The sequence below is a fragment of the Rattus norvegicus genome, chromosome 5, assembly GCF_021556685.1.
Source record: "Rattus norvegicus strain SHRSP/BbbUtx chromosome 5, alternate assembly SHRSP_T2T, whole genome shotgun sequence".
Classification (NCBI taxonomy): Eukaryota; Metazoa; Chordata; class Mammalia; order Rodentia; family Muridae; genus Rattus; species Rattus norvegicus.
The window spans coordinates 3,710,725-3,782,813 of record NC_141538.1 but is presented as its reverse complement, the minus strand read 5'-3'; the positions used below and the strand labels follow the sequence as shown (position 1 = coordinate 3,782,813).

The following is a 72,089-nucleotide window of genomic DNA, read 5'->3' as shown; positions in this document are numbered from 1 at the left end:
TTCAACAAAATCATAGAAGAAAACTTCCCTAACCTAAAAAAAGAGATACCCATAGATATACAAGAAGCCTACAGAACTCCAAATAGATTGGACCAGAAAAGAAACAACTCCCGTCACATAATTGTCAAAACACCAAACGCACAAAATAAAGAAAGAATATTAAAAGCAGTAAGGGAAAAAGGTCAAGTAACATATAAAGGGAGACCTATCAGAATCACACCAGACTTCGCGCCAGAAACTATGAAGGCCAGAAGATCCTGGACTGATGTCATACAGACACTAAGAGAACACAAATGCCAGCCCAGGTTACTGTATCCAGCAAAACTCTCAATTAACATTGATGGAGAAACCAAGATATTCCATGACAAAACCAAATTTACACAATATCTTTCTACAAATCCAGCACTACAAAGGATAATAAATGGTAAAGCCCAACATAAGGAGGCAAGGTATACCCTAGAAGAAGCAAGAAACTAATCGTCTTGGCAACAAAACAAAGAGGATGAAAGCACACAAACATAACCTCACATCCAAATATGAATATAAAGGAAAACAATAATCACTATTCCTTAATATCTCTCAATATCAATGGCCTCAACTCCCCAATAAAAAAAATAGATTAACAAACTGGATACGCAACGAGGACCCTGCATTCTGCTGCCTACAGGAAACACACCTCAGAGACAAAGACAGACACTACCTCAGAGTGAAAGGCTGGAAAACAACTTTCCAGGCAAATGGTCAGAAGAAGCAAGCTGGAGTAGCCATTCTAATATCAAATAACATCAATTTTCAAGTAAAAGTCATCAAAAAAGATAAGTCATATTCATCAATGGAAAAATCCACCAAGATGAACTCAGAATCCTAAATATCTATGCCCCAAATACAAGGGCACCTACATATGTAAAAGAAAATTTACTAAAGCTCAAAACAAACATTGAACCTCACACAATCACAGGAGGAGATTTCAACACCCCACTCTCATCAATGGACAGGTCATGGAATCAGAAATTAAACAGAGATGTAGACAGACTAAGAGAAGTCATGAACCAAATGGACTTAACAGATATTAATAGAACATTCTATCCTAAAGCAAAAGGATAAACATTCTTCTCAGCTCCTCATGGTACTTTCTCCAAAATTGACCATATAATTGGTCAAAAAACGGGCCTCAACAGGTACAGAAGGATAGAAATAATCCCATGCGTGCTATCAGACCATCACGACCTAAAGCTGTTCTACACTAACAATAAGGGAAGAACGCCCACATATATGTGGAAGTTGAACAATGCTCTACCCAACGATAAACCTGGTCAAGGAAGAAGAAAAGAAAGAAATTAAAGACCTTTTAGAATTTAATGAAAATGAAGGCACAACATACCCAAACTTATGGTACACAATGAAAGCTGTGCTAAGAGAAAAAGTCATAGCTCTGAGTGGCTGCAGAAAGAAAGAGGAGAGAGTATATGTCACCAGCTTGACAGCACACATAAATGCTCTAGAACAAAAAGAAGCAAAGACTCTCAGGAGGAGTAGAAGGCAGGAAACGATGAAACTCAGAGCTGAAATCAACCAAGTAGAAACAAAAAGGACCATAGAAAGAATCAACAGAACCAAAAGTTGGTTCTTTGAGAAAATCAACAAGATAGATAAACCTTTAGCCAGACTAACGAGAAGGCACGGAGAGTGTGTCCAAATTAACAAAATCAGAAATGAAAAGGGAGACATGAACTTCAAGCAGTTAGACATGTCTAACTACAGAACCAGAGGAAATTCAAAATATCATCAGATCTTACTACAAAAGCCTGGATTCAACAGAACTTGAAAATCTGCAGGTAATAGACAATTTCCTAGACAGATACCAGTTACCGAACTTAAATCAGGAACAGATAAACCATTTAAACATCCCCATAACTACTAAGTAATTAGAAGCAGTCCTTAAAGGTCTCCCAACCAACACGAGCCCAGGTCCACACGGGTTTAGTGCACAGTTCTATCAGACATTCATTGAAGACCTCATACCAATATTATCCAAACTATTCCACAAAATTGAAACAGATGGAGCACTACCGAATTCCTTTTATGAAGCCACAATTACTCTTATACCTAAACAACACAAAGACCCAACAAAGAAAGAGAACTTCAGACCAATTTCCCTTATGAATATCGATGCAAAAATACTCAATACTCAAAAATACTCAGTAAAACTCTGGATTCGGTTGAATCCAAGAGCACATCAAAACAATCATCCAGCATGAAGTAGGCTTCATCCCAGGCATGCAGGGATGGTTTAATATACGGAAAACCATCAATGTGATCCATTATATAAACAAACTGAAAAAATAAAACCACATGATCATTTCACTAGATGCTGAGAAAGCATTTGACAAAATTCAACACTCCTTCATGATAAAAGTCCTGGAAAGAATATGAATTGAAAGCCCATACCTAAACATACTAAAAGCCATATAGAGCAAACCAGTTGTTAAAATTAAAGTAAATGGAGATAAACTTGAAAATTAGGGACTAAACAAGGCTGCCCACTCTCTCCCTACTTATTCAATATTGTTCTTGAAATTCTAGCCAGAGCAATCAGACAACAAAAGAAGATCAAGGGGATACAGATTGGTAAAGAAGAAGTCAAAATATCACTATTTGCAGATGATATGATAGTATATTTAAATGATACCTAAAGTTCCACCAGAGAACTACTAAAGCTGATAAACAAATTCAGCAAAGTGGCTGGGCATAAAATTAACTCAAAGAAACTAATAGACTTCCTCTACACAAAAAAGAAACAAGCCAAGAAAGAAATTAGGGAAACGACATCTTTCATAATATCCCCAAATAATATAAACTACCTCGGAGTGACTTTAAACAAGCAAGTAAAAGATCCATACAATAAGAACTTCAAGACTCTGAAGAAAGAAATTGAAGAAGACCTCAGAAGATGGAAAGATCTCCCATGCTCATGGATGGCCAGGATTAATATAGTAAAAATGGCCATTTTACCAAAATTTATCTACAAATTCAATGCAATCCCCAACAAAATACCAATCCAATTCTTCAAAGAGTTAGACAGAAAAATTTGCAAAATTCATCTGGAACAAAAAAAACCCAGGATAGCTAAAACTATCCTCAACAATAAAAGGGGAGACCTCACCGCCTGGTCAGGTGGGCACTCCTGAGGCTGCAGAGCAGAAGAGACCACCAACACTGCCCACCCCTGCCCACATCCCTGGCCCAAGAGGAAACTGTATAAGGCCTCTGGGTTCCCATGAGCGAGGGCCCAGGAGCAGCAGGACCCCTGCACCTGAGATACCGCCAGAACCTGAAGGAACAGACCGGGTAAACAGTTCTCTGCACCCAAATCCCGTGGGAGGGAGAGCTAAACCTTCAGAGAGGCAGACACGCCTGGGAAACCAGAAGAGACTTCACTCTGCACACATTACTGATTCCAGAGGAAAACACCAAACGCCATCTGGAAACCTGGTGCACTGAAGCTCCCGGAAACGGCGGCACAGATCTTCCTGGTTGCTGCTACCGCAGAGAGCTCGAGGGAAGCACCCAGAGAGCGAACTTGAGCCTCGGGACCACAGGTAAGACCAAATTTTCTGCTGCAAGTGACCAGCCTGGTGAACTCAAGACACAGGCCCACAGGAACAGCTGAAGACCTGAAGAGAGGAAAAACTACACGCCCGAAAGCAAAATACTCTGTCCCCATAACTGGCTGAAAGAAAAAAGGAAAACAAGTCTACAGCACTCCTGACACACAGGCTTATAGGACAGTCTAGCCACTGTCAGAAATAGCAGAACAAAGTAACACTAGAGATAATCTGATGGCGAGAGGAAAGCACAGGAACCCAAGCAACAGAAACCAAGACTACATGCCATCATCGGAGCCCAATTCTCCCATTAAAACAAACATGGAATATCCAAACAGACCAGAAAAGCAAGATCTAGTTTCATTTGATCATGATGCTGGAGGACTTCAAGAAAGACGTGAAGAACTCCCTTAGAAAACAAGTAGAGGCCTACAGAGAGGAATCGCAAAAACACCTGAAAGAATTCCAGGAAAACATAAATAAACAAGTAGAAACCCATAGAGAAGAGACACAAAAATCCCTGAAAGAATTCCAGGAAAACACAATCAAACAGTTGAAGGAATTAAAAATGGAAATAGAAGCAATCAAGAAAGAACACATGGAAAAAACCCTGGATATAAAAACCAAAAGAAGAGACAAGGAGCTGTAGATACAAGCTTCACCAATAGAATACAAGAGATGGAAGAGAGAATCTCAGGAGCAGAAGATTCCATAGAAATTATTGATTCAACTGTCAAAGAAAATGTAAAGCAGAAAAAGCTACTGGTCCAAAACATACAGGAAATCCAGGAATCAATGAGAAGATCAAACCTAAGGATAATAGGTATAGAAGAGAGTGAAGAATCCCAGCTCAAAGGACCAGTAAATATCTTCAACAAAATCATAGAAGAAAACATCCCTAACCTAAGAAAAGAGATACCCATAGACATACAAGAAGCCTACAGAACTCCAAATAGATTGGACCAGAAAAGAAACAACTCCCGTCACATAATTGTCAAAACACCAAACGCACAAAATAAAGAAAGAATATTAAAAGCAGTAAGGGAAAATGTCAAGTAACATATAAAGGGAGACCTATCAGAATCACACCAGACTTCTCGCCAGAAACTATGAAGGCCAGAAGATCCTGGACTGATGTCATACAGACACTATGAGAACACAAATGCCAGCCAAGGTTACTGTATCCTGCAAAACTCTCAATTAACATAGATGGAGAAACCAAGATATTCCATGACAAAAACAAAATTTACACATTATCTTTCTACAAATCCAGCACTACAAAGGATAATAAATGGTAAAGCCCAACATAAGGAGGCAAGATATACCCTAGAAGAAGCAAGAAACTAATCGTCTTGGCAACAAAACAAAGAGAAGAAAAGCACACAAACATAACCTCACATCCAAATATGAATATAAGAGGAAGCAATAATCACTATTCCTTAATATCTCTCAACATCAATGGCCTCAACTCCCCAATAAAAAGACATAGATTAACAAACTGGATACACAACGAGGACCCTGCATTCTGCTGCCTACAGGAAACACACCTCAGAGACAAAGACAGATGCTACCTCAGAGTGAAAGGCTGGAAAACAACTTTCCAAGCAAATGGTTGGAAGAAGCAAGCTGGAGTAGCCATTCTAATATCAAATAAAATCAATTTTTAACTAAAAGTCATTAAAAAAGGAAGGAAGGACACTTCATATTCATCAAAGGAAAAATCCACCAAGATGAACTGTCAATCCTAAATATCTATGCCCCAAATACAAGGGCATCTACATACCTAAAAGAAACCTTACTAAAGCTCAAAACACACATTGCACCTCAAACAATAATAGTAGGAGATTTCAACACCCCACTCTCATCAATGGACAGATCATGGAAACAGAAATTAAACAGAGACATAAACAGACTAAGAGAAGTCATGAGCTAAATTCACTTAACTGATATTTATAGAACATTCCATCCTAAAGCAAAAGGATATACCTTATTCTCAGCTCCTCATGGTACTTTCTCCAAAATTGACCATATAATTGGTCAAAAAACGGGCCTCAACAGATACAGAAAGATAGAAATAATCCCATGCGTGCTATCAGACCACCACGGCCTAAAACTGGTCTTCATAACAATAAGGGAAGAATGCCCGACCCCCGGATCCCGGCCCGCAACAGCTCTCTGCTCCCAGACCCGGTGAGAGAGAGACCCAACCGCCTGGTCAGGTGGGCACTCCTGAGGCTGCAGAGTGGAAGAGACCACCAACACTGCTCACCCCTGCCCACATCCCTGGCCCAAGAGGAAACTGTATAAGGCCTCTGGGCTCCCATGGGGGAGGGCCCAGGAGCGGCAGGACACCTGCCTGAGACACCGCCTGAACCTGAAAGAAACAGACCGGATAAACAGTTCTCTGCACCCAAATCCCGTGGGAGGGAGAGCTAAACCTTCAGAGAGGCAGACAAGCCTGGGAAACCAGAAGAGACTGCTCCCTGCACACACATCTCAGAAGCCAGAGGAAAAAGCCAAAGACCATCTGGAACCCTGGTGCACTGAAGCTCCCGGAAGGGGCGGCACAGGTCTTCCTGGTTGCTGCCGCTGCAGAGAGCCCCTGGGCAGCACCCCACGAGCGAACTTGAGCCTCAGGACCACAGGTAAGACCAAATTTTCTGCTGCAAGTGACCAGCCTGGTGAACTCAAGACACAGGCCCACAGGAACAGCTGAAGACCTGTAGAGAGGAAAAACTACATGCCCGAAAGCAGAACACTCTGTCCCCATAACTGACTGAAAGAGAGGAAAACAGGTCTACAGCACTCCTGACACACAGGCTTATAGGACAGTCTAGCCACTGTCAGAAATAGCAGAACAAAGTAACACTAGAGATAATCTGATGGCGAGAGGCAAGCGCAGGAACCCAAGCAACAGAAACCAAGACTACATGCCATCATCGGAGCCCAATTCTCCCACCAAAACAAACATGGAATATCCAAACACACCAGAAAAGCAAGATCTAGTTTCAAAATCATATTTGATCATGATGCTGGAGGACTTCAAGAAAGACATGAACACACTTAGGGAAGCACAGGAAAACATTAATAAACAAGTAAAAGCCTACAGAGAGGAATCGCAAAAATCCCTGAAAGAATTCCAGGAAAACACAATCAAAGAGTTGAAGGAATTAAAAATGGATATAGAAGCAATCAAGAAAGAACACATGGAAACAACCCTGGATATAGAAAACCAAAAGAAGAGACAAGGAGCTGTAGATACAAGCTTCACCAACAGAATACAAGAGATGGAAGAGAGAATCTCAGGAGCAGAAGATTCCATAGAAATCATTGACTCAACTGTCAAAGATAATGTAAAGAAGAAAAAGCTACTGGTCCAAAACATACAGGAAATCCAGGACTCAATGAGAAGATCATACCTAAGGATAATAGGTATAGAAGAGAGTGAAGACTCCCAGCTCAAAGGACCAGTAAATATCTTCAACAAAATCATAGAAGAAAACTTCCCTAACCTAAAAAAAGAGATACCCATAGATATACAAGAAGCCTACAGAACTCCAAATAGATTGGACCAGAAAAGAAACAACTCCCGTCACATAATTGTCAAAACACCAAACGCACAAAATAAAGAAAGAATATTAAAAGCAGTAAGGGAAAAAGGTCAAGTAACATATAAAGGGAGACCTATCAGAATCACACCAGACTTCGCGCCAGAAACTATGAAGGCCAGAAGATCCTGGACTGATGTCATACAGACACTAAGAGAACACAAATGCCAGCCCAGGTTACTGTATCCAGCAAAACTCTCAATTAACATTGATGGAGAAACCAAGATATTCCATGACAAAACCAAATTTACACAATATCTTTCTACAAATCCAGCACTACAAAGGATAATAAATGGTAAAGCCCAACATAAGGAGGCAAGGTATACCCTAGAAGAAGCAAGAAACTAATCGTCTTGGCAACAAAACAAAGAGGATGAAAGCACACAAACATAACCTCACATCCAAATATGAATATAAAGGAAAACAATAATCACTATTCCTTAATATCTCTCAATATCAATGGCCTCAACTCCCCAATAAAAAAAATAGATTAACAAACTGGATACGCAACGAGGACCCTGCATTCTGCTGCCTACAGGAAACACACCTCAGAGACAAAGACAGACACTACCTCAGAGTGAAAGGCTGGAAAACAACTTTCCAGGCAAATGGTCAGAAGAAGCAAGCTGGAGTAGCCATTCTAATATCAAATAAAATCAATTTCCAACTAAAAGTCATCAAAAAAGATAAGGAAGGACACTTCACATTCATCGAAGGAAAAATACACCAAGATGAACTCTCAATCCTAAATATCTATGCCTGAAATACAAGGGCACCTATATACGTAAAAGAAACCTTACTAAAGCTCAAAACACACATTGCACCTCACACAATAATAGTGGGAGATTTCAACACCCCACTCTCATCAATGGACAGATCATGGAAACAGAAATTAAACAGTGATGTCGACAGACTAAGAGAAGTCATGAGCCAAATGAACTTAACGGATATTTATAGAACATTCTATCCTAAAGCAAAAGGATATACCTTCTACTCAGCTCCTCATGGTACTTTCTCCAAAATTGACCATATAATTGGTCAAAAAACGGGCCTCAACAGGTACAGAAAGATAGAAATAATCCCATGCGTGCTATCGGACCACCACGGCCTAAAACTGGTCTTCAATAACAATAAGGGAAGAATGCCCACATATACGTGGAAATTGAACAATGCTCTACTCAATGATAACCTGGTAAAGGAAGAAATGAAGAAAGAAATTAAAAACTTTTTAGAATTTAATGAAAATGAAGATACAACATACTCAAACTTATGGGACACAATGAAAGCTGTGCTAAGAGGAAAACTCATAGCGCTGAGTGCCTGCAGAAAGAAACAGGAAAGAGCATATGACAGCAGCTTGACAGCACACCTAAAAGCTCTAGAACAAAAAGAAGCAAATACACCCAGGAGGAGTAGAAGGCAGGAAATAATCAAACTCAGAGCTGAAATCAACCAAGTAGAAACAAAAAGGACCATAGAAAGAATCAACAGAACCAAAAGTTGGTTCTTTGAGAAAATCAACAAAATAGATAAAGCCTTAGCCAGACTTACAAGAGGACACAGAGAGTGCGTCCAAATTAACAAAATCAGAAATGAAAAGGGAGACATAACTACAGATTCAGAGGAAATTCAAAAAATCATCAGATCTTACTATAAAAACCTATATTCAACAAAATTTGAAAACCTTCAGGAAATGGACAATTTCCTAGACAGATACCAGGTATCGAAGTTAAATCAGGAACAGATAAACCAGTTAAACAACCCCATAACTCCTAAGGAAATAGAAGCAGTCATTAAAGGTCTCCCAACCAAAAAGAGCCCAGGTCCAGACGGGTTTAGTGCAGAATTCTATCAAACCTTCATAGAAGACCTCATACCAATATTATCCAAACTATTCCACAAAATTGAAACAGATGGAGCCCTACCGAATTCCTTCTACGTATCCACAATTACTCTTATACCTAAACCACACAAAGACACAACAAAGAAAGAGAACTTCAGACCAATTTCCCTTATGAATATCGACGCAAAAATACTCAATAAAATTCTGGCAAACCGAATTCAAGAGCACATCAAAACAATCATCCACCATGATCAAGTAGGCTTCATCCCAGGCATGCAGGGATGGTTTAATATACGGAAAACCATCAACGTGATCCATTATATAAACAAACTGAAAGAACAGAACCACATGATCATTTCATTAGATGCTGAGAAAGCATTTGACAAAATTCAACACCCCTTCATGATAAAAGTCCTGGAAAGAATAGGAATTCAAGGCCCATACCTAAACATAGTAAAAGCCATATACAGCAAACCAGTTGCTAACATTAAACTAAATGGAGAGAAACTTGAAGCAATCCCATTAAAATCAGGGACTAGACAAGGCTGCCCACTCTCTCCCTACTTATTCAATATAGTTCTTGAAGTTCTAGCCAGAGCAATCAGACAACAAAACGAGGTCAAGGGGATACAGATCGGAAAAGAAGAAGTCAAAACATCACCATTTGCAGATGATATGATAGTATATTTAAGTGATCCCAAAAGTTCCACCAGAGAACTACTAAAGCTGATAAACAACTTCAGCAAAGTGGCTGGGTATAAAATTAACTCAAAAAAATCAGTTGCCTTCCTCTATACAAAAGAGAAACATGCCGAGAAAGAAATTAGGGAAACGACACCCTTCATAATAGACCCAAATAATATAAAGTACCTCGGTGTGACTTTAACCAAGCAAGTAAAAGGTCTGTACAATAAGAACTTCAAGACACTGAGGAAAGAAATTGAAGAAGACCTCAGAAGATGGAATGATCTCCCATGCTCATGGATTGGCAGGATTAATATAGTAAAAATGGCCATTTTACCAAAAGCAATCTACAGATTCAATGCAATCCCCATCAAAATACCAATCCAATTCTTCAAAGAGTTAGACAGAACAATTTGCAAATTCATCTGGAATAACAAAAAACCCAGGAGAGCTAAAGCTATCCTCAACAATAAAAGGACTTCAGGGGTAATCACTATCCCTGAACTCAAGCAGTATTACAGAGTAATAGTGATAAAAACTGCATGGTATTGGTACAGAGACAGACGGCTAGACCAATGGAATAGAATTGAAGACCCAGAAATGTACCCACACACCTATGGTCACTTGATTTTTGACAAAGGAGCCAAAACCATCCAATGGTAAAAAGATAGCATTTTCAGCAAATGGTGCTGGTTCAACTGGAGGTCAACATGTAGAAGAATGCAGATCGATCCATCCTTATCACCCTGTACAAACCTTAAGTCCAAGTGGATCAAGGACCTCCACATCAAACCAGACACACTCAAACTAATAGAAGAAAAACTAGGGAAACATCTGGAACACATGGGCACTGGAAAAAATTTCCTGAACAAAACACCAATGGCTTATGCTCTAAGATCAAGAATCGACAAATGGGATCTCATAAAACTGCAAAGCTTCTGTAAGGCAAAGGACACTGTGGTTAGGACAAAACGGCAACCAACAGATTGGGAAAAGATCTTTACCAATCCTACAACAGATAGAGGCCTTATATCCAAAATATACAAAGAACTCAAGAAGTTAGACCGCAGGGAAACAAATAACCCTATTAAAAAATGGGGTTCAGAGCTAAACAAACAATTCACAGCTGAGGAATGCCGAATGGCTGAGAAACACCTAAAGAAATGTTCAACATCTTTAGTCATAAGGGAAATGCAAATCAAAACAACCCTGAGATTTCACCTCACACCAGTGAGAATGGCTAAGATCAAAAACTCAGGTGACAGCAGATGCTGGCGAAGATGTGGAGAAAGAGGAACACTCCTCCATTGTTGGTGGGATTGCAGATTGGTAAAACCATTCTGGAAATCAATCTGGGGGTTCCTCAGAAAATTGGACATTGAACTGCCTGGGGATCCAGCTATACCTCTCTTGGGCATATACCCAAAAGATGCCTCAACATATAAAAGAGACACGTGCTCCACTATGTTCATCGCAGCCGTATTTATAATAGCCAGAAGCTGGAAAGAACCCAGATGCCCTTCAACAGAGGAATGGATACAGAAAATGTGGTACATCTACACAATGGAATATTACTCAGCTCTCAAAAACAACGAGTTTATGAAATTCGTAGGCAAATGGTTGGAACTGGAAAATATCATCCTGGGTGAGCTAACCCAATCACAGAAAGACATACATGGTATGCACTCATTGATAAGTGGCTATTAGCCCAAATGCTTGAATTACCCTAGATCCCTAGAACAAACGAAACTCAAGACGGATGATCAAAATGTGAATGCTTCACTCCTTCTTTAAATGAGGAAAAAGAATACCCTTGGCAGGGAATGGAGAGGCAAAGATTAAAACAGAGACTGAAGGAACACCCATTCAGAGCCTGCCCCACATGTGGCCCATACATATACAGCCACCCAATTAGACAAGATGGATGAAGCAAAGAAGTGCAGACCGACAGGAGCTGGATGTAGATTGCTCCTGAGAGACACAGCCAGAATACAGCAAATACAGAGGCGAATGCCAGCAGCAAACCACTGAACTGAGAATAGGTCCCCTATTGAAGGAATCAGAGAAAGAACTGGAAGAGCTTGAAGGGGCTCAAGACCCCAAAAGTACAACAATGTCAAGCAACCAGAGCTTCCAGGGACTAAGCTACTACCTAAAGACTATACATGGACTGACCATGGACTCTGACCCCATAGGTAGCAATGAATATCCTAGTAAGAGCACCAGTGGAAGTGGAAGCCCTGGGTCCTGCTAAGACTGAACCCCCAGTGAACTAGTCTATGGGGGAGGGCGGCAATGGGGGGAGGGTTGGGAGGGGAACACCCATAAGGAAGGGGAGGGGGGAGGGGGATGTTTGCCCGGAAACCGGGAAAGGGAATAACACTCGAAATGTATATAAGAAATACTCAAGTTAATAAAAAAAAAAGGGAAGAATGCCCACATATACGTGGAAATTCAACAATGCTCTACTCAATGATAACCTGGTCAAGGAAGAAATAAAGAAAGAAAGTAAAAACTTTTTAGAATTTAATGAAAATGAAGGAACAACATATCCAAATTTATGGGACACAATGAAAGCTGTGCTAAGAGGAAAACTCATAGCACTCAGTGCCTGCAGAGGGAAACAGGAAAGAGCATATTTCAGCAGATTGACACCACACCTAAAAGCTCTAGAACAAAAAGAAGCAAATACACCCAGGATGAGTAGAAGTCAGGAAATAATCAAACTCAGAGCTGACATCAACCAAGTAAAAACAAAAAGGACCATAGAAAGAATCAACAGAACCAAAGTTGGTTCTTTGAGAAAATCAACAAGATAGATAAACCCTTAGGCAGACTAACGAGAGGACACAGAGAGTGTGTCACAATTAACAAAAGCAGAAATGAAAAGGGAGACATAACTACAGATTCAGAGGAAATTCAAAAAATCATCAGATCTTAATATAAAAGCCTATATTCAAAAAACTTGAAAATCTGTAGGAAATGGACAATTTCCTAGACAGATATCAGGTACCGAAGTTAAATCAGGAACAGATAAACCAGATAAACAACCCCATATCTCCTAAGGAAATAGAAGCAGACATTAAAGGTCTCCCAACCAAAAAGAGCCCAGGTCCAGACGGGTTTAGTGCAGAATTCTATCAGACCTTCATAGAAGACATCGAGGTAACCCGATCACAGAAAAACACACATGGTATGCACTCATTGATAAGTGGCTATTAGCCCAAATGCTTGAATTTCCCTAGATGCACAGAACACATGAAACTCAAGACGGATGATCAAAATGTGAATGCTTCACTCCTTCTTTAAAAGGGGAACAAGAATACCCTTGGCAGGGAAGAGAGAGGCAAAGATTAAAACAGAGGCAGAAGGAACACCCATTCAGATCCTGCCCCACATATGGCCCATACATATACAGCCACCCAATTAGACAAGATGGATGAAGCAAAGAAGTGCAGGCAGACAGGAGCCAGATGTAGATCTCTCCTGAGAGAAACAGCCAGAATACCACAAATACAGAGGCGAATGCCAGCAGCAAACCACTGAACCGAGAACAGGACCCCTGTTGAAGGAATCAGAGAAAGGACTGGAAGAGCTTGAAAGGGCTCGAACCCCATATGAACAACAATGCCAGCCTACCAGAGCTTCCAGGGTCTAAGCCACTACCCAAAGACTATACATGGACTGACCCTGGACTCTGACTTCATAGGTAGCAATGAATATGCTAGTAAAATCACCAGTGGAAGGGGAAGCCCTTGGTCGTGCTAAGACTGAATCCCCAGTGAATATGATTTTTGGGGGGAGGGTGGTAACGGGGGAAGGATGGGGAGGGGAACACCCATAAAGAAGGGGAGTGGGAGGGGTTAGGGGGATGTTGGTCCGGAAACCGGGAAAGGCAATATTATTGGATTTTAAGTGCTCTATGGACACAAGCATTTACATATTTGGTAAGTAGGAGAGAGTTATGGCAATTTGATAATCAACATATCTAAATCAGGTACATTACATGCCTTGAATACTAGTTTTACCTACTCTGGATGATAGAAGTCCTGGACGTCTGAGTGCTAGTTTATTGCTCTATCACTAATGGCTCATGCTCTAAGATCAAGAATCGAGAAATGAGGATCTTAAAAAGCTACAAAGCTTCTGCAAGGCATAGGACACTGTTGTTAGGACAAAATGGCAACCAGTAGTTTGGGAAAAGATCTTTACTAATCCTATATCTGATAGAGGGCTTATATCGAAAATATGCAAAGAACACACTCAAACTGCCAGGAGACAAATAAGCCTATTAAAAATGGGGTTCAGAGCTTAACAAAGAATTCTCAGCTGAGGAATATTGAATTAAAGAGATGTTCAACACCTTGGTCATAAGGGAAATGTTCAACACCTTGGTCAAAACAACCTTGAGATTTCACCTCACACCAGTGAGAATGGCTAAGATCAAAAACTCAGGTAACAGCAGATGCTGGCGAGGATGCAGAGAAAGTGGAACACTCCTCCATTGTTGGTGGGATTGCAGACTGGTACAACCATTCTGGAAATCAGTCTGGAGGTTCCTCAGAAAATTGGACTTTGCACTACCTTAGGACCCAGCTATACCTCTCTTGGGCTTATACCCAAAGGATGCTCCAACATACAAGAAAGATACATGCTCCACTATGCTCAGAGCAGACTTATTTATAATACCAAAAGCTGGAAAGATCCCAGATGCCCTTCAACAGAGGAATGGATACAGAACATGTGGTATGTCTACACAATGGAATACTACACAGCTGTCAAAAACAATGACTTCAAGAAATTCATAGATAAATCGGTGGAACTAGAAAATAACAACCTGAGTGAGGCAATTCAATCACAGAAAGTCGCACATGGTATTCACTAATTGATATATGGATATTAGCCGAAATGCTAGGATTGCCCAAGATGCACAGATCACCTAAAACTCAAGAAGGATGACCAAATTGGAGATGCTTCACTCCTTCTTTAAAAGGGGAACAAGAAAAAACTTAGCAGGGGATAGGGAGACAAAGTATAGAACAGAAATTGAATGAATGTCCATTCAGAGCCTGCCCCACATGTGGCCCATAGATATACAGTGACCAAATTAGATAAGACAGATGAAGCAAAGAAGGGCAGGTTAACAGGAAGCGGATGTTGATCTCTCCTGAGAGACACAGCCAGAATATAACAAATACGGAAGCAAATGCCAGCAGCAAACAACTAACCTGAGAATGGCACCCGCGTCGAAGTAATCAAAGAAAGGACGGAAAGAGCTGAAGGGACTTTAGACCCCATTCGAACAACAATGCCAACCAACTAGAGCTTCCAGGGACTAAGCCACTCCCCCAAAACTATACATTGTCTGAGCCTAGGCTCCAAATTCATACGTAGCAATGAATATCCTAGTAGGGGCACCAGTGGAAGGGGAAGTCCTTGGTACTGCCAAGGCTGGACCCTCAGTGAATGGTATTGTTGGGGGGAGGGCAGTAATGGGGGTAGAGTTGGGAGGAGAACACCCATATCGAAGGGGAGGGGGAAGGGTTAGGGGGATGTTGGCCTGGATACTGTGAAAGGGAATAAAATTTGAAATGTAAATAAGAAATGCCCAATTTAATAAAATGGAAAACAGTTCAAGTGTTGTTGTGTGTGTTTGTAATTTCCACAATGGAGAAATGAAGTCCAGTTGATCCTTGAGGTTGATGTCGACCCATCTTAGCCTGCTTGTCAATTTTTATGCTAATAAGACACCATGTCTCTATTGCCTTGAAAAGGAAGGAAGAAAGAAAGAAAGAAAGAAAGAAAGAAAGAAAGGAAGGAAGGAAGGAACGAAGGAAGGAAGGAAGGAAGGCAGGAAGGAAGGAAGAAAGGTAGGAAGGAAGGAAGAAAGGTAGCAAGGAAGGAAGACAGGAAGGAAAGAAAGAAAGAAAGAAAGGTGGATGGTGTCTGAGGAAAAACAATCCTTTGCTTTCCATACACATGCACAAACACACACACACACACACACACACACACACACATACACACACACACACAGGAGTGCAAATACATACATGCTATATGGTACCGGGTAAGGGTTTTTAAGAGTCTTAGAAGACCTATAAGAGCCCTGTGGGTGGAGCTCCTCATTCTATTATTTTTAAAAACATTTTCCGAGTATAAGCTATCTGCATATATGACTGTATACTGTCTGCATGCCTGGTGCCCATAGAAAAGAAGACACAGGTTCATGTGCAACTTTAGTTACAAATGTTTTAATCTTTCTTTTGTATGGGAGTTGAGAATTGAACTCGTGTCTTTTGGAAGATCAACCAATGTTCTTAACCACTGAGCCATCTCTTGACCCTTCTTTATTTTTTTTATTCTAATCTCCTTATGGTAACTTCTTTGTATAATCTCCATGGTGACTTGCTTTGCTTTCTGAAAGGGGTACCAGAGAGAAGGAAAGCCTTTCAGATGCACCCATGATTAGTTTCGTCATGGGTACCTCCAAGGTAAAAGAGGTGATGATGATAGAAGATTTAGGAAGTTAGACAAAAGTGTCTGATCATCTGACATAAAAGCAAATCAAAACAAAACAAACAAAAAGAAACCCACCTCCCAATCATACTATTTTTCTGAACCCAAAACAAATTTAAGAGTCATAAATTCTGAGGCTGAGAGTTAGAGGGAGACAACTACACAAGAAAAAAACAAAAAAACAAAAACAAAACAACAAAAAAACAGTCTCCACAAGATGATGGCTTTATTGCTCCTGGTAGAAACTAACCAAGCCAATGTCCACTCAGTGGACTCCCATCCTTTGGCTGTCACTTACCATTTTTTTCTACGGCTTGGTCTTCTGTCTTTCCTGGATGTTCATTTCTTTGTACATGTAAACAAGTGAGCTTAGAAATCTGTAGGCTTTCTGCTCTAGCTGCAGTGCCACAGAGGATTGACACAGGATCTGGTTTGAGAAATTAAGGAGCAATGTGAACTGTTACAAACTAAATTTACCTAAGAACACTGACATGTTAAAAGTTTTCTTTCATTCAATTTTATTTACATTATGTGGTGTGTGTTTTTGTTTGTTTGTGTGTGTGTGCCTGTGTGCGTGCGTGCGTGTGTGTGTGTGTGTGTGTGTGTGTGTGTGTGTGTGTGTGTGTGTTTGAGTTTGTGTGTGTTGTCAGGTAAGGGTGACTGTTGAGTTTAGAAAAGAGCATCACATTCCCTGGATCAGGAGTTGTAGTGTTTGCAGGCAATCAGTCATGAGTTCTGCAATCAGTACAGGGCCCTGTATAAAATTTTTACCTCAGAAACATCTCTATAGGCCCACACTCATATTTATTCCTGAAGAAATTCTAGTTATTCAAACCAAACATTATGCATAGTTCTCTTATCTTTTCTTCCTCCATCTTTATTAACTTGGGTATTTTAGTTCTCCTATCTTATAGTCAATCATCTTTGATGCTCACAGCATCTGTGAAATACCAGGCATGGAAGGGATAAACATGTTTAATTAAGTTTTGATATTTGTTCATTATAACTTTAATGATAAAGCAAAATCCATCAAACTATTTGTATTAATTTTAATGTTCTCATCTTTATTTTCTTAAGAATTATAAAATTAAAAATTATATTTTATAAATTCTTTGAGGATTTCACACACTTAAATTTGGTCATATTTGGGATAAAGATATTTTAGAGAGATGTTTGTGCCTCTCATTGTGGCTATTAGACCACTGAGACAATAGGCCTTGAGATATTGGAATTTTCCCAGGAATTTCATGCTGAGATGGGAGAAAGCTTGGGACAGCCACGTGAAAATTCTACTCTAGAAAAGATTCCACTCTTTCATATGTTTCCAAAGAGACAATGATAGCTCAGTGATAGGCAAGGATATCCTGGGCTGAGACTGTATAGAGATGCATCTCTGTGACCTTCTGTTTAACACTTAAGACCACTTTAGAACCCTGAATATAGACCTGGGTAGGTTGTGGGTATTTAATTGGTCTCTTTGTAGCTCTTTCCAGTATGGTTCCTATTTAATATCCATTTTCTACTTTTCATATTTACTTGGCTGCACAGACTTAACTTTCCTTCAAGTGTGGTTAAAGAAGTACCTTGATTGATTTTCTCTTTCTTTGTCTAAATTGACCAACCAAATTTAGGAGAGTTGTATAAGTCTATGTTAATTAAACCACTTGGGAGACAGACCTAGCTCTCTAAGGAAAAATATATATTTCAGCTTTGCAGTTTTGAGCCATCTTTCTGTTCTTTAGGGAAACTTTATGTTTCTCTCTCTCTCTCTCTCTCTCTCTCTCTCTCTCTCTCTCTCTCTCTATCTCCGTGTGTGTGTGTGTGTGTATGTGTGTGTGACTCACTCTCTTACATAATTTAAAACAACATAAATATTACTTTTAAAACCAACATGCAACAAAAGAGGTAACGGATCTTCACCCTTTCTCCCACATGGAATACATGGATTATTATTTTAGGGTACATAAATTTTGATTACTATTTATTTATTTTCTAAAATGCAGGTAATGGGTTTTAGTTTACTTTTTAAGAAACATTTAAACAATGACTAGACAGAAAAATTGAATATATACTGAGATCATTATACCTTACTTTCTAAGTGGTTAAAGTTTTTGACAAATTTGCAAGAAAAGTTAAGTAGTTATTAAATCTGAGTCTGTTCTTATGTGTTTTAGAAAAATCAAATGAATGTTAGAAGAAAGACTTATGGTTTTAAGTAGTGGACATTTTTTTACTCTACGTATTTAATTGCTAACTCAGGAAATTTGGTAACTTATAGTCAAGCAAAGGCTATTTAAGTTTTTTTTTTTCAAATATCTCTGTTTTACTTGGGCCTTCTGTAAAATAAAAGAAGTTCCTGGTTTTATCTTCATCTTTCCTTTTTCATTTTGGAAAATCAATTTATTTTATCTAATGTAAATATTATCATTTCCATAAAATTCATATTGAGATTTGTTCTATTGTTCAGTATTTTAATGCTGGCCCCCAAGCTCTGGATTACATCAAGGACTAGACAATCATCACATGCTCACAAAACTAAGTAATGCTATGTGACCTTTTCTCATCATTTAAAACTATTGGTTGAATAAAAATGCCAACACTCTGTAGCTGATCAGAAGATATGTAGATTGGGTGGGATAGGAGAAAGGAGATCGGGTAGAGAGAGGAGAATACATCATGGAGTAGGAATCCTGAAAATATGGCTTTGAGAGCTGTATAATTGAAATACGAGTGGCCTAGAGAGAAGATTGTAAGTCATATCATGGGGTTATTGGCCAGGAAGTAAACATAAGTGGCATAGAGTAAATATCTTCCTAGCCCTAATGCTGTCTGAATCTTATAAACATAAAGATTTTTTATCTTTTATCTGAATGATCAAAGTCAGGGTAGAAACCTGTGATTACAATTATTCCAAAATTACTCTGGAAGAGTAATCAGTGTTCTGTTTAGCCATTTCTTCAGTGTCATTCTTTACATTTCTTGAGTTTGACATTTGAGCTTGAATTTCTCATTTAATTAAGTAAGACTAGCTGGCCACTGTGTACCAAGAAGCGTATCTCTGCCTCTTTATGACTGAGATTAGGTGTTTTGTTTTTGTTTTTGATTTTTTTTGGGGGGGGGCAGAGGTTGTTTATTTGTTTTGAATTAGAAATCTAAGTACTTATCTTCATGATTGAATGCAAACTTAAACCTTCTTAACTAATCCATCTTTCACCCCGTGGGATTCTTAATTGTAACATCTTAACACAAGTACATCCTACCTCAACTGCAGCCATAAACCTGTTTTTTTTGGGACAGATGTCCTTGACTTTCTGGCTGATGTTTTTGGCTCCATAAGCTCCTTTACCTAGCCTTCTCTGGATTTAGGATCTCATTTTTTCTCCCTGGATGCACCAATATCTCCGTTGTTAGTAATTTCCTGATCTATATTTCCAAGGTGGAAATCAAGGTGTATTGTCCACTTGTGCCAATCTCCTCCAGCTGAAGGATAATATTCATTCATCCATGAAAGTCAGTAAGTAAGAGACACAGTAAATCTTTATCAAATTGTAAAAATCCATTTTGTGTTCATGGATATGAAGAAGAAACCTCTTGTGCTGAGAATGAGGTTCTGAAGTATTTATTATATGAAAGCCATTCATATTTCCCAAAAACTTGTTTTGTTGAGAGTTTGAGGTTTCAATGTGTAGCTGGCATGAAACCTTGAGAGCCTGACGTGTTATTATATGACACGAATATTTCCTGCTGTTCATGAAGGGCAAAAATTATTATCATCAATGAGAATTTTCAAAAACAAGTTTTAAAAAAATCTCCTTTCTATACATTTGGATATGGATGTATTTGCAAGACTGTCTATTAAAGGAGAACCCCAGAGTGAAAATCTGTGTAACTTTTCTGACCAGCTATCTCTCTTCCATTATATTGGCACTCAAGAAAACACGAGTCTTGAAGTTTGACTTTGAGTGGTTCTTTCTACCTTGGTTAAGGGAAATATCACTTATAATATGATAGAGATATTATTTTTTAATGATAGACAATAAATCCTTCACATTCGTGCACTATTGCTGAAGCATACATTGTAATCTTTAGCACAGTGAAGTGTTCATAATGTGAGGAAACCTAAGGCTGTGTTTATTAGAGGCAATTAGTATAGACCTCAGTTTAACCTGCTTTCACCTTCAGTGTCCCAGCCCTTTCCATTGATGTCAGTTCAATATAAAGTTTTATGGAAAAGTGAACAAGGATTTAATAATAGTCCACTGACATGGAGAAAATACTCATCTATGTTCCAATATGTCCAACATAAAGCCATATATTCAACATGCCTCGTTGTGCTGTGTGCCTGTTTTAAAAATTGCATATTCCGTTACCTGGCTTCATGGAGCTTTGTTAACATTAAGGTAGATGCAAAGACAGGGTTGATACTTTACAGTTAGTCTCACAAGGCCAAATATCTGCATATTCACATTGAGTGAGAACTATTTCCAATCTGTCCTCCAGAATTCTACTGCTGAATTCTTATTTTAAATTACTCCACACTGTCTTTCTGTTTCGGGGTCCTAACTCCCCTCCTTTGAGCCTTATCCTTCTCTTTTCTCATTCATGGAGATCCCTGAAAGGATGGTACAAATGGTATTATACATCATTACAGGTGGAACTTTGGTTTCACACAATAATGGCCATTGTGACTAATCATTCTTTCAGAGATCCTACTCCTGTCTGGATCCAAGCTCCTGTGTTGTTTAATGGAACATCCTCAGAATCTGGACACTTTCCTCCATAGAGCAATATCCACTATGATGCATCAAACTAAATAGATTTATTTCAGAAGACACCTCTTGCATGTTATGATTCAATTTGTCCTCTGGCTTCTGACTTGAGATGCTGCAGCTCAGAGACATTTGATCTTCTCAAAGATCACTAAAATGGTACATACTATAGTGCCTCGTGCCAAATTAGAGGACATAATAGATTCTTGCACTCTCTAACATCTTTTCTTACCTGTAGAATCTGCTTTCAGAGCTTATAGATCTATGTGACTCCTCATACTGAGAGACCAAGTCTTTTGGGAACAGACTCCATCTTAGAGAACCTGACCTAAGTTTGACCCAAAGTCAGTATCTAGCATTACTTTCCAAGTTACCACCCCCAAGACAAACAAACAAACACAAAACAGTGCCTAACTCCATTTCCTAGGCTAAGCCCACGAAGACCTGCATTTTCATGTTAATATCTTTAACAAACCTGTATCCAGCGCCAGTTTTCAGGTTATTTTCCCCAACAAATTTGCACCATCAGGTACAAATCTACCCCTGCATAACAACCATCAATAAGAAATAAAGTTTAAGTTTTGGCTTCCAACATCAGCTAGTTATGCTTAAGGCCACAAATCATAGGACATAGATGGTAGACAGCCAAGAAACACTCACCCCTTGCTACCTGTTATTTATAAAATCTTGCAATCTTACTTGCTGCTTTCTATAAAACCTTGTCCCAATGAGTGTATAGGGATCTTCTTCCTGCAGCTCAGCAGTGTACTGAGCCTGAGCTATCTCCAATAAACAAATTGGATTGCATCAGATTTGTTCCTCACAGGTCTTTTAGGGTTCAAAAGCACTTTCTTGGTACTATAAGACGTCCTTGGTGTTTTCCAACCCTTTTCTGGTGTTCTCTCCTTTAGTAATCTCACTCTACATTGTAGAGCTGGTGCCCAACTGTTTTCACAAACCCAGCTCCTGGTCCTTTCCAGACTATCACAGATCTGATTCTGTTTTCGTTACCCTCACACTGCTTAGCATTTGCACTCATTCATACAGAGAGGACAGATCTCAGATGGGGCAGGGGCTTTAAATATTTCTTTTGTTATTGTTATGGAATCGTTAATTGTATTTATATGAATAAGGCAGGATTGTGATTCTTCGAGAAATCTACACATTATATAACAACTGAAAATCAGTGTAATTAGCCTATATATGACTTTCATTATTCCCAATTTATTTGGAGCAAAATAGCCTCCAGGCACATAGAGTGGGAGACTAGAAGTGGGTGGCTATTTACAACATATAAAAGGTGATCTTTCAATTATGTGAAAATGACAGTAAAAGCCTTGCCTGCAGCCTATGTATACTCTGGCCTGCTTCCTATATCTGAATTTGTCCTGAGGTTTTTTTGTTTCAGTTACCCCTAAAGCCAAATGGTAGGGTAATAACTTGCTCTCTCTATGTAGATTGTGCATTTCTTAGAAACACGGATTATCTTTTGATACCATATCAGGTACCGCATCTTTTTTTTTCTTATTATTGAAATCATTGTGATCAAGAGATGTAAACTGTGTGGAATGCTTGTCTTCTGGGATTTCCAGAAGACAAAATTGCTGACTTTGTGGGTTAATCTTAATAGTCAACTAGACAGGATCTAGAATCTCCATGGAAGCAAATTATTTGGCTTGTTTTTGGCTTCTCTGAGAGGAGAAGACCAGCCAGAGTTGTACGTAGCACCATTGAGAGGGTTGGGGTCCTGGACAGCATAAAAAGAACGGGATCATCACCAATGCTCATATTTCATACCTGAGTGCAGGTGAAGTATGACCACCTCTGCCTCCCACCCCTGTCCCATGTTTCTCTTGCTCTGAAGGGCTCTACACTCAAAGTGTGAGTAAAAGTAATCCCCTCCTTCATTAAGTTACCTTTTTCAGGCATTTTATCATAGTAACAATAAAAATATCATTGATTACATATTAATTTATAGGTCTCTCTTATACTATCGTTGAAACCGAGATATAGATATGGATATAGATATCGTTGAAACCAAGAAATGTATTGAAATCACGTGTTAAGTCATGTGATGAGAAGAGATGGGGATGCAATTATTACCATGCATAGGTTCACAGAAATACTTACCAATACATACATAAATATATGGATACATAGATACAAATTTCTTTAGTTTGGCTATATGGAAAGGATCTTGCCAGAGAGCACCTTATATATAACTAGGAATATACACGTATTCTAAAATGTTACCTGCGGACATTAGATATGCAGCGATTCTTCTTGTAATGGGCCATAAACTAATATTTTTAAACTGGTCTAGATCCCAAAAAAGAAGCATCCAAGAATGACTTTCTTTCAGATGTTACTAAACTATTCTTCATAGCATTTGGCTCGATACTTAAGTCCCTCTTATGAAAGTGGGCTAATTATTACACAGTCAGGAGGCTTGTCCTTTTCATATTCTGAGGCATTCATTTTCTTGGTTGTCATATCACTTCTGAGTACTTTCTTGGTGAGTCCTTAATTTCTGATTCCTCTGACATGTAAGACTTCATTATCTTTTGTCTCAGATTTTAGTTTCCCATCCTTGGGTAGTATGCTACTGTTTCCCTGTGCTCTAACACCTGTCCCTGTTGGGTGACTGCATGGGTTAAGCGAAGTCAATGTCCCACATCCTGGCTCACCAAGCAAGCTCCCTAAGGTATAGTATGTGGGACACACAACCCTACAACAAATGCTACAACATGGGGACAAACCCAATTGTTGTCCCACACATAGACCCACATTGGAACTCCACATGTCTCAAGTACCTGATTAACCCCTGACCTATTTCAAAAGACCTAGGCTTTAATTCTCAGCTATACTCTCCAAATCTACCTGCAAATAGCCCTCACTCTCTGCCCCTCCCACAAAACCACAACAAGTGCTCCTACGCAGTAACAGCTGCTCTTCAGAAAGTAGCACCAGCTCTGAGCTTTCTGCTTCGCCTGCCTGTCACCTTGAGCTCAACCAGTGGACTCCTTCAGTCCTCATGGGCCCAAAACACTAGATCGGACCTTGCCCTGTCACACTGGCCAGAGGACTGCTGCAGCTTCAGCTAGAAACACAGAGAGAAAATAGCTATGTGTGCTGCCTCTCACTCTCTCTGGCCCTCGTGATAACTGTGCTATCCAGCCTCTGTGGTTCTTCCTTTTAGGTTTTCATCAAAGTTGGTCTTTCATCTTCTGCTTCTGCTCTACATTTAGTATATGCCAGCCAATAAATAAATAAATAACTGGGCAAAACAAGGGGTCCAGTCTGCAAGAGGACACAGTAGCAGCATAGTAGAGCAGGCCTTCCTTCATGCACCTAGAAGCTGCTAAAAATATATATATATATAAGATCTTGCTGCTAAGGAGTCAAAGGAAAAACACACCTGAATAACTCAAAAGTTTTCCGGCTTTGTTTAAATGCCTGTTCTTCCTAACAGGAGCACTTATGACAGTGTTTGCGCATTTCAACTCCAAATTTTTCAGGCTTTTTTATTTAAATGTTGTTTTCCCTAGCATTTACGACTTATGTCTAAGAATTTTCAATTTGTTTAAGATTTCTTTTAAGGTTCAAAATCATACTTAATCTACTCCCATAGTTCAAACCAACTATACTAATAACCAGTATTTGATATTTAATTAACAACCATTTTTCTTTTACAGACAAACTATTACTGCTTATCCCACATACATAATTAACATAATATATATTCCTCAGACATACAAAGCAGAGTTAAAGGTTTCATTCCATGTCTAAAATCCTCAAACACACTTGATTTTTTGGATCATAAAAATGGACCATGATTTCCTCTCAAGCAAACCATTACTGGCTTAACACACACTAACCACCATATGCAATGCAAACATCAGCTTTGGGGCTCTTCTTCTATGTTGTGATTACCCTACAGGCTTATCTCTACAAAAAAAAAGAAAGGATAATGTTGCTGTCACACATCCAGACTGAGCACCATCTCCTTGCTGACAGAAGACTCCTGAAACAAACGTGATGAGATCTATATATGACAGCTCAGACCCACAGAGGACAGACTTGGGAACTCCCAGCTCCCGTAAACTCTCTTGCCAAAGTCAAATGGCTACTAAACTTGGGGACAGTTACATGATAGTAAACAAAACACGATGCCCACTTAGATTAATCAAATGTTTAAAACTGATGTTAATACTCTTATAAACTGTACAACCCACAGAACAATTAATTGGTGCAACAATCCTTTGTATTCCCAACCCCCAACTCTACCTCTCATTACTCTTCTGGCTTATTTGTGCTATCCCTCCAACCCAGGTTTTATAGTTATACCCTACTCAAATATGCACTATAATTGAAACAGTCACTCAGTGATGCCTCCCATTAAAAAAAAAAAGTAGAAGGGGGAGATGTGATCATAAAAGGTATCATGGTTCTCCACTAAGCAAAGGCTAGAAGCTTCAGAGAACTTGAAGGTTTGGTAGGATATTTGCCTGGTCCCAGGTACCAAGCCACTGTCACTAACTGGAGACCCCCACAGATTTGTGGCCATGTGTCATGTTAGCGTAATGTCCCAAGCCCTTCCACATGTAACCTTAACATCTCAGACAATAAGAAAAGAGGCATGACCACAGGTCACATTAGCACAAGACAGAGATCTCCATTTTAATGAGGTACCTAAAAGTCTGGAGGGGTTAGACAATAAACTTTCTTTCACAGATATTCCTCCCAGCAAAAGGTATTTAATCTTGGGCCCACCCTGAGAAGTGGAGTATGGTTTTACCTATCTACTTTCTACCATGACAATAAAGGTCTTAAAACCGTGGACTGTCTCTTTTCAACTGAATACACCATGATTAGCTACAGAGATGGCCTTTACACACAGAGCTGCTAATGTCTAATCTCCCATAGAGGCCTCTCTGCAGTCCCAGACACAACCACCACCAAGCCAAAACCTGGAGTAAAGCCAAGCACTCTCCCACATGGGAGCAGCTGGAGCTCCAATTTGCTCTCCGGCTCAGGGCAAGATCCAGCCCTCAGGCCCAGACAAATTCAGCTCTTCAATGACTTACAGCAGTGCCAGGTTGTATAAAAGCCTATGAGGGGGGAGGGGGATGTTTGCCCGGAACCTGGGAAAGGGAATAACACTCGAAATGTATATAGAAATACTCAAGTTAATAAAAAAAATCCCAAAAGGAGGGAATCTGTATCAAAAAGTGGAGCATCCCGACCTGGGAATGACTTTTTTCTTAGCCCACTCTCTTATTCTTAACTAGCTGCAGCTACTTTGTCTCTTTTGCAGCTATCAGGGACATTTCCTGATTTTCTCAGACATCAAAGGTAGAGGCCATGTGTTTATGTTTATGAAAATAATGATGGGTCAGTTATTGACCAGACTATCCCTGGATCAGAAACACACACACATACTCTCTCTCTCTCTCTCTCTCTCTCTCTCTCTCTCTCTCTCTCTCTCTTCCTTCCTTATCTTCTTCCTCTTCTTTCTTTCTTTTTTCCTCTTCTCTTCTCCCCCTCCTCCTTCTCCTCCTCCTCCTCCTCCTCCTCCTCCTCCTCCTCTTTCTTAATTCTGAGGCTGCATTGAATAGTCCTGATTTTCTTGCTTTCACTATTATCTATTTGCCAACAGAGATTGTATAGCTAACCTATCTTTTTAGGGATGCTCAGACTCTAATGCATACCTTTAACACACATTTTGTGAGGTGGAGCAGTTCAGAGACATGTTGCCCAGGATCATTATAATGTGAATGTGGGTTATTGGAGGCCATATTTCCAATCTGTAATGCTTTTAAATGTTCTGGAACGGAGCCTATGAGATGAAGGATTCCTAGTGAGATATGACTGAACACAGAGTTTACCCATTCTCAAAAACCGTGTATCTACAGACTCTTATCCAGAGTACACAAAGTATAAGTCAGGGGTTATTTACAACTTGGAATGTAGTTTTGACATTTTCAAGTGCCCATGGAGTGAGTAAAATTGAAAAAGATATTGCCTTGGGGAATATTCTTCCACATGACATTGAACCTCAAAGGCTGACTGCCTCGCCATCTTTTCTTATTTAACTTCTCTACTTTCAGGTTTTCACTTGATCTGATTATTTATCATAAATTATTTTCAGTTTCTAGAACTAATATCTTGAGATTGCAGCTCAGGTTCTGGCAGTACATGTAAACACATCCCTGCAGTTGGAGGCTGGGAAACTTTAAAGCATGCAAATCAAGGGCTGCCCATGTCTGTGAAATTCCTGATGGCTCTGTTATTTAGTTTTCAACAGTGTAACTATGGATGAATCAAGGCCCTTAAGAAATTCATTTCAAAGAGTATCCTCAGAGATTGTTATTCTGTGAAAATGATTAGTCACTAAAAATGGAAACTGTTTATTGGACAGCCATTGAGTGCTTATTACAGCACGTTATATGGGGATTAGGGTGTAATACTCTATAGACTTTAGAACAGTTCTGTTTACCTTATCCTGTACTGCCATGAAGATAGATCAGTTAGAGCATCTCCAGTTGGTGATGGCACAAAATGCATCACTTGCATTCATCTATAAAGAAATTTGGTGACTTATTTAGGTGGTCAAAGATAAGGTGTGAACTTGATAGTATTTACAATTGTCATGAATATCCAGCTCTGGATGTATAACTTGAAGGTGAGTTTAACTTTATCCAGCTACATGGTTAATATCAGGGAGAGAAGAGAAAGCAAGTATAGGGAAAGAGTGGAATTTGCATGTAGATTCCTGTGGATGGCACAAGACTGGCCAATAAGGGCCAGACCTATATTCTTTTTCAGGTTCACATGATAAGGGGAAGGCACTCATTGGGAATTTCTTCCTTTCTACCACTGTATGGTCAGTTCATTTAGAACCTATCTTACACATTCTGTTTGTATCAGTGGCTCTGAGACTTAGCATAATGTAACATACTGGGGAAGAAAATAATTAACACGTATGAAATAAACCACATTGGTACAAGTATTGGTTAAAATGGTAGCCTAGTATAGGAGGTACCACCTACATTCTGATTAGATTTGAGATTTGCTCCACAGATGGTAAGTAGTTCATGTCTTGAGAAATTCCAAATCCTAAGAGAATTTTATCTCCACAGCCAGATAGCTAAAGCAAGATTCACCTTGTCTCTTTAGAATATCTTTATTCCTGCCAAGGACATTACATAGAGATTGAAGCATTGATAGTTTTACTTGACATGAGGGTGTACTGTGACAGCAATGAGGTAGTCATACAGCCATTAAATGCATGGAGTCAGATACTTTGTTCAGTAGTATGACCCATTAGGAAGTGTTGTAGACAGATCGTACTTCTCAAGCTTCTCTGTGCCCGGGTCTAGATAAAGCCTTTGCTGCCTTTCTACAAGCTCAAGGTATGTGTGATGGCTGATCTTGCTTGTCAACTTGGCTACAAGTAGAATCAACATAAACCCAAGTGTCTGGACTATGTTTTGGTGTGACAGCTAACACAAAGGACATAGAAGAGAATGACTTGATCTTTCCTGATGGCTCTTACTTTTGCTGGCAAGTTGAAGTATTTTATTGCTGAGACATACATTCTTTGTAGTTCAAATCTATCTCTTATTACACAATCATAGACTGCAAACCAGATTATGGTTGTTTGGATGAGAATGGGCTCTATGGGCTCCTATTTTGAATATATGGTCTCAATTTGAAGGAAGGTCTTTTGTTAGAGGTATGTCATTTAGCACAATCTTTGAGGTCCAAAATAATCTCAACATTCTCAGTTAGCATTCTCTGTCTCCAACTTACAGAACAAGATATGACTTGTACCTTTTACCAGCTCTTTACTCTGTAACCATAGATTCTGACCCTCAGAAATAATAAGTTAAATATTAAGTGCTTTTTTCTATTTGATCTAGGTTTTTTATTTCAGCAATAGAAAGAATTTGGATATAAATATATAAGGTCCCAGGTCTCCAAATTGTAAACAAGACTTCATTCCCCATCACAGTTCAATTGAGATCCTTTCTTCCTTCCTTTACATTTTCAAAGGTCTAAGCTGTGGGACTCAAGGGGAACACTGGGCTGGATTTTTGGTGGTAAGATGTTTGTTAGAAGGTTTATTATCAGTATGGACAGAGAGACAGACAGGCACATAGATAAATTATCCTAATAGGGGTCTGACGAGATTTCTAGTCACAGTGCCAGAGATAAACAACATATGTTAGGGACTCCAAAAAAGAGTCTGGGCTACATGGCAGAATTGTGCATCTCTTCTCAGAGATCTCTGAAGAAGGTTTCAGAATGTCCTTCTGCATGTTCTCACTGATTCTCTAGAAGGTAGTATGGAAAATATGGAAACAGGAATTGTGACCACCATCACCCTTTTGATTTTTCTAAGCCAGGTAACATATAAATTCTCTTCCTCAGTTGAGAAACTCAGTCACCAGGAAACCTGTTACCTAGAGATTCATGGACAGTGGTACTAGTAATGGTGAGACAAGGACTCTCATTATTTATGACCTGGATTTCAGGTATTGTGGACAGGACAACAGTTTGCTAAGATATCTACCCGATTTCCATGACAAGACATTATATCTGAAACCCTCGTTTCTCAGGGTGAGATGAGGGAATGTAAGGAGCTGAGTTGTTGGGAGCAGAGTCCTCTGCTTTTGTGGCTTGTGCATACATCAAAAGAAGTTGACCTAGGCCTCCCAGTGCCTACTACTTTACCATCCTCTTGCTGAGGATGATATTAGCGACATGTAGAGGATGGAGCAAATGTCTCCAGCTGCCTTTATTCCAGTGAACTCTTTCCTCATCAGGGTCTTCCTGGAGCTCAACTCCTGAGTTGTAGGAAGGTCAGCGATAGTTATGACTTGCTGCAAAGCCAATTGTCCTGATTCCACTTCAAGGAATTAGAGAAAATTGAGATTGCTCGGTAGCCTCTAGATGTCAGTGACAGTCCTATGTTTTTTTTCTTTATGGATTCCAAATAATTTTCAGGTCACATTGTATAACCCTCATTGTAGGACCAAAGGAATTCTAAAGGGAGAGTTTTGTGCTCCTCACTTAACTATCATGCATTTGAGAAAGAAAGTCACAAGAACCTGCCATTTCTCTAGGTAACTAGCTTAGGAAATTGAAAAGCTGAGGCACTAATGCCTCCCAGAGGGGCTGCTTGTTTCCCAGGAGGAGATTTTGAGTAGTTCTAACAGCTTGTCAGTCCCCTTTCAGGAGAGGCTAAGATAATGATGGCTGTTGATAGGCAGGCCTACACCTGTAACAGGACTGCTTTATTATGCATAGTTCTCACTGTGGTGTAATGTGGATCATTAGACCTCTAAATTTCTTCCCTTCCTGGTTTGGCCACATTGAGTAAACCTTTCTCTGCATTTCACTATTACTTAACTATTTAATAGACCTTTTAGGGCTTCCAGGAACTTTTAGGGATGTTAGGCCCAGCCACCTAGTTGAACAACTCTGAACACTGTGAGCATAAATACCTAGTTCAGATTAATATCACATGTCAACAAGATAGGTTTCTCTATTATACTGTTTTTTTTTTAACTTAAGTATTTCTTATATACATTTCGAGTGTTATTCCCTTTCCCGGTTTCCGGGCAAACATCCCCCTCCCCCCTCCCCTTCCTTATGGGTGTTTCCCTCCAAACCCTCCCCCCATTGCCGCCCTCCCCCCAACAGTCTAGTTCACTGGGGGTTCAGTCTTAGCAGGACCCAGGGCTTCCCCTTCCACTGGTGCTCTTACTAGGATATTCATTGCTACCTATGAGGTCAGAGTCCAGGGTCAGTCCATGTATAGTCTTTAGGTAGTGACTTAGTCCCTGGAAGCTCTGGTTGCTTGGCATTGTTGTACATATGGGGTCTCGAGCCCCTTCAAGCTCTTCCAGTTCTTTCTCTGATTCCTTCAACGGGGGTCCTATCTCAGTTCAGTGGTTTGTTGCTAGCATTCGCCTCTGTATTTGCTGTATTCTGGCTGTGTCTCTCAGGAGCGATCTACATCTGGCTCCTGTTGGTCTGCACTTCTTTGCTTCATCCATCTTGTCTAATTGGGTGGCTGTATATGTATGGGCCACATGTGGGGCAGGCTCTGAATGGGTGTTTCTTCAGTCTCTGTTTTAATCTTTGCCTCTCTCTTCCCTGCCAAGGTTATTCTTGTTCCCCTTTTAAAGAAGGAGTGAAGCATTCACATTTTGATCATCCATCTTGAGTTTCATTTGTTCTACGCATCTAGGGTAATTCAAGCATTTGGGCTAATAGCCGCTTATCAATGAGTGCATACCATGTATGTCTTTCTGTGATTGGGTTAGCTCACTCAGGATGATATTTCCCAGTTCCAACCATTTGCCTACGAATTTCTTAAAATCGTTGTTTTTGATAGCTGAGTAATATTCTATTGTGTAGATGTACCACATTTTCTGTATCCATTCCTTTGTTGAAGGGCATCTGGGATCTTTCCATTTTCTGGCTATTATAAATAAGGCTGCGATGAACATAGTGGAGTACGTGTTTTTTTTTATGTGTTGGGGCATCTTTTGGGTATATGCCCAAGAGAGGTATAGCTGGATCCTCAGGCAGTTCAATGTCCAATTTTGTGAGGAACCTCCAGACGGATTTCCAGAATGGTTGTACCAGTCTGCAATCCCACCAACAATGGAGGAGTGTTCTTCTTTCTCCGCATCCTCGCCAGCATCTGCTGTCACCTGAGTTTTTGATCTTAGCCATTCTCAATGGTGTGAGGTGAAATCTCAGGGTTGTTTTGATTTCCATTTCCCTTATGACTAAATATGTTAAACATTTCTTTAGGTGTTATACTGTGTTTTTTACTAATACCTAGGTAGGTTAAAAAAATTAATGGAAAGGAGGTTATTTAGCTCACTGCTTTTTGAAATTCAAAAGTAGTATCAATATAAGCTGACTTCAATGAGGAAGTTGTGGTAACAGAGTGGTGTGTGTGTGTGTGTGTGTGTGTGTGTGTGTGTGTGTGTGGTTGGAAAAGTTTCAACATCAAACCATGGGTAGAGAACAATCAGAAGCTGAATTTGTAACAACTCACCCTTAAAATATCTCAGTCCTGCAATGACAGCTACTTTTATCCATTTATGAGAGCAGATTCTGTAGTGTCATTAAGCAGCAATTCTAAAGGATTGTCATTTTACAGCATCACCATACTAGGGATAAAGTCTAGTACAGGAAACCTTTGCTGACAAACCATTCATGAACATGGAGGTTTATCTCCAACGGTGAAGAAACAGAAACTCGGGGAGCTTATTGTACTTCATGTATCATAGCTGTTATGTAGATAGAGGAAAGTTCTGAATCCTCTTTGGGTTCCTGATTGCTAAGCCTACATTACTGAAATAAAGAATTGAGCAGAATGTCTGACTGGCATAAAGTAGTGGTCGATATATTCATCTTAAGCAACACAAAGTAACAACATTAATAAATAATACAATAAAATTACTTAAAGTGCACTTTTGAAAGGACACAGGAGGTCATCTATATTTGGAGGATTTTTCCAAACATATCTGATCATTAGACTAATATAGCTTTTATTTATTTGTACATGTAAAGTGTATCTTTTCCCTTAGGGCAAAGGAAACTATATTTGGATAAAAACTTTCTGTTATGAGAATGAACTAATGAAACGAAAAAGCAAAACAAAGCTCCATTGTACAGAACAAATTGTTTCCATTTTCAGCATAAAATGCATTGTTAAGCAAGTGTATACTTCTGAAATAGTTCCTTACAAAAGAGAATGACTCCACATTTTAGTGAGAAGAGGACCATTCAAGTCAGGTGGTGTACATTAGCAAGCTGTGCAGGGGCTGGATGAGGAGGTTCAAATACCTCCCCTGCTTAAGTCAGGGACATTGTTTAAATACAGTCTCCTAGAGGAGTAATCTCTGACAAAGTTGGGCTTTTGTTATGTTTGTTGTTACGTGAAAATGCATTCTAACCCCCTCTGACAGGACACCAAATAAAGATTCTGTTGTGCCAGGAAATGTTTATGAATCCTAAAAGCCCACCAAGGAACCAAGTGCAATCTCCATATGGTCTCTTACTAAACCTGGAGCTTCTGCTCCCCACCAACCCTGACAGAGCAAGAAGGTGGAGCCATGAGCCTAGTTTGGGCATGCATTGATAGAGACAAGAAGATGGTATCTAGCTGGATAAACATCTGATGAGGGGGGAGGCATTACGGCCTTTAATAAAATTGCCTAGTACTGGTAGTCAAACCATTAACTTAACTTTTGCTTTCCTCTTGCATGTATATATGTGTATTTTATATTATATAAAATAACATCCATACGCTTGAAATGTTATCCTACTTTCTAGTTCCCCCCCTTCAAAGCCCCTATCGTACCCCGGACCCCCAACTTCTATAAGGGAGCTCCCTGACCCACCTACCCACTCTTTCCTAACTGCCCTAGAATTCCTTTACAATGAGTCGTTGAGCCTCCAATTGACCAAGGGTCTCCTCTCCCATTGATGCCAGATTAAGCAATCTTCTGTTACAAATGCATCTGGAGCTCTGGTTCCCTCCATGTGTACTCTTTGCTTGGCGGTTTTGTTCCTACGATCTGTGTGTCTGTATGTATGTGGGATTGGGGAGGGGAGTCTAGTTGGCTGATATTTTTGTTCTTCTTGTGAGGTTACAGACACCTTCAGCTTCTTCAGTCCTTGTCCTAACTCCTCCATTGGGATACTTGTGCCAGTTCAATGGTTGTCAGCTAGAGTATCTGTGTCTATATTAGTCAGGCTCTGGCAGAGCATCTCAGGGTACTGCTATAACAGCCTTTTGCCTGCAAATGCTTCCTGGCATCAGCAATTGTATATGAATTTGGCATCAGCAGATAGGGTGAATTCCTAGGTTAGGGAATCTCTGGATATTCTTTCCTTCTGTCTCTGCTCCACTCTCAGTTCCTGCATTTCCTTTGGACTGGAATTTTTTTTCTTTTTGAGATGGGTGGGAGGCCCAATCTCTCAACCAGGGGGCTTTGGCTAAACTCTAAATATGGTCTCTAGGTACTTTCTCCCCTTTCATTGGTTATTTTAGTAAATTTCATCTCCATTGGGTCATGAGAAATTATTACTTTCCTGACATCTGGGACTTTCTAGTGGCTACTCCCAGTTTCTCAACCCCCACTGCTTCAGACCTCTGTTGAATTCTGACCCAGAAATATTCCTGTGTAGGAGAACTGCAGGGAAAAATGAAGAAGAGACTAAGGATAGAGGAAAGGCAGCCCAGTGACCACAATGACTGCTGGAGGCCAGCCACAGAGTGGGGACCATGACAGGATTGTAAATTAATTAATTAATTAATATGGTATGTGCTTATAGAATTGGAGTATTTGTTCATTTCCACACTAGCAGGAAACATAGAAGCAGCAAAGGACAGATCACATTAGAACACAAGTTGAATATATATGCTGATTTGAAAGCAGCAGCAGAAAAAAGAATGTCACATAAAAGTTTAAAACCTAAAGCCAGACCCTAGCAGTACAACTCCTTAAAAGACCACAAACCCTAATCTTTCCTAAAGGGTCCAGTAACAAAATAAAAAGTTCTGTAAAACTCTAATCCAAGAGAAGCCAGAAAGTTACCAAGATCTTCAGTGTATAGAAAACTACAAAATAACACTGTTTTCTGAACACATAGAAATTGATTTCATAAATTCATAACAAATGAAAAAGTGTATTAGATGCATGCTCGCTTAATCAAGACCAAATTTCAGCATAGTTATTGCAGGGATCTTTGAAGACACTCCAACCCCTAGAAAATGAGGTACTAGCAGGAGAATAAGTTCTTTTCAATGTGCAGAATATGGCCAGTTACCTACCTTTTTAAGTGACATGCACCCAAATAAGTATAGATAAGTATCATGAGGTGTATTAGATACTATAATTACATATTTTGGCAACTAGGGAAGAGAAAAGATACCTACAAGGAGTGTGAGTAGGAAACATGATTAAAATGCATTTTACGACATTGTCAAACAACTAAAAATAAGAAATGTGTTGTTAATAATCCCTTGAAGTTGCAACAGATCTGAGCCTTAAATGATTCTTAAAATCATTGAAGTATATTTTGAAAAACGATCTTTGATACTTTATTAATACATGTTAAATGAAAAAGAGAAATGAAAAATACTAAAAAGTACAGAAGAAAGTATTGTATCTTCCTATACCAATATTGGCACTGGAGTAAAGATATGTCAAGCATGACTTGTAATGGCTGTGGTGAGGTTTTAAAGGGGATTGCAATGAATTATGACATTAAAATTTTTTAAAAGAGAAACAAAAAGATTTATATCTAACTTCTACTCAGACCTTTTTCATTTTCTAGCATGCTGTGGAATCCTATGGAGAAATAGGAAGTTACCCATAAAATTGTATTTAGCCGTCTCATTAGAAATCTCATTGTCTGCACAAGGTGTGCACTTGTAGCAGCAGATGGGCTTGCCCTCTAGGGTCACTTAACTGTATCCAGGCCCACAACTCTCACTATATACAGACTGAGGGACCTAAGAAGAATGAAAAAAAGTGTCATCTAATGTTCAGTGTTTTATTAAAAAAAATCATAAAAACAGATTTTTGAATATTATGCAGTGAAGGGTGAAGTATTGTTATTAACACCTAGAGTTACTTAAAAGTTTGTGTGGAGTAATGCAGGATGAGGAACTGGGGCTAACCACCAATAAGTCCCAGATGTCAGGATAGCAAAAGACTCCCAGGACCCAATGGGGATGACATTACTTGAAATACCCAACAAAGCGGAGGGAGAACCTATAAAGATTATATCCAGAGATTACATATGGCCCCTGGTTGAGAGATGGCGCCACCACACATTTTGAAAATATTGACATAGAATTGCTCCTGTGTAAAGGAAATACAGAGACAAAGAATGGAGCAGAGACTAAAGGAAAGGTCATCCAGAAAGTGCCTCACCTAGGAATTCATTCCATGCAGCTACCAGACCTTCACACTATGGCTGATTCCAAGAAGTACTTGTTGACAGGAAACTGATATAGCTGTCCCCCAAGAGACTTTGCCAGAGTCTGATACCTATACAGCCAAATATCTGACGGGGAACACAATGAAGGAGATGGTGGAAGGACTGAAGGAGCTGAAGAGGATTTCAACCCCATAGGAAGAACAACAATATCAATCAACCAAACAACACAGAATTCTCAGGGACTAAACTACTAACGAAATAATACACATGGAGGGAACTCTGGCTCCAGCCACATATGTAGCACAGGATGGCCTTATTTTGATTCAATGGGAAAAGAGGCCCTTGGTCCTCTGTAGGCTTGATGCCCCAGTATAGGAGAATGCCATGGCCAGGAGGAGAGAGTGAGTTGGTGGGTAGGCAGGGTAGTACCATCAAAGAAACAGGGGAAGGGAGAATGTTATGGGGGCTTGCTTATCAGAAACTGGAAAGGGGAATAATATTTGAAATGTAAATAAATAAAATAAACAATTAAAAAATTAAAAATAAATTAACGAAATAAAAGATTATACCTTTAGAAGGCAAATGTGTTTACATTTTGGTCTGAGAATTAGCACAGTGTTAAAATAACTTGGAATCTTAATGAGTTAAGGACGAGTTTATGAAACATTGATGATTAGGAACATAATATACAAGGCCATGTGGTCAATCTAGTATAACACTAACTTTGTATTTTCAGACACCTGTGTTTATCATCTTAACATTCACTATTATGGTGAATCTTGACTGTTAATTTGAGAAGACTCATAATTATGAGTGAAACAAATGAACATTTATTTGTATGAAGACATATACTGATAAATTTAGCTATGGTGAAAAGGGTCAGCTAAATCTTAAATGTCACTATTTACTGTACAAATGTCACAATTTTAGAGGAGAGAGGAGAGAGCTGCAGTTTTCATTCCTTCCGCGCTCAGAGGAAATTATTATACCATCAGCACGCTCTGACATTTGAAAATCGCATATTTTCTCTTTTTTTGTAGTTCTTTTTATTTTCTTATACTTTTTATTCCATTTTTTCATCTTATTAACTTGGGTATTTCTTATTTACATTTCGATTGTTTCTCCCTTTCTTGGTTTCCGGGCCAACAACCCCCTAATCCCTCCCCCTCCCCTTCTCTATGGGCGTTCCCCTCCCAATCATCCTCCCATTACCACCCTTCCCCCCATATCATGTTCACTAGGAGTTCAGTCTTGGCAGGACCAAGGGTTTCCCCTTCCACTGGCGCTCTTACTAGGCTATTCATTGTTACCTATGAGATTGGAGCCCAGGGTTAGTCCATGTATAGTCTTTGGGTAGTGGCTTAGTCCCTGGAAGCTCTGGTTGGTTGGCATTGTTGTTCATATGGGGTCTCAAGCCCCTTCAAGCTCTTTCAGTCCTTTCTAAGATTCCTTCAACGGGGGTTCCGCTCTCAGTTCAGTTGTTTAATGATGGCATTAGCTTAGGTATTTGCTGTATTCTGGCTGTGTCTGTCAGGAAAGATCTACCTTGGGGTTCCTGTTGGCTTGCACTTCTTTGCTTCATCTATCATATTTAGTTTGGTGGCTGTATATGTATGGGCCACATGTGGGGCAGGCTCTGAATTTTGAAATTAATGCCCCACATTCTTAAATTGTTGAAGTTATTTGAAGTTATTATTAAGCATTGGATGACATAGGACATAATAAGACGTGAAAGACAATTTATCCATGCTAATTTAGTTATTTTATTACATATTGAAATAGACTGGAGCATGTGAGTACATATTTCCTTTTTGGTAACATTTTATGGGAAGTTATTGAAACTTTAAGGGATGCAGACTTCATGATGAAATTATGGCACAGTGGTTGGGAATTGATATATTATGTTTCCTCAATGCCAGGTTTTTCTTTCTTTCTTTCTTTCTTTCTTTCTTTCTTTCTCTCTTTCTTTCTCTCTTTCTTTCTTTCTTTCTCTCTTCCCTCCTTCCTTCCTCTCTCTCTCTCTCTCTCTCTCTCTTTTTCTTTCTTTCTTTCTACTGTTAATATGAGTGGATATAAAGATTTTATTCCTTTTACTATTCCTGTCTCCACTATAAGCATTTATTGTCATGCTTCTATCTTTTGCAGGCTCAGATACTTTTGGAATCATAAAGCAAAATATAATCTTTATTCTAAAAGTCATTCTCATCATGGTACTTGACCATACAATAAAAAATAAATTTCAGGCAGTCCCCACTGTGCCTGGATCTGAGCGAACTCAGTCAGAGTGCTCCCTGCATGCAAATCCTGTGAGAGGAGAGCTCGACATTCAGAGGAGCAGATATTACTCAGAATTCAGAGAATACACTCTGCCTGCATTTCTGACCTAGTGCCATCTGGGCCCCTTGTTCACAGGGACCCAGGGGAAGTGGGGGCAGGGCCTTCTGGTTTCTGCCCGCACAGAGAGATGAAACCAAGCTCCAAGGAGTGACTTCAGGCCCAAGTCCAGAAGTAAGACCAATGTTTCTGCCCCAAGTGGCCTGCCTTGTGTACTCAGGGCACACAAAGTCAAACTTCCTCTGGGACCAGATCTTTCTGGTTTCTATCTGGTACCCAAAACTCGCTGATCAAGGCCCACAAGTCCCTGCTCCCAAACCCCGTGGAAGAGAGACCTGATTGCCTAGAACTGTGTGCAATCCTGATACTGTAGTGCAGGAGAGACCACCACTTCTGCCCACCTTTGCCCACATCCTTGGCCCAAGAGGAAACTGAATATTGCCTCTGGGCATGGGAAGTTGGGAGAAGTCAAGCTGCAGGAGCCCTGTGGTCCAGATAGCACCCAGATATGAGTGGAACAGGTCACAGAGCTCTCTCAACACAAATACCGTGGGAGGGAGAGATGGACCTTCAGAGGTTCATACATGCTTGGGAAGCCAGAGGAGACTACTCTCTGCCCACATTTCTGACTCTAGAGGAAAACGCTTAGCACAGTCTGGGCCCCCTGCACACAGGGACCCAGAAGAAGTAGGGGCAGACCCTTGTTGTTCCTGCTCACAGGGACAGCTGAAAGCCAATGAACAGGAATGACTACAAGGTTGAGAGCAAACCACTCTGTTCCCATTACTGCCTGAAAGAAAACAGGAAAACAGGTCTACAGCACTCCTGACAAATAGGCCTATACGAAGGTCAAGTCACTGTCAGAAATGGCAAAACATGGTAATACCAGAGGCAACCTGATGGTGAGAGGCAAGCACAGGAGCAAAATCAACAGAAATCAAGACTACATGGCATCATCAGAGCCCAATTCTCCCACCAAAGCAAACAGTGAATATCCAAAAACAAAATAAAAGCAAGATCTTGATCTAAAATCACATTTCATCATGATGATGGAGGACATTAAGAAAGACATACAGAACTCCCTTAGAGAAATGCAGGAAAACACAAGTAAACAAGTAGAAGCCCTTGGAGGTAAAATACAAATATCCCTGAAAGAATTACAGGAAAACACAATTAAACAGGTAAAGGAATTAAAAATGGAAATGAAAACAATAAAGAAAGCACAAAGTGAGACAACACTGGATATAGAAAACCAAAGTAATAGACAAGGAACCATAGGTACAAGCATCACCAGCAGAATGCAAGAGATAGAAGTGAGAATCTCAGGAGTAGAAGATTCCATAGATATCATGGACACAACTGTCAATGTTAATGTAAAATGGAAAAAACTAGTGGCCCAAAACATACAGGAAATCCAGGACTCAATGAGAAGATCAAACCTAAAGATAATAGGTAAAGAAGAGAGTGAAGACTCCCAACTCAAAGGTCTAGTAAATATCTTCAACAAAATCATAGATAAAAGGCCCTAACCTAAAGAAAGAGATGCCTATAAACATTCAAGAAGTCTACAGAACTCTAAACAAATTGGACCAGAAAAGAAACTCTTCCTGTCACATAAGAGTCAAAACACCAAATGCACAAACAAGGAAAGAATATTGAAAGCAGTAAGGGAAAAAGGTCAAGTAACATATAAAGAAAGACCTATCAGAATTACATGAGATTTCCCACCAGAGACCATGAAAGCCAGAAGATCCTGGACAGATGTCATACAGACCCCCATAGAACAAAAATGATAGCCCAGGTTACTGTATCCAGCAAAACTCTAAATTAGCATAGATGGAGAAACCAAGATATTCCATGACAAAACCAAATTTACACAATATCTTTCTACAAATCCATGGTAAAGCCCAACAGAGGAAAGCAAACTACCCCCTAGAAAAAGCAAGAAATGAATCATTCTGCAACAAAACAAAGAGAAGAGAAGCTTACAAACATAAACTCACCTTCAAATATGAAGATAACAGGAAGCAACAATCACTATTTTGAATATCTCTCAAGATCAATGGACTCAATTCCCCAATAAAAAGACACAGATTAACAAACTGGATATGTAATGAGGACACTGCATTTTGCTGCCTACAGGAAACACATCTCAGCGAAAAAGACAGGTACTATCTCAGAGAAAAAAGGCTGGAAAACAACTTTCCAAGCAAATGGTCTGAAGAGGCAAGCTGGAGTAATCACTCTAATATGGAATGAAGTCAAATTTCAACCAAAAGTAATCAAAAAAGATACAGAAGGACACTTCATGTTCATCAAAGGAAAAATCAACCAAGATGAACTCTCAATCCTGGAAATCAATGCTGCAAATAAAAGAGCACGTACATACATAAAAGAAACCTTACTAAAGCTAAAAGTACACATTGTACCTAACACAATAAAAGTAAGAGATTACAATATCCCAACCTCATCAATGGAGGGATCATGGAAACAGGAATTAAACAGAGACATAGACAGACTAACAGCGGTTATGAAACAAATAGACTTAACAGTTATTTATAGAACATTCTATCCTAAAACAAAAGGATATACTTTCTTCTCACCACCTTATGGTACTTTCTCCAAAATAGACCATATAATCTGTCACAAAACAGGCCTCAACAGATATAGAAATATTGAAAAAAATCTCATGTATCCTATCAGACCACCATGGGCTAAAGCTGGTTTGTAATAAAAATAAAGAAAGAATGTGCACATATACATGGAAGTTGAACAATGCTCTACTCAATGATAACCTGGTAAAGGAATAAAGAAAGAAATAAATTAAAGACTTCTTAGAATTTAATGAAAATGAAGGTACAACATATCCAGACTTATGGGACACAATGAAAGCTGGGCAAAGATGAAAACACATAGCTCTGAGTGCCTACAGAAAGAAACAGGAGAGAGCATATGTCAGCAGCTTGACAGCACACATAAAAGCTCTAGAACAAAAAGAAGCAAATACACCCAGGAGGAGTAGAAGGCAGAAAATAATCAATCTCAAAGCTGAAATCAACCAAGCAGAAATGAAAAGGACTATACAAAGAATCTACAGAAATATAAGCTGATTCTTTGAGAAAATCAACAAGATAGATAAACCCTTAGCCACACTAATCAGAGGACACCGAGCATGTGTCAAAATTAACAAAAGCAGAAATGAAAAGTGAGACAAAACAGAATCAGAGGAAATTCAAAAAAAATCATCAGATCCTACTACAAAATCCTATATTCACCAAAACTTGAAAATCTGGAAGAAATAGACAATTTCGTAAACAGATCCCAGGAACTGAAGTTAAATCATGAACAGATCAACCACTTAAGCAACCCCATAATTCCTAAAGAAATGGAAGCAGTCATTAAAAGACTCCCAACCAAAAAGAGCCCAGGTCCAGATAGGTTCAGTGCAGAAATCTATCAGATCTTCATAGAAGACCTCATACAAATATTATCCAAATTATTCCACAGATCTGAAACAGCAAGAGCGCTACTGAATTCCTTCTATGAAGCCACAATTACTTTTGAACCTAAACCACACAAAGACCCAACAAAGAAAGAGAACTTCAGAGCAAATTCCCCGTATGAATACTGACACAAAAATACTCAATAAAATTCTCGCAAACCAAATGAAAGAATGCATCAAAACAATCATCCATCATGATCAAGTAGGCTTCATCCCAGGCATTTGGGAATGGTTTAATATATGGAAAAAAATCAACATAATCCACTATAAAAACAAACTGTAAGATTTAAAACCACATGATGATTTCATTAGATACTGAGAAAGCATTTGACAAAATTCAATACCCCTTCATGATAAAAGTCCTGAAAAGAAAATGAATTCAAGGACCATACCTAAACATAGTAAAAGCCATATGCAGCAACCAGTAGCTAACATTAAACTAAATGGAGAGAAACTTGAAGAAATCCCACTAAAATCAGGGACTAGACAATGCCGCCCACTCTCACCCTACTAATTCAATATAGTTCTCGAAGCCCCAATCAGAGCAATCAGACACTGAAAGAAGATCAAAGAGATACAGAGTGGAAAGTAAGAAGTCAAAATATCTCTATTTGCACATGATAAGATTGTATATTTAAGTGACGCAAAAGTTCCACCAAAGAACTAGTAAACCTGATAAACACCTTCAGCAAAATGACTGGGTATAAAATTAACTCAAATAAATCAGTAGACTTCCTCTACACACACACATACACACACACACACACACACACACACACACACACACACAAAAACAAAAAAAAAACAAAACAAACAAACAAAAAAAAAACAAGCTGAGGAAGAAATTAGGGAAATGAAAACATTCATAATAGTCCCAAATAATATAAAATACCTCAGTGTGACTTTAACCAAGCAAGTGAAAGATCTGTATGATAAGAACATCACATCTCTGAAGAAAGAAATTGAAGACGATCTCATGAGATGGAATGATCTCTTCTGCTCAACGATTGGCAGGATTAATACAGTGAAAATGGCCATTTTATGAAAAGCAATCTACAGATACAATGCATTACCCATCAAAATTCCAATCCTATTCTTCTTAGAGTTAGCAAGAAAAATTTGCAAATTCATCTGTAATAACAAAAATCCCAGGATAGCTAAAACTATCCTCAACTATAAAAGGAATTCTGGGGCAATCACTAGCCCTGAACTCAAGCAGTATTACAGAGCAGTAGTGTTAAAACTGTATGGTATTGGTACCGATAATGGCAGATAGACCAGTGGAATAGAAGTGAAGACACAAAAATGACCCCACACACCTATGGTCACTTGATTTTTGACAAAGGAGCCAAAGCCATGCAATGAAAAAAAGATTTGCATTTTCAACAAATGGTGCAGATTCAGCAATGGAGGTCAGCATGTAGAAGAATGCATATCGATTCAGTCTTATTACCCTGTACAAAGCTTAAGTCCAAGTAGATTAAGGATCTCCACATCAAAGCAGATACACTCAAACTAATAGAAGTAAAAGTGGGGAAGAATCTCGAACACATGGGCACTGGAGAAAATTTCCTGAACAAAACACCAATGGCTTATGCTCTAAGATCAAGAATTGACAAATGTGACCTCATAAAGCTACAAAGTTTCTGTAAGGCAAAGGACACTTATGTTAGGGCAAAATGGCAACCAACAGATTGGGAAAAAATCTTGACCAATCCTTCAAATGATAAAGGGCTTATATTCAAAATATACAAAGAACTCATGAAGTTAGACTCTAGGGAGACAAATAACCGTATCAAAAAATGGGGTTCAGAGGTAAACAAAGAATTCACAGCTGAGGAATATCAAATGGCTGAGAAGTACCTAAAGAAATGTCCAACATCTTTAGTCATAAGGGAAATGCAAATAAAAACAACCCCGAGATTCCACCTCACACCAGTCAGAATGACTAAGATAAAAATCTCTGACAACAGCAGATGCTGGTGTGGATGTGGAGAAAGAGGAACACTGCTCCATTGCTGGTGGGATTGCAGACTGGTACAACCGTTTTGAAAATCAGTCTGCAGGTTCCTCAGAAAATTGGACATTACACTACCTGAGGATGCAGCTATACTTCTCTTAAGCATATGCCCAAAAATTGCTCCAACATACAACAAAGACACATGCTCCACTATATTCATAACAGCCTTACTTATGATGGCCAGAAGCTGGAAAGACCCAATCTGCCCTTCAACAGAGGAATGGATACAGAATATGTGGTACATCTACACAGTGGAATACTACAGAGCTATCAAAAACAATGACTTCATGAAATTCATAGCCAAATGGACGGAACTGAAAAATATAATCCTGAGTGAGTTAACCCAAACACATAAAACCACACATGGTATGCACTCGTTGGTAAATGGATATTAGCGCAAATGCTCAAATTACTGAGGATTCAGAGGACACATGAAGCTCAAGAAGGATGACCAAAATGTGGATTCTTCACTCCTCCTTTAAAAGGGGAACAAGAATACTCTTAGGATGGGATAGGGAGGCAAATTTTAGTACAGAGACTGAAGGAATGCCCATTCAGAGTCTGCTTCATATGTGGTCGCATATGTACAGCCACCAAACTAGATCAGATGGATAAAGCAAAGAGGTGCAGGCTGACAGGAACTGGATGTATATCTCTCCTGAGAGACACAGTCAGAATGTTGCAAATACATAGGTGAATGCCAGCCGCAAACCGTTGAACTGAGAATGGCCGTTATGTTGAAGGAATCAGAAAAAGGACTGAAAGTGATGAATGGGCTCGCGTCCCCATATGAACAGCAATGCCAACCAACCAGATCTTCCAGGGATTAAGCCACTACCCAAAGAGTATACATGGACTGACCCTGGACTCTGAATTCATAGGTATCAAGGAATAGCCTAGTAGGGGCACCAGTGGAAGGGGAATTCCTTGGCCCTGCCATGGCCAGACCCTCAGTGAAAGGGATTGTTGTGGGGATGGCGGTAGTGGGAGGATGATGGGGAGGGGAACAGTCACCTATAAGGGGAGGGGAGGAGTGAGGGGAATGTTTGCCTATAAACATGGAAAAGTAATATCTTTTGAAATGTAAATAAGAAATATCCAATTTAATAAAGATGGTGGAAAAACTTAAATTTCAATATTGTTTCATTATATTAATCCCACACGAGAGATCTTTTTCCAGCACATTAATACATGAGTCATTTGGAGATGGAAATTTCTTCTTATCATGTGTCCCATCCCTAATTTGTGACAAATAAAGGAAACCTAATCCTCATAGGAATAAACAGTGGGGGACTTATTGACCACTATATACTTCCATTGATCTGAATCACGGAACCCGAATAGTCAGTATACTAGTATGGTATTTCATACTGATCCTGGAATTATAAAGGAACTTGAGTCAAGTATCTTTATATCAGAAAACATAATTGTGTTAGCACAAAGCATTTAGATAATGCATAACATACCTTTGAAAATATTTCTGGCCGTTGAATCATCTGTTCAGATAAAGACAACTGTTTACCCTTGGGAGCATTTGCAAAAAGGGATCCCATTTTCACTTCTAGTCCAAGACCCTTTGGTAAATCCAAAGGTTAAGAATATCATATTCTGCATCTATTCTCTGTTTCCAATCTAAACCCCTATTGTCTCTTACCTCAAGGTCCTTCAGGAAATTGTTAAGCTGAAGATATTGTGCCCAAGGGGCATAACAAGATGTGGGTTTTGGAATGTGTCTTACTGTTTTTAACTTCTGATGTGACCATCAACAATAATGAAGCTTCAAGTATTGCTGAGTAAGTGACAAGCTGAGTGTATAGAATATCACTTTGCTTCTTGATTATTGATCTTTAAGTGAAAATTCTGAACCAAGCTCAAGTAAGCAATTGGTGACAAATGACCCATGAAAAGCTCAAATTTCTTGAAACCTACCCACAAACATTTGCTTTCAGAATACCTTTAGAGTTTGAGTGTCTAAAATGAGAGTGGTGATATTTAGAAATTAATTAAGGGCATCATTTAAGTATAAATCAACAATTGGTGTTTCACATAAATGTTTCTGTTTCTATTTTACTTGTAAGCAATATATAAAGTGTTATTTTTATTGTAACTATTATCATGGTTAGATTGCAGAGCTATAAATTGATGAAATGAACTTAATGTTGAATAAGGAGATTTGCTTCTAGTAAATACACATCTTTTCACAGCAATGTATTATTGAAGCTACATTGATGTCTAAATAAGGTTAGAAACACAAAATTTTCTGTAACTGTGGACAACACAATCTGATTTTTTAAGACATAAGTTAGTGTCATTGAAAATCTCATATGTTAGTGTGGTGTCAATAAAATATATAGCAATTATTACCTGCCATAGGGGGAAAACATCCCTTCTCCATTTTCATATAGTTGCATTTGAACTTGATGAAGTCTCATATCATGGAGGCTGTGCACTACAGCATACACACCATTGTAAATACTAATGCTCTCTTCACTCATGGCTACATCAAATATATGACCAGGTAACACATCCAAAAAAGTGTTGATTTGACAGTTGTCCAAGAGATGAAAATTAATATCAGAAAATGAGCACTTGAAGAACAAATTCCACAACTTCAGAAGATAAATTTCTTCTGGGTATCTATTAAGATTAAATGTTTGAATGAATTTGGTAAACTCAAAATTTTCTCTATAATTGTGCTTAAAAATTAGGTTTCCATGGAATGAGTCAAACATGGAATAATCAGTAACTTCAGCAGCATGGTGATCAATGCTCATGTCCCAGACTTTCCATGTCAATAATTTTTGCCCAATATTTCTCATTAGATCTTCTAGAGAATCAATGTCACCATAAACAATTATTACATTTGTCTCATCCATATTTACCAGAATCTTGGAAAATATGAAGCCCATGTGGCTGTGATCATTTTTACAAAAGCAAAGCAGACTCTTTGTCTCTCCATCTCCTCTCTAAAATCTAATAGAATTTTATTTCCTTTGTGGTCATCAAGGAGGATGAGACCTACCCACGACCACCTAAAATGAACCATCAAAAAACAATGGCAAGGGAAAGAGATGTGTCCTTGGGGACCATTTGGTAGAGAGAAGAATATAGACCATGGTCATTCAAGGCAGGATCACAAAGTCCAAAAGCAATCTGAACCATATTGGTGAAAAGAGGAAGAAAATTAATACCAAATAAAAATTCATTCCTGAAGCAATAGACGAAAACAGGAGAAGATTTAAAAAAAAACATTCCATTTACTAGATTTTACAGAAATTTCCGTTAAGTCTGTAATTTTTAAGGACTTACCTGGTTTCATTTACTACACCAACCTTTCTTTTACAAGCAAAATATATCTGGATTGAACTCTGGGTATGTTTTGATGTTTGGATAATTGATAAATGACTTGTTCAGTTTAAAGACACCTATAATACGAACTAAGAAAATTGACTCTCAGTGTGCACATCCAAATTTTCTCACCTGGGGACATTTCAAGAGCTGAAGCAATGTCCCAATTTGGGCAGATGTTATCCATAATGTTCCTGTGAGTGCAGCAGAAAATTTTTTCTTTTTACAATTGGAATTAGGCAAATCCTTTCTCTGCCTATGAGCAGTGAGCCCAACAACAGTATTCATAAGTGTTTCCTTCTCGGTGAATCTCACAGTGTAGAAATCAAATCCAAGAGACATGTTGGGTAAAAGATTGGGGTTCCCATTGACCTCCTCAATGGCAAGTAGCAGAGCAAGAATATACTGGTAGTTCTTAAAGTTATACCTGTGTAAGTGACATAAAAACATAATAATATAGTCATATATACCATATATACCACACACATTCACATATTTAGTACACTAAATGTTCTAGTTCAATTTGATTCTATACAACATGTAATTTAATGTCTTCATTATGAATTGATGAACTACCTTAGGTAAATGTGTTAGGATTAGGTAATATCTCATTAGTTATAGATCCTCAAATCACATATTATTTATATTTTATAAGTTGATTCCTTACACATTCTGTTTACAAATCAGGAATCATATTTCTCCCAATAGCAGATTTGTTGATATCTAGCCTTCTCAGGTTCTTTATAAAAATCCACTATTCTATTATCAACTCAACAACTTTTAAAAAACAATATCTTAATTAAATTATATTTCAAAGATAATTTTATTTCATATGTGGCCATTGTAGTTATTTATCTGATATAATTTTTTATTATGGTAGCATGGAATTACTAGTGTCATAGAACAAGCATAGAAAATCCTGCTTCTGTATGTGAATAGATAAGGTTAAAAAGAATGCAGCACCATACCCTTTATATTTTTATCATTATGAGTATTATGTTGTTTTTGTGTGTGACTGTGTGCATGTTCATCTCTTAATATATACAGTTCTATGGATTTCAGGATATATGAATTCAAGACAAAACATACGCAGGTTGATTCCTAGCTATTCGCCTTATTTATAAAGAGTTCAATTTATTTATGTATGTATACATATATTTAATTATGCATTCATGAATCTATGCATTTCATTCATTTAGTGCTCAGTTGCTTGTTTGGTTTATTTAATAACACAGAGACACAACTTTACTGTATGTTGTTATGTATATCATGCTGGTCTTGTCAGAAATACCCACCTGTCTCTTTCTGTAGACTATTGGGAAAAAAGTCTTGCACCAGCATATCTGCCTGATGGGTTTCTTTATTTTCTAATCACCTATACCTAGATTGCTATAGAGCAAACTTAGAGAGATTCTCTTTTTCTTTCTCTTGCTTTCCACATAATCACTAGATTACAAGTATATACTCATATTCTTTTGGGAGGTATGAAATCAGTTCCTCACAGCTATATTTCATTCTCAGCTTCTTACTTTTCTTTATATGTATTCATATGCGTAAGCACTAATAACTGCAGACAATGGTCAATAAGAGGCTATGTTGATATTTCCTCTACAAAGGGAATAAATCTATAGCTCTACACTTTAGCTTCAGGCACATATTTTAAACTACGTCAAAAATACAGCATCATTATTTTCCAAGATATCTAAGAAGCAATCTCTATGTAACATACTAATTGTAATCACCTGTGTGTCCACTTGAGCCAGGAACTCAAAGATCAAGTCATACTCAGCAACATTTTGTTTCATATCCTTCCATGAATGGCTCATTAAGCAACATTTAAAAGATTTCACTGTTGTCCTAAAAGAAAGTTCCAAAGTCAATATTCCTCCAAACATTTAAAAACAACAAGCCTATCTTCCTTGGGTTTATTGAATGTGAAGACACACAATGACCATAACAAATCTTAAGAAGGAAAACATTTAACTGCAGCTAACTTACATTTTGAGAGATCTTGTCCATTTCATGATGCTGGGAAACATTGTTGTATGGAGGCAGAAATGGAATGGAACAAGAAGCTGAAAGTTCTACATTTTTATCGACAAGCAGCAGAAGAAAAGACAGTGGACAAAATTGAACTGTTTGGAGTTCTAAACCATTCCTGCTTAGGGACATACTAACTCTAGCAAGGCCAATGGACTCCAACAAGTCCACTCAGTATGAGCCAAGCCTTCATACAAATGAGGCTATGGGGTCCATTCTACTAAAAGCACAAAAATATTGCTGTTTGGTTACTTGTAGAAGAAGTGTCAGGTTTCTTCAATGATGTGATTTTTTTTTCTAGACAAGTAAGATTCTGGGATGGCCCCACTCTCAAAGTTATTAGTGCAAAACAATATGAACTTGATGGAGAACAGTATTAAATTTTGTTAGGAGCAATTTCCCTGAGTGGAGAGGTGATTTGATGAGGTTGCAAGATTTTGCTAAGTTATTTTCCTAGCAAAAGCAACAATTTGCTGTTAATGAATTAAATTTTTCATTATCTTCATGCAAAGGATGAGAAATCAGAATAAACTCGAATATGTCCAATAGACAAAGGTAATTTCTAAACTGAACCAAGAATTGTAATTCTGAATATTGGGGCTAAACTTGTAAAATAGGTATAAAACAATGACATAGTATTTTTTTTAAACAGTGGGCTTGTCTGTACTATTTAAAAGACAATAAATATTGTCACTACATTTTTTTGTTATACAAATGTTTCTTGTGTGAAAAAAAATTTAAAATGATAATAATCGAAGTAAGCTCTTTGAGGAGGTCATGAGTAAATATTGTTGTTGAGGTTCAGTCCTGTACTGCCAGGGTTTGCCTGCAGGAGCGGTTAGATAGTTTTTCAAGGACAAATGCATTGGTTTCCTGAGGCTCTTGAATTGCTTCTATTGTTTGAGGGGCCTGAGTTAGGACCCTCACAAAGTTTTTCTGATTTAATAAGATAACTGTATTATTGGGGCTTACAGCACCAGATAGGGCAGTGCCTTTTTTTTTTAAATCTCGTTTTTTATTGGATATTTCGAGTGTGATTTTTATGATAGCTAGTTTGGAACTTTTTAAGCCAGTGGTACCCTTTCAGACAAGGAGGGCAACTACTTTGAGTTTCTGCTCTGATTGGAGCAAGAAGCATTAAAATTTATGGTACCTCCTGCCTTACTGGGACATTACTGGATGATATGCCCAGTCTGGTTAATTGAATAATTTTTTGAGCAAACCCTAAATTAATAAATATTTTCTGTCCTTGATTAGTACGATTCTGTATGGTGTTCTAGCATTGTGTGGTTGTTGTTAGGGATACACATTAAAATTATGGAGTAACAACCTCAGCATATGTTTTAAATAAATTAACAGATTTTTAAATTGTCTGTAGGAGAGAGTAACAAGTGGGTATAGGCAAGATGTTTTAAAATAATATCTTTGGCTTTAAAACCTCTATCATCTGGGCAAAAGAATTCTCAATTTTTTTTCTGGTTTCTATATCATATTAACAAGCCTTTTGGTATTTGTATCTCTGTTAGGCAAGCATCTCCATGCTCTTAGAGCTACAGCTACTATTTTTACTATAACTTCCTTTGTCATTTTTGGGGGAGTTGTTTCTTCAAACTTTTTTCCCATACCCATAAACATTTCATATGTTTATGTTTTTCTTTTTCAATTTTATTTTTCTTGAATAATTTATGGATTTATATTTCAAATATTATCCCCCTTTCCCCTCCTTTCCGATACCTCCCTGCTTTTATGAGGAGGCTCCCAATCCCACCCACCTGGCTTTCCCCTTCATTGGGGAAATGTGCCTTCATGGGAACAAGGGCTTTTCCTCCTATTGAAGCTGGACAATGCCATCCTGTGTTACATATGTGGCTGGAGTCATGGGTCCTTTCATGTGTACTCATTGGTTGGTGATTTAGACCCTGGGAATTCAGGTTGGGTTCTTTTTGGTTGATGTTGTTCTTCCTATGTTGTTGCAAACCCCTCTAGATCCTTCAGTCTTTAGTCTAACTCCTCAGTTGGTGTACCCTTGTTCAGTCCAATGATTAGCTTCAATCATCCTCGTCTGTATCAGTAGGGCTCTGGAGGAGCTTCTCAGGAGACACCTATATCTGGCTCCTGTTAGCAAGCACATCTTGGCATCAGCAATAGTGATTGGCTTTGGTGGCTGTATATGGGATGAATCCCCAGGTGGGACATTCTTTGGATGACCTTTTCTTCAGTTCCTGCTCCACACGTTGTCCCTGTATTTCCTCTCATGAGTATTTAGTTCTACCACCAAAGAAGGAATGAAGCCTCCACAGTTTGGTCTTCCTTAGTCTTGGGCTTCATATGATCTGCGATTTTTTTAAGTATTCCAAGCTTTTGGGCTAATATCCACTTATGAGTGAGTGCATACTATGTGTGTGCTGTGACTGGGTTACCTCACTCAAGATGATATTTTCTAGTTCTATCCATTGATGCGGAGAAATAGGAGCACTCCTCCATTGATGGTGGGATTGCAAGCTGGTAGAACCACTCTGGACATTGTTCTGGTGGTTTCTCAGAAAATTGGACATAGAACTACCTAAGGACCCAGCTATACCACTGCTTGGCATACACTCAAAATATCCTCCAACACATAACAAGGACACATACTCCACTATGTTCATAGCAGATTTATTTATAATAGCAAGAAGCTGGAAAGTATCCAGATGTCCTTCAACTGAAGAATGGATACAGAAAATTTGGTACTCTTACAACATGGAGTACTACTCCTATATTAAAAACAAAGACTACATAAAATTCCTAGGCAAATGTTAACTCTTTCTTTCTCATCCTTCTTTATCAAACATCTTAGATAACTCTCTTTCCGACAATTGCATATATATATATATATATATATATATATATATATATATATATATATGTATATATGGCAAAAATTTATCTTTAGTTTGGTGGGCTCTAGCTTCTTTAAATTGATCATGAGGAGTTGTAAGGAATTTTAATGACAATAATTCCCAAAAGGAATTTTTAACCTTTTTTATTCTCCATAATAACTGAAAAACAGCCTAACAATTTACCCTGTTGTAGAGCAGAGAGTACACCAGCAGCTGATCACAACCTGTTTGGACTCTTTTTATATTTATCAGGGAGTCTTTTTTTTTTCTATTTTTTTTCCGGAACTGGGGATCAAACCCAGGGCCTTGTGCTTGCTAGCAAGCGCTCTATCACTGAGCCAAATCCCCAACCCCTTTTCAGGGAGTCTTATAGAATGACTTATTTTTAAATGCTGCAGGGTAGACCAGATATGTTTATGATATTTTGTTAATTACTTTTTTGAGTTAGCTTGCTTCTCAGAGGTTGATGTTTTCTTTTTTGATTTATCACTACCTTCTTCTGAGCTACTTATCTTAGACCTTTCTGTTGAAGAATAAACATTGAACTTAGATCCTAAGTGACACAGTAGGAAAGGAGTTTCCTCGCACGGAGGTGAATCTATTGTCTCCTGAACATATGTGGCTATTTTTTTTTTTTTTTTGCTTCTCAGCCAATGCCTTCCTAAGCATATTCCAAATAGCAAATGCTATAGGGGACACACCTAATCCTCTGTTCTCTTTAAACCAGTTTTCAGTCTCTAACCGTGTTTTCTCCCATGTACCCATATCTAAATTTCTCCTTCCTGGAAACTGAGGACTGACCATTTATACAAACTGAAGAAAGTCAATCAGCTGGCTAGAGCTAACCCTAATCCATTTTTTCTTTAATAGTATAGTTAATAACATCTGTAAAGAACTCTATGTCAATAGGTTCACGTTGTTCCATCCTGAGAGATAAAAGAAATGCACATAACCTGAAACTGATGGTTCCAGACCTAATATTAGTGCTGATAGCTCCCAAAAGAAATGCTTTGAGAACTGCCTGGTGTAGCAGGCAATGAAAACCAGAGCTGATGATTCCTGATGTACCGTTGGCATTGATGGTACTCAACCAACCCAACCTGGCTGTGATGGCACCTACTATCCTGCCTCTGCAGATGGCAGCAGTCAATTTACAGCCAGAGATGATGGCTTCTGGCACAAGCCTTATGGTACCTAATTTCAACCTTTGCTGACGGCAGTTGGCAATATCAACTCCTATTTCTCACCCTCTATAAACAGGTCTGAAAGGTCCAATTGAGAGTACAATCTGTGTAGACTTACCTTCTTCAAAGTCCCTGCCTCTTTTAAGGTGCCAATTTAGATGCCAGGAGCCTCCTGGCATGGAGAAGTTAGAGACAGGGCACAGAATAAGACTCTGGTGTGGCTTTGAAGTCTGAGGGTTTCCAGACATTCTAGTTCTCTAATTATACTGAAATGCTGACAATAACTTTGAAAAAGTCTTAAAAGTTTCTTGTTCTTTCTCTGTGCAAAAAGCTGATGGTTTAGGAGATTGGCATCTGTAGCCTTGCAGCAAGGAATTAAGTAATGTGGCCTTTGATCTATCTCACCAGGAACTGCATTGCTCTAACTTTTAGTCTGCTTGTTCGAAGTCACAGGAAGAAAAAAAGGAAGGAATGGATACAGAAAATGTGGTACATTTACACAATGGAGTACTACCCAGCTATTAAAGCCAATGACTTCATGAAACTCTTAGGGAAATAGATGGAACTAGAAAATATCAACCTGAGTCAAATAATCCAATCACAAAAGAACATACATGATATGCACTCACTGATAACTGGAAATTAGACCAAAAGCTCAGAACACCCAAGGTATACATTTTGTGAATTGTAATTCACAAACTACATGAAGTTCAAGAAGAAGGAAGACCAAAGCGTGGATATTTCAGTCCTTCTTAGAAGTGGGAACAAAACACTCACAAGAGAAATACACAAAATATAGGGCAGAGACTGAAGAAAAGGCCATCCAGAGACTGTCCCACATCCAAACACCAAACCCATACAACATTGATGATGCCAAGAGGTGCATGCACACAGGGGCCTGATATAACTGTCTCCTGAGAGGCTCTACCAGAGCACAAGAAATACAAAGGTGGATGCTCAAAGCAAACTATTGGACTGAGCACAGGGACCCAAATGGAGTAGTTAGAGAAAGGACTGAAGAAGCTGAAGGAATTTACAAACCTATAGGAAGAAAAGCAATATCAACTAACCAGACTCATCAGAGATCTCAGGACTTAAACAGCAACCAAAGAGTACACATGGAGAGATCTATATCTGCAGCTGCATATGCATCAGTGGATGGCCTTATCTGGAATCAACAGGAAAAGAGGCCCTTGGTTCTATGAAGGCTCAATGCTCCACTGTAGGGGAAAGCCTGGTGGAGGGAGGGAGGGAATGGTTGAGTGGATAAACTCCCTCACAGAAGCAGGGCGTGGGAGGAGGGGATACAATGTTGTAGAAGTTGAAACCAGGAGCAAGAATAACATTTGAAATGTAAGTAAAGAAAATATCCACTAAAAGTAAAATAAGAAAGATGATTATAGACTTTATTTCTAAGTTGTAAAAAGTTTCAAATGATATCTATCTAAGAAAGCAGGAAAGCAGAACGATCCAAAGCAAGTCAAGGACATTTTTTTCTGACTTCTCCTTTCTAAGCCCTCTTTCTCTTTGTCCTTAGTACTTACACATTTTTTAGAAAACATGATCACATGTTAAAACATTTCTCATAAGTTCACACATATAATCAAATCATAAATTGAAATAAAAGTTTAAAACAAAAAAATGTTTACATTCATATTCATTAGGAATAATTATATGGCAAACATTCTTCATCAGTCACAGTTTCACTGGTTCCTTGAGAGAGAAAACCCATAGCTAAGTTATTTATGAAGTTTTGTATGAACTCAGTCTTCTGTCTTAGCATCTATAGTAAATTGTAGTTCCCTTTTTATGACCTTTGCTTAATTGTTTTACAACCTCTTGGAATGTTCTCTGAGTGGTAGAAAGTCTGGTTAGTATCTAGAAGCAATTAACAGGTAAAACATGGGAGACTGCCAGATTTCTCAATGCAGGGTTTTTTTTGTTTTGTTTTGCTTTGTTTTTGTGAGTTTGGATTATATGCTTTCAGGTATTCTAGTAAAAACAAAAACAAAAACAAAAAAAACAAACTAAAAAACCTAAAAGCATGGTAAGTATAATTTATATACTTTTCTTTTTTTATTGAATATCTTTATTTCAAATATTAATCCCTTTCCTGGTTTCCCAAAGATAAGCCTCTTCTCCCATACCCCTCCCCTTCTATAATTGTGTTCCTTTGCCCAACCAGCACAACTTTCCACCTGTGGACATTCCTCTACACTGGGGGGGGGGTGTCCAGCCTTGGCAGTACAAAGATCTCATTGCAGTTTTAGCTATAAGAAAAGGCCCTAAAAGGAGTCTCACTATTGCTGTAAATAAATAAATAAATAAATAAAAAATAAATAAATTTAATTTTAAAAAACTTAATAAACACCAACATAATTTTAGGGATTCTTATAGACTCAACATTAAGAATTAAGAAGTCATCTATTTATCTATATAGAATCCCTACAAGACAGTACATATTCCTGTGTTTTCAGAGCTCCGCTTAAAGAGGTGAGGAAATAGCTAATGATTGTTACATATGTTTAATAATTACAGAAAAATCATATTAAGAGCAGGAATCTTTCCTAAAATGATTTATTACTAGGCCTTGCTTATTAGAGTTTCATCATAGATAGTATCTAAAGCAAAGTCATTTGAGGAAGTCACATGTTAGATACTAGCTTGTCTTATGATGGCTCATGGCTAAATTTAAAGTTGGGAATGAGAGATATGGACAAAGAGGATGGGCACTGTACTACATGGGGGCTTTGGAGAATATTATCAATGCACTGAATTGCTTATAAGTATAAATATGTTATTATTAAGATTTCCAATGACAATTTCTATGGTGGGAGGAAATCTTCCTCAGCAATTAAGGGTATCATTATTCCAGAGAATCCAAGTTTGATTCCCAAAAATTATACCCAAATCTTGAGGTTCCAATACAAATACTGGACTTAATTGGTACAAATACTAAAGGCTCATATATTCACACATGAACACAGGTACAAACACACACAAAAAGAAAAGAAAAGGTAGTCATAATAATAGCAATATGATGACAAGCAGTACAGGTATTGAAACATCAAAGGCAAGATCAACCACCTAGCAGCCTATAGGAAAATCTCTTAGTCTATCTACTTGAACTTATGTTTGAAATCAATTATAATGCTATTTTTGTTGATGTATGAATGTGTTATGAACTTAATTTTATTTTTATTTAAATGATTAATAAAGTTCTTTGAGATCACAAACAGAAATAATAAAAAATTAGCAAATATTAATTTTATATTAAAGCAGACAGATAAAAATATAAATGAAGTAATATAGTCCAAAGTAAAAGAATTGATAAGTAGGATGTTGAATTTGAGAAATAATATCAATGACATTTTCTCATGTGTAAATATTATATATTCAAATGAAATATATACAAAATTGAAAGATATGTATGAATTTTCAGAAGTCCATGATTAATTAAGTAATAAAAACTACTACTAGATCAGAGGAACTAAATATCTATAGTCAAAGACAATGATCAGAGGCAACTTTAATAAAACAGATTTGATAACTTTTTGCACACCTAATTTCTAAATTACATGCTTTATAATACATGTTTTGCAAATGAAAACCATTTTTATCATTTCTGTTCTTGAGATTATACAATGATTGCATCATTTCCCCCATCCATTCTCTCTACAGAAATTCTCTTATTATTTTAAGTTCATGGACTTAGCTTTCATTAATCGTCCAGGAGGACTTAAACTGACACAACACACACACACACACACACACACACACACACACACACACATATAATTACAAGTAACTAAAGAATGCTATGAAATAGTTTACCTGAGGTGTAATATTCTTCAACAGGAAAGATTATAATTTTCCCCAGGAAAAATTTTACATAACATCAGTCTATATTTGTTTTATTAGTTATGGAATATGAATGTTTCAGTTGGATGCCCACATCTACCCGTATAAGATGGATGGTAAAATAACCCTTACATTGCTGATAGAAAGGGCCATCAATTCTTACCACAGTGAGAACTTGCCAAAGCCTGCACTATATGCTCTGAGCTGCTTTTTTTTTGTACATTTAAATTTGATCAAATATAACTCTGCAGATTATATCTTTCTTAGAATACAAACAGAGAATAGGAGAGCTCACAAACAAGATTTCACTGCCAATGAAAAGTGCAAATGGAACAAATAAAGGTCAGTGGTTACAACGGGGTAGATACCAAGGAAGAACTTTTGTAGTTATTATTAATACATGTAAAAATAAGGTCATGTTGGACTAGTATTTATATCCAAGATCCAGTCATTGTTTTTTTACTGAAAAACTGCATTGCTGAAATTCCAAGAAAGAGTGAGGTCAATTATAAAGCCAACTCAGAATAACAATATATTTAGGAATGGAACCATATTCACTACTAATATACATGAGGGAAGACATGCTACAAAGAATCCAAAATGGCATTATCTACATGAAAAATGCTCTAGAAAATTGGCTTCTTTTTTAGTATAGAAAATTGCACACATGGTGCATAATTCTAGTAAAATAATAGTCTATTAAAAACAAAATTGACTAGAATTGAAATATTATGATACATCAATTTTATCAAACTATGAAGAGTAAAAGTGAATATGTATTTGATGAAATTAAATTTGATACATATGCTCAATCCCATATTTTACTTGATGTGAAGGAAAATAATTCACTTTCAGAAACCAATAGAGAAAATTCTCAGTTTAACTTGGAAAAAATCAAGATATGACAATCAAAGGATTGACCAATAGGTCAACAATATGATTTATATATGGTAGGATCCTAGTGGTTGCCCTGAAGACCAGAGCTCGATATTAACTCATACATTGTAGGATGACAACCTTCGTTCAAACATTTTGCCTTCACCAAAAAATATGGGCTATATCAGAAGAATATATATACATACAAATAAAGAATATGATAACAAGTTTGAAAAGATTGTACTGTTAATATGACCCGGAAACCAGGAAAGGGCAAAACATTCAAAATGAAAATAAGAAATACTCAAGTTAATAAAAAAAATTAAAAATAACATTCATTCTAGGATTTAACAATGTTTTCCCCAATTTACTTCAGTACATAATCTCTATTCTTTTCCTTCTAATTTTTCCACTTATTTCTACATATTGAAGATAGTTTTCTCCTGATAGTAATTCCAACATTTAGTACTTTTACCCATGGACCATTTTTCTTGCTATATTGATAATAGAGTGTATATAAAGCTGAATAAATTAGGTGTACATTAAATGAAAAAATATGACAATAAAAGAAGCCACTTTTCTTTTACTCATACGTAACATTATATCCAAAAATATTGTTAATACATTATAGTAAAAGTGACTGAATTTTGTCATATATTTAGCTTATTTTCTTCTGATTTTATGCAAATTTAATGTTCTTTACAGAAATAAATCCTTTTATGCATAATGACTAAACCAGACATTAATTGCTCACATATCTGTAAATAGAGTCTTTGCAGTGAAGAGCTTACTCTGCACATAATAAGTAGAAACACATACTCATACATATTGGTACCTCAACTGCTGAGAGGACAGGGAACCAGAAAAGAGGATTTATAAGGAATATTGATAATAATGAAATAGAAGGGTCTCCACAAAAAAAACAAAGTTACCACATCTATTATCATATGACAAATTATTATGATATACTTTGTGTCAAAATATGATTCCCCCAAAAAATAGAATACCATGAAATATTTTATTCAAATAAATTTTATATACCCATATTTGATGTTTTAAAAATTCAAAATAAAGTTGCCAAATAAATATTACATTTTCATTTATATCTAAACATATTTCTCCTCCACTGTCATTGATTTAATGCCTTAATACTTCAAAAGATTTTACCAAGCACAGAATATTATCTCATAGAGCATAATTCACCGTTATACCTTCTTTGCTTTTTTAAAAAATTATTATTTTGATAAATTAACTCTCAAAGGTTCTAAAATCTTTCATGTTTTTGTTTTGGTCATTTTCAACTTGCTGGTTTCCAACACATCTCTTCATGTATTCACAGGAACCTGGAAGTGAAGGTCTGTTGAGGATAAAAGCATCTTATTTACTTTATCAAGAAATATACATGAATATTTCTGTCCAACTCAGCAATACCTGTCTGAGACTATCAACTAACCTGGAAATTTAACATAAGCTAAGATACAGCACCATGATGAAACTCTCATAGTCAATATGTCTTGGTCTATATGTATTTAAAAACAAGAGTAAATACTGCAAACAAATGAAGTAAACAGGAAAACACAGGAGAATTGTCTGAGAATAAAAATTAAATTATCAAACAAACACTTGTAATAAAACATGAGATATGTGAAATATTGCTGGAGCACAGAAGTATTCACAACTTCTTTTTCTTCTTCTTCTTCTTCTTCTTCTTCTTCTTCTTCTTCTTCTTCTTCTTCTTCTTCTTCTTCTTCTTCTTCTTCTTCTTCTTCTTCTTCTTCTTTGAAAGAACAAGGATGGCAAACTGGTACAATCATTCTGGAAATCAGTCTAAAGGTTCCTCAGAAAATTGGACATTCCACTACCTGAGGATGTGGAGAGCCGCAATAACATTTGCCACCACAAGATGGCACTGGCTTCCACTGCGCCCCACGTGGAAAGCTGGGGTAGCTTTCGCCATTACAAGATGACGCTGGCCTCTGCCGTGCCAACCGACTTCCTTTCAGGAAGTTAACTGTGTGCGCATGTGCAAGAGTGCTATCATTAGAAATGGCTAACAGCCTTATATTATGTAATTTTGTTACTTCTTCAATGTAAAAAGTTAGAACTTTGAATCTTCCAGTGTATATGGAAATTTTTACAACAGACCTTTGCTCTCAAAATGAGCTTTAATATTTGGGGAGTAGCTGTTACACTACTCCAGAAAAGAATATTTGAAACTAATTTTAAGCTTCTAAGGATATGTTAATTGGCTAAGTACCTCACCTTACCAGAGGACTTAGGTCCTTGTTTGTTATCCACATTGGAGATAAAGCTTCAGTTGTGTTAATACAAAATTATAGGCTAGAGTCATAGAAGTATTTAAAAAAAAAACCTGGTGAAATATACCTTATTCCAAACAACAATCAAATTGGTTATTTCAAAATACTGGGCAGCTGGAGAGATGGCTCAGTGGTTAAGAGCACTGACTGCTCTCCTATAGGTCCTGAGTTCAAATCCCAGCAACCGCATGGTGGCTCACAACCATCCATAATGAGATCTGATGCCCTCTTCTGTTGTGTCTGAAGACAGCTACAGTGTACTTATATATAATAAATAAAATTTAAAAAAAGGGGGGGGGGTTGGGGATTTAGCTCAGTGGTAGAGCACTTGCCTAGGAAGCGCAAGGCCCTGGGTTCGGTCCCCAGCTCTGAAAAAAAGAACCAAAAAAAAAATACTGATATTTGGCCTATCACTTATACAAATTTCAGACAAAATTGATAACTTTACTCTTTACATGCTTTTGTATTTACTGTAAATTTGTACATACAACCCATAGGAAATGTGCTTACTATATTTATAGGTGGTTCATCTAATGAAAAGGCTACATATATGATTAGATCACTTGTTTATTCTCTTGAGTTTCTGTCACTTCAATACAGATTATTAAATTCCTTGGTTTAGTCACTATTTTTAAATCAAGCTTTCAATTCACATACTGATAGCTAATGTGTGGCTTATGGTTTACAATTGATTTCAATTACTTAATGCTTTACTAGAGACAGGTTTTCTACATGAAATCAGTGAGTGATGATTTCAGTGTAAATTTTCTGACAACTCACTGTCCTTTCAGTGGTCTGACTCAGACAACTATACAAAACCATAGAAAATGGTAATAGAGTTGATATAAAAAGAAGAAGACTCCATTTGCTTACTTTCAATTCCCAGTCTTGCCCTGCCAGCTCAGGGATTTCTAGTACAACTGAATCTAGACAATATTTACAGGTTTTGACATTTCTAATTAATGCTTATGTTTAGGTAGATAAAGTTTGTAAAGTACTAGAGAGATGGCTTAGTGGTTAAGAGCACTAAGTACTGTTCCTTTATAGGACATTTAAGAACTCAAACTAGATTGCCTGGACCCCTTAACAAGGGAAGACAATGATGCCAGACAGATTACAGGCCTTACATAGAAAACTTAGTCAAAAAATCTCATTCTTTATATCACCAAAACAATAATGCTAGAGACAATAATTTGGTATACAAGTCAATTTATAAATACAAGTGCTCAGTGTCCTCAATTTAATCCTTGAGGACTTACCTTAATAAATAATATCTTTACTATATCTTAGTAAATAAAGAGGGGGAGTTATCCCTTTATGCTATGTATGCTATACAATTATTTATGATACTCCTTTTATTTCAATTTCAAAATTTGGATGCCAAAGAACACTCTGAGTTTATGGCACCCTACAACTAGACATACTTCTGCCTAGATGAAATAGAAAGATACACGTATTGGCATGATCCTGTTCAGATATTTTATATGGAGAAGAGGGAATGTTTGTGTTTTTTCTACAGGATGCTACAAGAGTGTGCCAGCTGCCAGAGGTGGTTGGTGAGACTTGCTGATCCTGGTTACATGAAGATTCAGCTCTCGTGTTTCGGGTCCCTAGAGTCATTCCTCTGCCCTGAGAGAAAGATGGAAGATTCCCCCTCATCTTTTGTCATCACAGAGATTTTGGCGTTGCTGCAGTCAGTGTTACCGATGCATGTGTCCCGTCCCACTGTGGCCTGCTCTCTGACCCTCTGTGCACTGCTGCTTGCTGGAGAAGACTGGACTCCAGCCGTTGCTGCCCCCCTCATTCCCCTGGTGACTCTTGCTGCCTTAACTGGTGTTGTCATTTTGCAGTCTATAGCTTCACAGAAATGCCATCTGCGTGAAGCTGCTGTGGACCGGGGAATTCTGCCCTGATTGTGCAGATCTCAGACATGGTTCCCTTGCCTGCTGGTTGTTCCAGAGAAGAATGACTGATCCTAAACTGTCCTGGGAAAGACCTTCTTATTTTCTCTGCTATTGTAGCAGCCATTGGTGATAGGGCTACCCTACGACAGATAAGGCTGTGACATAGAGGAACGACCTAAGACAGGAGCCACAACAGATGGACGTAACTACAGGGACCTAGACCAGCCTCTTATTAGTAAAACAATAAGGGGGAGATGTGGAGAGCCGCAATAACATTCCCCACCACAAGATGGCGCTGGCTTCCACTGCGCCCCACGTGGAAAGAGGGGATAGCTTTCGCCATTACAAGATGGCCCTCGCCTCCGCTGCGCCAGTCGACTTCCTTTCAGGAAGTTAACTGTGTGCGCATGTGCAAGAGTGCCTTCGTGTCAGGTCTTTGCCCACTCCGGGGCGTGCCTATGAGATCACGGGTAAGCGACCAATCAGGTGTGGATATGCCGCGCTAGGGTGTATATAAGCCGCGCCATGCTGGCGCCCCGGGCCCTCTCTTTAAGATTCAATAAATGTTTAGCTACAGAAGGATTCGTGTGTCCCCGCGTGTTCATGCTGGCGAGACAATAGCACGGGGCATGAGGACCCAGCTATAAATCTCCTGGTCATATACCCACAAGATGCTCCAACATACAACAAAGACACATCCTCCACTATATTCATGGCAGCCTTATTTATAAAAGCCAGAAGCTGGAAAGAATTCAGATGCCCTTCAAAAGAGAAATGGATATAGAAATGTGGTACAGCTACACAATGGAGTATTACTCAGCTATCAAAAACAATGACTTCATGAAATTAATAGGCAAATGGAATGAACTAGAAAATATCATCCCGAAAAACACACACACACGCAAAACAAACATACTTGGGATGCACTCATTGATAAGTCGCTATTAGCTCAAAAGCTGGAATTACCCAAAATAAAATCCACAGACCACATGAAGCTCAAGAATAAGGCCAACAAAGGGGGCAAATGCTTTACTCTTTCTTAAAACAGGGAACAAAAATATTCATGAGAGGGGATAAGCAGACAAAGTTTGTAGCAAAGACTGAAGAAACAGCTGCTCAGAGCCTGCCCCAGATACAGATACAGATACAGATACAGATACAGATACAGATACAGATACAGATACAGATACAGATACAGATACAGATACAGATACAGATACAGATACAGATAGATACAGATACAGATACAGATACAGATACAGATACAGATAGATGAAGATTAATGAGGCTAAGAAGTGCTGACAGGAGCCTGATATAGTTATCTCTTGAAGTCACAGTCAGAGAATGTCAAATACAGAGGCAAATGCTAGCAGCAAACCATTGCACTGAGAATGGGATCTGTGTTGGAGTAATTAAAGAACAGATTGAAAGAGCTGAAAGGGGTTGCAACCCATAAGAACAACAATGCCAACCAACCAGAGCTTCCAAGGACTAAACTACTATCCAAATACTATATACATGTACTGACCCATGTCTCCAGCTGCATATGTAGCACAGGAAGGATTTGTTGGGCAAAAATGGAAGGAGAATCCTTTGGTGCTGTAAGGCTGGAATCCCCAGTGTAGAGGTATGTGGGAAAGGGGGTTGATTGAAAAGGGGAAAACCCTTATAGAAAAAGGGGAGGGGGTGGGAAAACTGGGAAAGGGAATAACATTTGAAATGAAAAATTTAAAAATCCAATAAGAGAAATAAGAAAGAACAGGGAAATGATTGGTTTATTCGCTAGATATGTTTTGTAGGCATTTTGTTAGTCATATGTAACCATTCAACACACAGCTCTGTTTGCCATCTTATAACTCTTTGTCAATAAAATATGTTGAAATATATTACTTCAAGTTCAAAGACAAACTGCAGCCTCACTGGTAGCATTTTTTTCCCTAATGACCACATGTTCTTCACATCAGCTTAGACTCTCGCTATTGTCGTCATATGAGAAGCTTTTTTTTCAACCTGTTCTATCTTCAGCTTCCAGCAGTTGAATGTTCAAATGGCTATACCTTATTGGTTTTGTTATAGTTGTATATAGTTTATTCATTTTTTTACTTTTTCTTTTATTGGATATTTTTATTTGCATTTCAAATGTTATCCCTTTCTGGGTATCCCTTCAATAAATCAGCTATCTCCCCCTGCTTCTATGTGGGTGCTCCCTCACCTATCCACACAGTCTTTCCCACCTCCCTACACTTACATTCCCAAACACTGTGGCATCTAGCCTTCATAGGACCAAGGGCCTCTCCTCCCATTGATACTTGAAAAAGCCATCCTCTGTTACATATACTGCTGGAGCTATAGGTCCATCCCTGTGTACTCTGGGAATGGTAATTTACTTCCTGAGAGATCTGACGGCCTTGGTGGTTGATATTGTTGTTATTCTTTTGAGGTTGCAAACTCCTTCAGCTCCTTCAGTCCATTCTCTCTCTCTCCTCTATATTCACAACTTCTAATTGTGACATTCTTAACTCTAGAAACAGTTACAAATAACATATATATTCTCTTTGTTCAAGCATCACAACACTCAGCACTTATTACATTTAATGACATTATCTAATATCACAGGTACAATCATGACTAAATGCTATGAAGAACATGGTCAGGTTTAGAATAAACCTTTAAACCATAACATGGAAACCTATTCAATAATTGTGACATAGCATGAATGGTAAATAAGAGGTTATGGTTATCAATCAAATGGGAAACTAAAGTGCATACAGTCAAAGTTACCATTTAATTCCACCCTGATGAGGAAAATAATCGAAAAAGAAAATATAATTAACAAAAAGATTTTAGAATCTCTAAGAATGAATTTGTAAAAATTAAAAGATAAACAATAAGTAAAATTCAATGGTTATACCCAATAAGTAATAAGAATTCTGAACTTGAAAAATACATAATTGTACTTACTGTATTTATTTGTCCCAGTATTGATAGGGTACTGTTGAATATGGCATTTTCTTCCCAGTGTAGAAAGTATGAAGAGGAAAAAATGCAACAATGACAACATCATTTCATAGTGAAATTCTTCAGTGATTATGTAATAACATCTACTGATATTAAAGACAAAAGCAGAGACAAATTTGAGAATCTGCAAGATCCAGAAGATAAAAATCCAGGTGAAAATCCTATTATTACATGAGTCTGCTTGATGCAGAACACACATTATGCAGTACATATTTGCTTGTTTCATGTTTTTGTGACCATGTATGTTTTGAGATTGTTGATGATTCAATCTGTCACAATAAACATTCCAAAGGATTGGGAATCCCATTTTGAATTTTGAAACTATCCCTTCCCTTGGACTCTGCTGCTGAGGCCCTCTATTCACATGAAAAACAAGTTGACAAATATGTTTGTTCATATTCTTCACTAGCCAAATGCAATATAACTTCAGCAAAGATTACAAACAACAAGAACTCAGGGTTGTTTTCTCCTGGGATGAATTGGCTAAACATATGAAGCAGGAAACTTTTAATATGAAAAACAATTTAATCAGATCCCTCCAGTTTATATTAGAGGAGAGCAACTCAGTGAAAAAGGTAAAGGCTAAAAAGAAATCGTTGGCGGTACAAACTCTCAAATTAATGTTTTGGAGAGCTTTTGGTGGCAACTAACAAGTGTGAACTATGGGAAACAACTTTCAAGCCATTTAGAGAATATGCATTCGTATAGTTTATCCCAACATATCCTACTTATAGTCCAATAAAGGGGCTTTATCTCTAATATCTGTAAATTTTACACAATAAAAATTATGACTTGGTCCTGCTAAGACTGAACCCCCAGTGAACGTGATTGTTGGGGGGAGGGCGATAATGGGGGGAGGGTGAGGAGGGGAACACCCATTAAGAAGGGAAGGGGGAGGGATTAGGGAGTTTTTTGCCTGGAAATCGGGAAAGGGAATAACATTTGAAATGTAAATAAGGAATACTCAAGTTAATAAAAAATAAAAAATAAATAAATAAAAATCTCCCATTTGCCTGGTTCTCCAGATGATATGGGTATGGGAGCTCAAGAAGAACATTTTTAGCAAGTTCCCATATTGTGTTTTATAATGTCAATTAATATTTGATTACCTGAGCTAAAGATATACATCATGACACATGTTAGCATATGATACAGGAATTTATAGTCACTTAAACTGACAATAAAAAATGAACTAGAAATGTTATTTTCAAAATTCTGCTTCTTGTTCAAAAAGTCCTTATTGTTTCCTAAGAGTAACTATTTCACTGATGTGAAACACTGGTGAATAGTCTATAAAAAGAAATTATGAGAACTCTCAAGCTAAGAATCATTATCACAATGTCCAGTTCCTTTGAATTTAACAACTTTAAACAAAGTATTTTGGTACTCTTCCCTATCTTGTTGAGTCCAAAGTTCTGTAGGGGGTTTGTGTCAAATGAACATGATGAAAAGTGGATTTAAAGTTTATACTTACAACAAACCAAAGAAAATTTTAGTTGTGGGGTTTGAGACTATGATTTTATTATCAGGACTTCACTGATTAATATTGAGCTCTGGACTTATGAAGTTTACTGTTAATCTAGATTTCAAACCCATCAAAGACCTGAGAGGTATACATTTAACCTGAGTAAGCATGGTGTGCAGACCAAGGAGCTTCTGTGTTAAATAAAATGACAGAGATTTATTGGCTTCTTAGAAGAGTCAAAGTTTATCCATAAAAGTGGGGACATCCATCTTTAACCCCCAAGCCCAGAAGTTCTGAGAGAACTAACCTTGAAGCAGAAAGTTTGGAAGTACATCCTATATTGTCTAGGAAACATCAGGCAATGACTATCCAGTATGGGACATAGTGCATAAGAAGAAAGGCCACTTAACTGACAATGAGAATAGACACAATGAAGAAACCAATACAATCACTCCATAGGTTAAAGGAAAAAGACTCATTCAAATTTGACAAAGCTGTCTTCTAGAAAATATTTAAGAAGTCCTAGTAGCCAGTATTAACCTTCACATGGCAATAGATACCAGTATTATATTACTGGAAGGCACACAAGTTTCTCTTCCCAGAGATGAGGAAAATTACTCCCTATTTAGCAAGCAGGTACCTTATTCAAACTTCTGATGGATTGGGGCTTTTGTCTAAATCACTGTCCTTGTGAAAGGAATGTCTTGGGAACCAAAAAACTTATGTTGTTACCCATCTCAATTATTTAACAGCTTGGTAATATGCACTTAGCAAAAACATAAGTAGTTAGACATATATCTTAAGTTAATTATTGTCAATCAAATTAGATCTTTATAACATTAAATTTTCAATTTTCTTCTAAAAAATCCTTACCAATCTAAGATATTCCAGACTTTTCTCACTTTTTTATTCTAAAACGAGATACAATATTCTTCACTGCTTTTCCTTTTCACAAATCCCCAGTTTTGTGACCTAACACTGGACAGAAGAGAAAGAAGAGAGGATACAGAGAAAGAGATCGCTGAATATATTTTTTTCTTTCATCCCTGAGCATTAACAACCAGCAACTGAAAACAGCAACCTTCCACCCCACCTCTCAAAGGAAAGAGAGAACTGTTCTCTATAGAAAGCTTCATTTTGTGTGGCAGCTACAACATGTTTGGAGACTGTACTGGCTTGTTTAGTGTGTCAACTTGACACAAGCTGGAGTTATCGCAGAGAAAGGAGCTTCAATTGAGAAAATGCTTCCATAAGTCCCAGCATTAATGCATTTTCTCAACTAGTATTCTTGGGGGGAGGACCCATCCCATTGTGGGTGGTGCAGTCCCTGGGTTCATAGTCTATAAGAGAGCAAGCTGAGCAAGCCAGGGAAAGCAAGCCAGTAACTAGCATCTCTCCATGGCCTCTGCAAAACCTCCTGCCTCCTACCCTATGTGACTTCTAGTCCTGACTTCATATGTTAATTAACAGCAATGTGGAAGTGTAAGCAGAATAAACCCTTTCCTCCCCAACTTGCTTCTTGTTTGTGACGTTTGTGCAGGAATAGAAACCTGGATTAAGAGAAATTGGTTCAGGAATGGGGTTTTCCTGTGACTGGAAGGACTTTGGAATGTTGATCTAAAGAGCCACTGGGATGCTCTGTAGGAGCTTGAAAGAATGTGAATTTTGGAAGTTTTGGAAAGAAATGGAATGCTTTAAATGGGGTTTAATGGGCTATCCTAGTAGGATTACAGAAGACTATGTTACTGAGAGGTTTGAACTGTACAGACCTAGCCCAGGAGGTTTCAGTGAAAAAGAATTTAAGTATGAGGCCTACAGACAGTTTTATGGTATTTTGGGGGAAAATGTGGCTGCTTTTCACCATTGTCCAAACAGTGTGCCTAGGTTAAGGTGAAGAGATTTAGATTAATTGCTTTGAAAAAAGAAGTCTCAAAACAGCCTGGTGCAAATTCTGATGTGTGGTTACTAACATTCACTCTTTTTCTTGAGTTAGAAAGGGTTCTTATTTCTAATTATTGAATTTATGTACTGATATAATTAAATGTATATAATTTTTATGAGTAGATTTGATAGAAATATATTTGAGGGGATATTCATTATAGGCCTTTTGGCTTTTCTATTTTTCTATTTTTATTTTTTTATTAGATATATTTATTTACTTACATTTCAAACATTATCAACTTTCGCGGTTTCCATTCCATTATTCCCCATTCACTCCTCCTAACCCATACGGGTATTCCACGTATCCACCACCTTAATGCCCCCCCAAATTCCACTACCCTGAGTGTACAACATTGGTAGGACCAAGGGCTTCCCTAAAAACTGGTGCCCCAACAAGGCTATTCTCTGCAACATGTGAAATTGGAGCCCTGAGTCAATCCATGTATAACCTTCGGTTTTGTCCCTTAAGCCTTGGTTGGTTGACATTATTGTTCTTTTTTTTTCTTTTATATTTATTAACTTGAGTATTTCTTATTTACATTTCGATTGTTATTCCCTTTCCCAGTTTACAGACCAACATCACCGTAACCCCTTCTTCTCCCCTTCTATATAGGTGTTCCCCTCCCCATCCTCACACCATTACCGCCCTTGCCCCAACAATCATGTTCACTGGGGGTACAGTCTTGGAAGGACCAAGGGCTTCCCCTTCGACTGGTGGTCTTACTAGGCTATTCATTTCTACCTATGAGGTTGGAGCCCAGGGTCACTCCATGTACAGTCTTTGGGTAGTGGCTTAGTTCCTGGAAGATCTGGTTGGTTGGCCTTGTTGTTCATATGGTGTCTCAAGCCCCTTCAAGCTCTTCCAATACTTTCTCTGATTCCTTCAACAGGGTTCCCGTTCTCAGTTCAGTGGGTTGCTGCTGATATTTGCCTATATATTTGCTATATTCTGGCTGTGTCTCTCAGGAGAGACCTACATCCTGTTCCTGTCAGCCTGCACTTCTTTGCTTCATCCATCTTACGTAATTGGGTGGTTGTATACGTATGGGCCACATGTGGGGCATGCTCTGAATGGGTGTTATTTCTAACTCTGTTTTAAACTTTGCCTCCCTATTCCGTCCCATGGGTATTCTTGTTCCCCTTTTAAAGAAGGAGTGAAGACTTCGCATTTTGGTCATCCCTCTTGAGTTTCATGCATTCTGTGTATCTAGGGCAATTCAAGCATTTGGGCTAATAGCCACTTATCAATGAGAGCATACCATGTGTGTTTTTCTGTGATTGGGTTACCTCACCCAGGATGCTATTTTCCAGTTCCATCCATTTGCCTATTAATTTCATAAAGTCATTGTTTTTGATAGCTGAGTAATATTCCATTGTGTAGATGTACCACATTTTATGTATCCATTACTTTGTTGAAGGGCATATGAGTTCTTTCCAGGTTCTGGCTATTATAAATAAGGATATTATGAACATAGTGGAGCACGTGTCTTTTTTATATGTTGGGGCATCCTATGGGTACATGCCCAAGAGAGGTATAGCTGGGTCCTCAGGTAGTTCAATGTCCAACTTTCTGAAGAACCTACAGACTGATATCCAGAATGGTTATACCAGTCTGCAATCCCACCAACAATGGAGGAGAATTCCTCTTTCTCCACATCCTCACCAGCATTTGCTGTATCCTGAGTTTTTGATCTTAGCCATTCTCACAGGTGTGAGGTGAAAGCTTAGGGTTGTTTTGATTTGCATTTCCCTTATGACTAAAGATGTTGAACATTTCTTTAGGTATTTCTCAGCCATACGGCATTCCTCAGCTATGAATTCTTTGTTTAGCTCTGAAACCGATTTCTTTTAAAGGGTTATTTGTCTCCCTGTGGTCTAACTTCTTGTGTTCGTTGTATATTTTGGATATAACCCCTCTATTTGTTGTAGGATTGGTAGAGATCTTTTCCCAATCTGTTGCTTGACATTTTGTACTAACAAGAGTGTGCTTTGTCTTAAAGAAGCTTTGCCGTTTTATGAGATCCCACTTGTCGATTCTTAATCTTAGAGCATAAGCCATTAATGTTTTGTTCAGAAAATTTTCTCCAGTGCCCATGTGTTTGAGATTCTTCCCCACTTTTTTTCTATTAGATTGAGTATACGTGGTTTAATGTGGAGGTCCTTGATCCACTTGGACTTAAGCTTTGTACAGAGTGATAAGCATGTATCAATCTGCATTCTTCTACAGATTGACCTCCAGTTGAAGCAGGACCTTTTGATGAAAATGTTATCTTTTTTCCATTGGATGGTTTTGGCACCTTTATCAAAAATCAAGTGATTGTAGGTGTGTGGCTTCATTTCTGGTTCTTCAATTCTATTACACTGGTCTATCTGTCTATCTCTGCACCAATACCATGCAGTTTTTATCACGATTGTTCTGTAAAACTGCTTGAGCTCAGGGATCATGATTCCCCCAGAATTGCTTTTATTGTTGAGGATAGTTTTAGCTATCCTGGGATTTCTGTTATTCCAGGTGAATTTGCAAATTGTTCTGTCTAGCTCGCTGAAGATTTGGATTGGTATTTTGATGGGGATTGCATTGAATCTCTAGATCGCTTTTGGTAAAATGGCCATTTTTACTATATTAATCCTGCCAATCCATGATCATGTGAGATCTTTCCATCTTCTGAGGTCTTCTTCAATTTCTTTCTTCAGAGGTTGAATTTCTTATTGTACAGATCTTTTACTTGCTTGGTTAAAGTCTCTCCGAAGTATTTTATATTATTTGGGACTGTTATGAAGGGTGTTGTTTCTCTAGTTTCTTTCTCAGATTGTTTCTCTTTTGTGTAGAGGAAGGCTACTGATTTATTTGAGTAAATTTTATACCCAACAACTTTGCTGAAGTTGTTTATCAGGTTCAGTAGTTCTCTAGTGGAACTTTTGGGATCACGTAAATATACTATCATGTCATCTGCAAATAGTGATATTTTGACTACTTCTTTTCCAATCTGTATCCTCTTGATCTCCTTTTGTTTTGCTCTGGCTAGAACTTCAAGAACTATATTGAATAAGTAGGGAGAGAGTGGATAGCCTTGTATATTCCTTGATTTTAGTGCTTCAAGTTTCTCTCCATTTAGTTGAATGTTAGCGACTAGTTTGCTGTATGTGGCTTTTACTATGTTTAGGCATGGGCCTTGAATTCCTATTCTCTCCAGGACTTTTATCATGAAGTAGTGTCGAATTTTCTCAAATGCTTTCATAGCATCTAATGAAATGATCATGTGGTTTTGTTCTTTCATTTTGTTTATATACTGGATCACGTTCATAGTTTTCTGTATATTAAACCATCCCTGCATGCCTGGAATGAAGCCTACTTGATCATGATGGATAATTGTTTTGATGTGCTC

General features: G+C 38.1%; 1 pseudogene; it reads right to left on the bottom strand.

Annotated features, from left to right (window-relative positions):
* Window positions 1-29,763: 29,763 nt before the first annotated feature.
* LOC148005572 (vomeronasal type-2 receptor 116-like) lies at window positions 29,764-65,496 on the bottom strand (annotated as a pseudogene).
* Window positions 65,497-72,089: the final 6,593 nt, after the last annotated feature.